General features: G+C 40.9%; 4 protein-coding genes across 4 annotated transcripts in view; 2 read left to right on the plus strand and 2 right to left on the minus strand.

Annotated features, from left to right (window-relative positions):
• Window positions 1–29,879: 29,879 nt before the first annotated feature.
• On the plus strand, window positions 29,880–38,608 carry LOC131930073 (phosphoribosyl pyrophosphate synthase-associated protein 1). The gene is made up of 9 exons (XM_059286429.1): window positions 29,880–30,238; window positions 31,781–31,833; window positions 32,297–32,363; window positions 32,476–32,648; window positions 32,859–32,974; window positions 35,250–35,457; window positions 37,184–37,254; window positions 37,404–37,550; window positions 38,412–38,608. Exons 1-9 carry the CDS (start codon window positions 30,153–30,155, stop codon window positions 38,568–38,570), a joined length of 1,080 nt encoding a protein of 359 aa, XP_059142412.1. The 5' UTR covers window positions 29,880–30,152; the 3' UTR covers window positions 38,571–38,608.
• A 1,465-nt stretch (window positions 38,609–40,073) lies between these two features.
• On the minus strand, window positions 40,074–54,567 carry LOC131930072 (mucin-2). The gene is made up of 11 exons (XM_059286428.1): window positions 54,505–54,567; window positions 54,282–54,360; window positions 53,690–53,749; window positions 49,622–53,562; window positions 48,514–49,591; window positions 47,436–47,600; window positions 46,727–46,896; window positions 45,751–45,984; window positions 43,919–44,009; window positions 41,607–41,734; window positions 40,074–40,573 (listed from the first exon to the last, which is right to left on the minus strand). The coding sequence occupies exons 2-11, from the start codon at window positions 54,303–54,305 to the stop codon at window positions 40,369–40,371; spliced, it is 6,096 nt and encodes a 2,031-aa protein (XP_059142411.1). The 5' UTR covers window positions 54,306–54,360; window positions 54,505–54,567; the 3' UTR covers window positions 40,074–40,368.
• Window positions 54,568–62,503: 7,936 nt separating this feature from the next.
• LOC131930075 (ras-related protein Rab-40B) lies at window positions 62,504–66,031 on the plus strand. Its single transcript, XM_059286430.1, has 6 exons — window positions 62,504–62,899; window positions 63,187–63,247; window positions 63,458–63,518; window positions 63,839–63,916; window positions 64,417–64,639; window positions 64,804–66,031. Exons 1-6 carry the CDS (start codon window positions 62,680–62,682, stop codon window positions 65,040–65,042), a joined length of 882 nt encoding a protein of 293 aa, XP_059142413.1. The 5' UTR covers window positions 62,504–62,679; the 3' UTR covers window positions 65,043–66,031.
• A 2,885-nt stretch (window positions 66,032–68,916) lies between these two features.
• LOC131930071 (uncharacterized) overlaps window positions 68,917–72,089 on the minus strand; it is a 3,606-nt gene continuing 433 nt past the window's right edge. The window contains exons 2-4 of the mRNA XM_059286427.1: window positions 71,824–72,089; window positions 70,434–70,649; window positions 68,917–70,106 (exon numbers count right to left, since the gene is read on the minus strand). The exon at window positions 71,824–72,089 is cut by the window's right edge and continues 178 nt beyond it. Of these exons, the coding sequence (XP_059142410.1) occupies window positions 69,612–70,106; window positions 70,434–70,649; window positions 71,824–72,089 (977 nt within the window). The 3' untranslated portion in view covers window positions 68,917–69,611. The remainder of the gene's footprint in view (window positions 70,107–70,433; window positions 70,650–71,823) is intronic.

Here is a 72,089-nt window from a genome sequence, read left to right on the forward strand (position 1 = left end):
GTAGAATTTATGTATGTAGAATGTCTGTAGAATGTCAGTCTGTAGAATGTAAGTCTGTAGAATGTAAGTCTGTAGAATGTAAGTCTGTACAATTTATGTCTGTAGAATTTATGTCTGTAGAATTTTTGTCTGTAGAATTTATGGCTGTAGAATGTAAGTCTGTAGAATGTAAGTCTGTAGAATGTAAGTCTGTAGAATGTAAGTCTGTAGAATGTAAGTCTGTACAATTTATGTCTGTAGAATTTATGTCTGTAGAATTTTTGTCTGTAGAATTTATGTCTGTAGAATGTAAGTCTGTAGAATGTAAGTCTGTAGAATGTCAGTCTGTAGAATGTAAGTCTGTAGAATGTAAGTCTGTAGAATGTAAGTCTGTAGAATGTCAGTCTGTAGAATGTCAGTCTGTAGAATCCAACCCATGAAAACAAAAACGTCAGAATACCAGAATTGATCTCTCAAGTAAAGATTTTCTAATTTGATGGCAGTTTGCTGATGACGTCGTACAAATGGGGAGGGGGGGGGGGGGCGGGTGTATAATTGAAGCAGACGGGATAGCAAACAACCAAATGACAGTTATTATACGAAACTAACTGTGTTTTGTACGAAACTAAATACAAGGCCTACAGCTTGGCTGTAGGGGATTCGCCCAGAATCCTACTCGCAGGCCCCAAACTGTCCAATCACAACGCCTGAATCTCAATCACGTGCTTAGTTAAACTCATATAGCTCCCAGTTGTGAGCTAACGATCAGATTAAGGAGAGAAATCTGGTGGGTGTATCCAGGTGTAACGATAGGAAATAGTGTGGGGTGTGGTGCTGTGTGTGGTTGTGTGTTGATGTGTGTGGTATTGTGTGGTGGTGGTGGTTGTAATGTGGTGGTGTGGTGTGTGGTGGTGTGGTGTGTGTATGTGGTGTGGTGTTATGTGTGGTTGTGTGTGTTGCTGTGTGTGGTATTGTGTGGTCGTGGTGGTTGTAATGTGGTGGTGTGGTGTGTGGTGGTGTGGTGTGGGTATGTGGTGTGGTGTTATGTGTGGTTGTGTGTGTTGCTGTGTGTGGTATTGTATGGTGGTGTTGTTGTAATGTTGTGGTGGTGGTGGTGTGGGTGTGTTGTGTGATGCTGTGTGTGGTTGTGTGTGTTGCTGTGTGTGGTATTGTATGGTGGTGTTGGTTGTAATGTCGTGATGGTGTGTGTTGGTGTGTGGGTGAGCGGGGAAAAAAGTCACAGAAATAAAGCGGGAGTGATCTCCGCTAGACTTGTGTTTTGTTTGTTTTGTTCTGTTCCCAAGTTGGTACATTTAAAAAAGATTTACCGTGGCGGAGCACGGGTATGCAGCTAGTTCTTATATAACACTACGGTGATGGCAACTCGGGATATAGACATGATTTTAATCAATTTTACATACTTTTTCAAATCAATTTCTACTTACTTAAACTTTTTAAAAATAGAATAGAATCTTGTAGAAAAAAGGATTGCGCACCAAGTAAAATGGCAATCAATAAGTGTATAATAGTGCGGAGTACTAGTACTTTATAAATTCATATGCGTTTCTTTTGAGAAATCGGAAAAAGCGTAAAGTACTACTTCCAGTCAACGGAAACTACTCGAAATTCGAAGGAAAGCAGAGAATTAGATGTTGTACTTTCGTGAAACTTCGTTTATCAATGTGAAACAGTACTCAAGTTATAGGCATTGAAAAAACCAAAAGTAGAATAGGTCCCACTTTACTTTCGGTTACCGGAAATCGCTGAAAAGTTGACAAGGAACTACAATTTTGATATTATACGTGTATATTAAATTGCATCAACCTAGCTGTAACGGTACTCAAGTTATCGTGTTCACAGTTCACAGACACACATACACACACACTGACATAATTGCAAAGCCCAACTTTTCCGACTCGATTACGCGTATAACGCCAAAATTTTGATCAATCTGGATTTAGAATGTTTGCCCGATTAAAATAAGTCCCCTATAAGCCTACTTCGTATATGATGAAGTAGCCTACTAAGAAGTAAAACGGTGAAAAATGTCAAAATTTTATGTGATTTTTTAGCACTTCCTCTATACTCTACTAAAGTAAAAACAATTATCACAGAAATGAAGTCACAAAATACAGTCACAAATGTGAATTAAGAAATATTTGTATAAACTTGTTGAGAATTGTAACATTTTGGGTGTTTGTAAATATGGGTGGTATTTTCAGTAAAAAGATCTATAATCCGTAAAAGCATCATGGTTTATAAAAATAATCCGCTTTCTATCTTCTTAATAAATAAAATTAATGAAGATAATTTAAACATCAGCCTCAAATAAATTATGTATTTACAATAATTAACTACCATTGTGTTTAGTGGTTTTCTTTTTCTTTTTGCCGTAGGTCTTTCCTAGTTCGGCCTTGTCAGTCCACATTATGAATTGTTGACGATTGCGTCAAAGACAGCCTTTGTACCGTATCGGCTTTTTGGCTTGATGCTATACTTTGTGATGTACTGAGGGCGATACATGTTGGCAATAAAGGGGCTTGAAGTATTCATTAAATTCATTAATTCAAAAAAATTCATTAAAAAAATTCATAAAAAAAACGTTTTAATAACAAGCTTGTATATACTAATGTACTAAAAAGTAGAAAAGAAATTAGTTTCTTTAAATACATAGTAATACACTACTATTTAAATAACTATAAAGAAAAGCGTGGGTCAATTTATTATCTACCTTTACTAATATTTACGTAGATACTCCAGACAAAATAATAATTTTACGTGTGTCACAAATAATAGCATACGAATACAACCTACGCACATATCTAAAATGTTTAAATTACATTTAATTAATGTTTCCTGTGACTTGTTTCCTACAATTGTTGTGTGTTGTGTCGTGTGTGTTGTGTTTGCGTGTAAGAATGACGTCATAGTCTGTGTGTTGATTGTCCCAATAAACGTCATCAAGTGTTGACCAACAAACGACAGCAACCTCTAACCCTTCACCTTAGCGGAAGATGAAAGCATGCCAAAGGTCACCATCGGAGTTCAAACAAAAGTTTTTCGTGGCTGTTTTTGTTTCAAATGTCAACTCTCGGCCTGGTTGAGAACATGCGCGCGGGTCTGGTAGTGGTGACGTCACTTCCTGTCTATAGCCACATACAATTGGTGGTTGACATGACAACCAGTGTCACTAACGTCTGCTGACATCCCGCGAATGATTGGATACTAGTGTGGTTGTCCCACATCAGTTGTCACGAGTTCCCCCCCCACGAAGAAAGTCTACCCCCCCCCCCGAACGAAATGAAATTTATATAGAAAATATATACTTTTAACAGTGGCCGCCCCCCCCCCCCCCGAAATTTAAAGTGCCCCCACCCCCGGAGAAAAAAGTGTCTGGAAGAATCACCGGATGTGTCTTACTAGCACGTCCTTGCAATCAACATCAAACTTTGTTATCGTCGGCTGATCATTGTGTGTATCGTCGGCTGATCATTGTCTGTATCGTCGGCTGATCATAGTCTGTATCGTCGCCCCGGTACCTCAAACTCGCCTTCGTAACATTTACATAACAGTTGGGCCCATAACACTCCTCGCATTCGTAACATTTACATAACAGTTGGGCCCATAACACTCCTCGCATTCGTAACATTTACATAACAGTTGGGCCCATAACACTCCTCGCATTCGTAACATTTACATAACAGTTGGGCCCATAACACTCCTCGCATTCGTAACATTTACATAACAGTTGGGCCCATAACACTCCCCGTATTCGTAACATTTACATAACAGTTGGGCCCATAACACTCCCCGCATTCGTAACATTTACATAACAGTTGGGCCCATAACACTCCTCGCATTCGTAACATTTACATAACAGTTGGGCCCATAACACTCCTCGCATTCGTAACATTTACATAACAGTTGGGCCCATAACACTCCTCGCATTCGTAACATTTACATAACAGTTGGGCCCATAACACTCCTCGCATTCGTAACATTTACATAACTGTTGAGCTCATAACACTCCTTCTACTAGCCAAAAAGGGGTCCCTAAAACTTGTTTTAAATATTCGAATAGGGTCCCATAACACACCCACACGCACACACAAACACACGCACGCACGCACACACAAACACACACACAAACACTCACGCGCACACACAAACACTCACACACACACAAACCATCAAATGGGGTTTTAGATTAGCTCGTCTAGCGGACGACAGAAAAAAAAACAGCGGCCCGTGAAGGGCGGTAACCTTGACCTTGACAAGATTGACCGTGGCGCTCAATGGTGCCAGATTTAGAACCGCTGGGCTAACTGGGGGCGGGTCTAGTCGGTGGGGGGCGGGTCTAGTCGGTGGGGGGGCGGGTCTAGTCGGTGGGGGGGGGGGCGACAGTCAGAGGAGAGGTTTTAGGTTTGGGAACGCTTTAAATGATTGCTAGACCTTAGTCTCACCAGAGAACCAAATAGTAGCTGGTGGGGGGGGGGGGGGGGGGGGCGTCCTACACAGTTTTTGGACACAAGAAGCCAAACAAAATATCACAAACAAAATATCACAAACAAAATATCACAAACAAAATATCACAAACAAAATATCACAAACAAAATATCACAAACGACATAACAAAAATTGTATGTCCTGTATGTTTGTATGAGTTGATGGTAACGTGTATGTCCTGTATGAGTTGATGGTAACGTGTATGTCCTGTATGAGTTGATGGTAACGTGTATGATTGAAAAATAAGTTAGGATAACTTATATGATTGTAAAAATTAAAGATAAATCGTTTAGTTGTTTTTTAAATTCAGGATACATGTATTGATTGTAAACATTAAGGATAAATTGAGTGATTGTAAGCATTAAGGATAACCTTTCTGATTACATGAACGAATGTGTAATGAAAGAGTTTGACCAACAAATGTGTAATGAAAGAGTTTGACCAACAAATGCGTAATGAAAGAGTTTGACCAACAAATGCGTAATGAAAGAGTTTGACCAACAAATGTATAATGAAAGAGTTTGACCAACAAATGTATAATGAAAGAGTTTGACCAACAAATGTATAATGAAAGAGTTTGACCAATGCCTACCTGTACCATTCTAATCCATTGTGGTAATTCTTGTCGAAGAAGTGGGGCTCGGGTCCCGTACATTCCACTTGTGGGTGCAGCCTTAAAAACTCCAGCAGGGCGCGGGTCCCCGACTTCTTGGCCCCAATAATGATGGCCTTTGGGAGCCTTTTAACTGCGGTCTCTGACGTGTTGCGAGATTTCACGTGACTTGTGCCGTCCAGCGTGGGGAAGACCTCCAGCCAGCTGGGGTCGGGGTGGGGGCTGGGGTCGGGGTGGACGTAGGGGTCGGGGTGGACGCTGGGGTCGGGGTGGGGGCTGGGTGCCCGGACAGAAATGTTGTCCAGGTCCACGGGCAGGTTCTCGTGAAGTGGTGACGTCACGGGGTCAGCGTCCTCATCAAGGTATATGCCGACCCCGTCTGGTTTCGATCCAGGTCCGTCGGGCGTGCTGACGTCATCCGTGCTGACGTCATCCGTGTCAGTGAACGTGAGCCTCCGACTCAACCTCTGAACCCCGGGCTGGGGGGCAAAGGTCAAGGGTGTGTCCGCGGGCTGGTCAGTTGGGAGTGAGCGTGTGACGTAGCACGAGCCACAGAGGACCATGAGGGTGAGCAGCCCAAGCACGGCGGCCATGTTGCGGACCACGCCTCGCCGGCCCACTGCAAGCCTCCTGCCTATCGGCATATCACATGGTCGCGGGTTAGGTGATAATCCCACAGCTAATCTTTTTACAACGATAATCCGACTTGATAATCCAGACAGCTGAAAGAAAGTAATCCACGGTGAGGCGAGTAGTCCACCAAGTAATCCACCAAGTAATCCACTGTGTAATCCAACAATGGAGACGATTGAATCTTTTATTCACATTATCCACGAAGGAAAAGAAAAATATTTTCCAACAACTGCCGTCAATGTGACGTAAGAATTTAGCACAATTAATTCAACACTTAGAATTTAGCACAATTAATTCAACACTTAGAATTTAGCACAATTAATTCAACACTTAGAAATACTTTCATTAAATCTTGTATTAACGTTATGAAAAAAATCATGGCCGTGACAAAAATTAATTTTGTAATTTTATTTTAATTTAAACCGTTAATTCCAAAATTTCAGCCAAAAAAAACTTAACCCCAATTTAGTATGTTTCGATAGTCTGATAAAATAAAGTCAATAAGATTAAAGGCTAATCTGCGAAAATCTGATCGAATCAAGTCGACAAGATTGCCGCGGCCTCTATGACCGGTGTGGTTGCCGGTGTGTGAAGCAATGTCGCACATCCACGGCACAAAGAAACAATTCACCGCGACTGACACGGAAAAAATAAACCGGACATTTAAAAGCCGGAGCTTTGTTGCCGTGTGCCGTCTGACAAGTCGTAAAATAATAAACGGTAATAAACCTGCGCGAGATAGGTCGTCTGCTGGCTGCTACCGTCCTCTGCTGCCGTATGTAAACATTCCCCGACAAATCTCGCGCCCGCCGCACGTCACGAGCCAGAGACGGCGGCGAGGCCGTACGAAGTCAGACGCGGCGCGCGGCATATGTCACGTGGTTAGACCCAGCCATTGGCAAGAGGGGTCATGGTAGGAGGAGTCTGGGTACGAGGGGTCAAGTCAGTCAGCTGTGAATGAGATATGAGAAGTGAATGAAGTTAGCTGTATGCAAGTCAAGGGAACCAACCGTGAATATTCGCAGCAACTTGTACAAAATCCAGTTGAGCATTGCCTCCCTTACGTAACGTTTTGATGGTATTGATAATTTTATAGCTAATATCTGAAAGCAATACACAATAAATATGTTCTTAATTTACCAACAATATTTCTGTTATGTCCGACCAACAAAAGTTGTAGGAACAAAAATGCACACGAATGAGCAGGCAATAGACTTAACAAAATACATGTAGGCAGGGGCGTCGCGAGAGGGGTGCGGGGATGCGGAACGCACCGGGTGACACCATGGGGGGGGGGGTGACAGCAAGGCGAAAATACCTAAACATATATAGAAAAAAAACCGATCATTCCAGTTAAAAAGATGATTAGAGTTAAAAAGTCTTTTAATTTAGAGCAAAATTGACAAATCGCGTCAAAAGTGTGTGTGTGTGGAAGGGGTGGGGGGTGACACCATGACGTAAACCTACACACGATGTAGAACACAATACTACCAGCCGGGTGACACCAATTTGCATGAGGGAAAAATGTTTTCTTCAGAATTGTAAAAACTGACATGTTAATCCACGTCTGGGGAGGGGGGGGGGGGTAAGGGTGGTGGGGGGCTGACACCAAATGTAATCATTTACTACAAATACAATGATTTTTTTCCCGCCTGAACAAATAACTGTTAGAATTAGTCCCCTAAATGTTTTTTCTAGGTGGATTAATACAATGTTTGCCAAATTGACGCATTTCGACACAACATTAGGGGGTTGACACCAAATATGTTACTCTTTTTCAGCCCAAAATGCGTAGCTTTAAAAAAAAAGGAAATACGTCCAGAAACAAAGATATTTAAATACCTCTACACCAGGGTATGTGGGACGGAGTGGTCTAGCGGTAGAGAGCTGGACTGCTAACTCCTGTTTGGGAAAGTAAAGGCGGCTGGGCGTAGTGCTGACCACACTATCTCTTCATATGCCGAGGTCACAGAAACAAGTGAACTCTACTTCACTTGCCCCATAGACCGTCAGGTTTGAAAGGGAAACTTTTTTTTCACACAAGAAACAAAGATATTTAAATACCACTACACATATCATATACACAGGGCGGCGTGGCGGTAGATAGCTCGAGTTTTTTATTTGTTCAATTCTTTTTTTTTTTTAATTATTGATTTTTAAACTTTTAATTGTAAGTTTTATAATTTAGTTTTTTTTAAAAACAATTAGCACTTTTTTTGTCTGCAATCCTTTCGTTCTTACCGGTCATTCATTAATGACGTCACACTTTTTAAATCAACCCCCACCCCAACTTCCCAGGTCTCCACTGATGCACACACACCTGACTCATACACCCCACCCCCTACTGACACACACACACACACACACCACACTGATACACACACCCTACCCTTGCACCCCACCGACACTGATTCACACACACACCCCACACTGATACACCCCCCCCCCCCCCCCCCAACACTGATGCCAATAGGTATAAGCTGCTGCAACCACGTCTGTCTTTAGTCACGGGCTGGTCATTCAAGGTCATTCAAGTTCATTCAAGGTCATTTAAGGTCGTTCAATATCATTCAAGGTCATTCCAACAGTGTTTCACGTGCCCCCCCCCCCCCCGGAGAAAAAAGTCTGTAAGAAACACTGTTTACCACTTCTCCATCTTTAAGTCTACGACAATGTCCAGCTGTTTTAAAGAAATTTCAACCAGTTTCATCGTAGATGGGCGTGTCACGTGGCTCCCGTACATCAGCCAAGCTACGCGTCAATTTTGCTTGTGGAAAGTTCTAGACTCAATTGATTAATTAGTCTGATTAGTCTGACCCTTATCCCCAAATGTTTTGCAGATCTGCTCAAACAAATTCGAATCAAACAACGGCTCGTTAGATGACGTCACTGACTGGTTCGACCATTAGGGCGCACACGTTTAATTCCAGCAGGCGGTACAAGCATGCGGCATGCCACCAGCAGACGACTCATTAGTTTGATTAAATCCTAATGCAAAATATTTCAGCGAGGGCCAAGTTTGGACACATTATTGGACACATTATTGGACACATTATTGTACACATTATTGGACACATTATTGGACACATTATTGTACACATTATTGGACACATTATTGGACACATTATTGGACACATTATTGGACACATTATTGGACACATTATTGGCAATTTAAAATCTTAAAATCTGTGGAGGCTTTGGTAAGGCCAGCTATATTTATCCTAGCTGCGTTTGTGTGAGAGTGTGTGTGTGTGAGTGTGTGTGTGAGAGTGTGTGTGTGAGAGTGTGTGTGAGAGTGTGTGTGTGAGAGTGTGTGTGTGAGTGTGTGTGTGTGAGAGTGTGTGTGTGAGAGAGTGTGTGTGTGACAGTGTGTGTGTGAGAGTGAGTGTGTGAGAGTGTGTGTGAGAGTGAGTGTGTGAGAGTGTGTGTGAGAGTGAGTGTGTGAGAGTGTGTGTGTGACAGTGTGTGTGTGAGAGTGTGTGTGTGAGAGAGTGTGTGTGTGACAGTGTGTGTGTGAGAGTGAGTGTGTGAGAGTGTGTGTGAGAGTGAGTGTGTGAGAGTGTGTGTGTGAGAGTGTGTGTGTGAGAGTGTGTGTGTGAGAGAGTGTGTGTGTGACAGTGTGTGTGTGAGAGTGAGTGTGTGAGAGTGTGTGTGAGAGTGAGTGTGTGAGAGTGTGTGTGTGAGAGTGAGTGTGTGAGAGTGTGTGTGAGAGTGGGTGTGTGAGAGTGTGTGTGTGAGAGTGTGTGTGTGAGAGAGTGTGTGTGTGACAGTGTGTGTGTGAGAGTGAGTGTGTGAGAGTGTGTGTGAGAGTGAGTGTGTGAGAGTGTGTGTGTGAGTGTGTGTGTGTGAGAGTGTGTGTGTGAGAGAGTGTGTGTGAGAGTGTGTGTGTGAGAGTGAGTGTGTGAGAGTGTGTGTGAGAGTGAGTGTGTGTGACAGTGTGTGTGTGAGAGTGTGTGTGAGAGTGAGTGTGTGTGAGAGAGTGTGTGTGACAGTGTGTGTGTGAGAGTGAGTGTGTGAGAGTGTGTGTGAGAGTGAGTGTGTGAGAGTGTGTGTGAGAGTGAGTGTGTGAGAGTGTGTGTGAGAGTGTGTGAGAGTGTGTGTGTGACAGTGTGTGTGAGAGTGTGTGTGAGAGAGAGTGTGTGTGTGTGACAGTGTGTGTGTGAGAGAGTGTGTGTGTGTGTGTGAGTATGTGTGTGAGTGAGAGTGTGTGTGTTTGAGAGTATGTGTGTGAGAGTATGTGTGGTGAGTATGTGTGTGTGAGTGAGAGAGAGTATATGTGTGTGAGTGTGTGTGTGAGAGTGTGTGAGTGTGTGTGAGAATGTGTATGAGAGAGAGTGTGTGTGTGACAGTGTGTGTGAGAGTGTGAGAGAGAGAGAATGTGTGTGTGACAGTGTGTGTGAGAGTGTGTGTGAGAGTGTGTGAGAGTGTGTGTGTGAGAGTGTGTGTGAGAGTGTGTGTGAGAGTGTGGAGGATAACAGGGATGTGTGTGCGCTGTGCAGGGGTGTGGGGTGTGGGTTGCTATCCCTAGAAGGTTCTAGCAACTGTCCCACACAGACCTCACCTTGTGATATATCAACTGTCCCACACAGACCTCACCCTGTGATACATCAACTGTCCCACACAGACCTCACCCTGTGATACATCAACTGTCCCACACAGACCTCACCTTGTGATACATCAACTGTCCCACACAGACCTCACCTTGTGATACATCAACTGTCCCACACCTCACCTTGTGATACATCAACTGTCCCACACAGACCTCACCCTGTGATATATCAACTGTCCCACACAGACCTCACCTTGTGATACATCAACTGTCCCACACAGACCTCACCTTGTGATACATCAACTGTCCCACACCTCACCTTGTGATACATCAACTGTCCCACACAGACCTCACCTTGTGATACATCAACTGTCCCACACCTCACCTTGTGATATATCAACTGTCCCACACAGACCTCACCTTGTGATACATCAACTGTCCCACACAGACCTCACCATGTGATACATCAACTGTCCCACACAGACCTCACCTTGTGATACATCAACTGTCCCACACAGACCTCACCTTGTGATACATCAACTGTCCCACACAGACCTCACCTTGTGATACATCAACTGTCCCACACAGACCTCACCTTGTGATACATCAACTGTCCCACACAGACCTCACCTTGTGATACATCAACTGTCCCACACAGACCTCACCTTGTGGTACAGCAGGAAATAAACGACGGTCACGTGGTTGTTCGAAGATCGAGGTACGAATATTTATTTCGTTTCGTGTTGGTTTTTTAAATTATGTCCACCATTGACTGTCAACCATTGCCACCCCCCCCCCCCCCCACTGCTATCCCCTTATTTTCAATCAATGTTGGTCACGTGACAAACATTAGAGAAACAATGACAACCCATTCCTTAGCCCCTCCATCCTTAAACCACCCCACCCCCTTAGCCCCTGCCTCCATCACTTACCCAATGCAAACGTCTGGGGAATTAAGAAGGAGCAGCAGTTAGACTGGGGTAACAGGAGTAATTCTAGCAGGGGACGTCACTTCAGGCAGGGGACGTCACTTCAGGCAGGGGACGTCACTTGACGTCACGTCAGGCAGGGGACGTCATTTCAGGCAGGGGACGTCACTTGACGTCACGTCAGGCAGGGGACGTCACTTCACGTCACGCCAGACAGGGGAAGTCATTTCAGGCAGGGGACGTCACTTCAGGCAGGGGACGTCACTTCAGGCAGGGGACGTCACTTGACGTCACGTCAGGCAGGGGACGTCATTTCAGACAGGAGACGTCACTTCAGGCAGGGGACGTCACTTGACGTCACGCCAGACAGGGGACGTCACTTCAGACAGGGGACGTCACTTCAGGCAGGGGACGTCACTTGACGTCACGTCAGGCAGGGGACGTCATTTCAGGCAGGGGACGTCACTTCAGGCAGGGAACGTAACTTGACGTCACGTCAGGCAGGGGACGTCACTTCACGTCACGCCAGACAGGGGACGTCATTTCAGGCAGGGGACGTCACTTGACGTCACGTCAGGCAGGGGACGTCACTTCACGTCACTTCAGGCAGGGGACGTCACTTCAGGCAGGGGACGTCACTTCACGTCACGCCAGGCAGGGGACGTCACGCCAAGCAGGGGACGTCACTTCAGGCAGGGGACGTCACTTCACGTCACGCCAGGCAGGGGACGTCACGCCAGGCAGGGGACGTCACTTCAGGCAGGGGACGTCACTTCAGGCAGGGGACGTCACTTCACGTCACGTCAGGCAGGGGACGTCACTTCAGGCAGGGGACGTCACTTGACGTCACGTCAGGCAGGGGACGTCACTTCACGTCACTTCAGGCAGGGGACGTCACTTCAGGCAGGGGACGTCACTTCACGTCACGCCAGGCAGGGGACGTCACGTCAGGCAGGGGACGTCACTTCACGTCAGACGTTACTTAAAAACTCCGGCAATAGCGCAGACAATTAATTAGCTCATGTCTGCTCAAAGGTCACCATTGAATGTCTCCAACCAACCAACCAACCAACCATTCAAGCGTCTTTACTAGGACAGTGTGTGACTATCTAATGGTGGCTGGCCAATATACTACGGTCAAACCTATTAGCCTCATTAACAAGAATGATCAAACCTTAACTTATGGAAGACTTAATGTTTCTTATATTAGTTTGTGGATGGGTGGGTTCTTTTCGGGTAATTAGGGGGGTAGGGGACTGACCGTGTGGTAGGGGACTGGCCGTGTGGTAGGGGACTGGCCGTGTGGTAGGGGACTGACCGTGTGGTAGGGGACTGGCCGTGTGGTAGGGGACTGACCGTGTGGTAGGGGACTGGCCGTGTGGTAGGGGACTGGCCGTGTGGTAGGGGACTGGCCGTGTGGTAGGGGACTGACCGTGTGGTAGGGGACTGGCCGTGGGGTAGGGGACTGGCCGTGTGGTAGGGGACTGATCGTGTGGTAGGGGACTGACCGTGTGGTAGGGGACTGACCGTGTGGTAGGGGACTGGCCGTGTGGTAGGGGACTGATCGTGTGGTAGGGGACTGACCGTGTGGTAGGGGACTGGCCGTGTGGTAGGGGACTGGCCGTGTGGTAGGGGACTGGCCGTGGGGTAGGGGACTGGCCGTGGGGTAGGGGACTGGCCGTGTGGTAGGGGACTGGCCGTGGGGTAGGGGACTGGCCGTGTGGTAGGGGAGTTGACAGTGTGGTAGGGGACTGGCCGTGTGGTAGGGGACTGGCCGTGGGGTAGGGGACTGGCCGTGTGGTAGGGGAGTTGACAGTGTGGTAGGGGACTGATCGTGTGGAAGGGGACTGGCCGTGTGGTAGGGGACTGGCCGTGGGGTAGGGGACTGGCCGTGGGGTAGGGGACTGGCCGTGTGGTAGGGGAGTTGACAGTGTGGTAGGGGACTGATCGTGTGGAAGGGGACTGGCCGTGTGGTAGGGGACTGGCCGTGTGGAAGGGGACTGGCCGTGTGGTAGGGGACTGGCCGTGGGGTAGGGGACTGGCCGTGGGGTAGGGGACTGGCCGTGTGGTAGGGGACTGGCCGTGTGGTAGGGGACTGGCCGTGGGGTAGGGGACTGGCCGTGGGGAAGGGGCTCATACCACTAGTCATCCCTCTCCGATAGGAATATGTTGAAAAATAACATCTGGAAATGAAATTTTCTTGTGGTTTTTTTGTCTTTAAATTTACCAAAACTGTTTAGCATTTTTTTACCTTAAATAAATTGTGACGTTTTGGGGGAAGTTTTTTTTTACATCCTCGTTAGACCTTGGCACTGAGATTTGACTGGGATACTTTTACAACAGTGGCGTAGCGAGGTCGGGTGTCACCCGGTGCGGCACTTAATGGTGTCACCCCCCCCAGAGGCATAGAGACCCTTCCCAGGGACAAACTTTCAAATTTTCGATTTGCACCCCCCCCCCTCAAACTTTCGATTTGCACCCCCCCCCCTTGAGTTTTCGATTTGCACCCCCCCCCCTCAAACTTTCGATTTGCACCCCCCCCCCTCGAGTTTTTCTCTATATATTTTGTTATTTTTTGCCTTGGTGTCACCCCCCTAAATGGTGTCACCCGGTGCGGTCCGCACCCCCCGCCCCCCCCTCGCTACGCCCCTGTTTTACAATAATTAACTTCAGCTTTAGAATGGGAGGGGAGGGTGGCTAGTCGATTCGTTAACGGCCTTTTAACACTACCAGCACTATCAGATCATTAAAAAGCCGAAGGGGAAACACCAGGAAACAAAGGCTTTTAATTTCACGCTAGGTGCGTCCCAAAAACAACGGACGCGATTTGAAATCATGGCCCGATCGAGTTGTGGCCCCCGACAAACTGCCCCGTCTTTAGCAAATTAAAAATAAGGATTTCAGGGAGAACGTCGACAGGCTATCAACGAAACAAAGAGATTCTGGCTGTAAGGTGGCGGAGAGGCACTTTTTAGTTTCACATCAGTGCCAGACCCGGGGGGGGGGGGGGGAGGGGAAGGAGGGGTGTGATTAATTAAAGGCCAGTTAAGCTGATTGAAACGTCAACACAGTTCCTTTATCTCTAGGCCATCATGGCCTGTTTATGTTGTTTATGGCCAACTGGGCCTGTTTATGTTGTTTATGGCCAACTGGGCCTGTTTATGTTGTTTATGGCCAACTGGGCCTGTATATGTTGTTTATGGCCAACAGGGCTGTTTATGTTGTTTATAGCCAACTGGGCCTGTTTATGTTGTTTATGGCCAACAGGGCTGTTTATGTTGTTTATGGCCAACTGGGCCTGTTTATGTTGTTTATGTAAAAGAAACACAGGTAAAAACATATCAAACCTCCGACTTGCCACTAGTGAAAGATCACTTTTCACAATTTTCGGCTGGTATAAATGAGACAAAGACGTTTTTAAAATCGATTATTTCAGGGCAGAAATTAGTTTGAGAATATTTGTGCGTGATTTGTTGTCTGACGCAGAAATTAGTTTGAGAATATTTGTGCGTGATTTGTTGTCTGAAGCAGAAATTAGTTTGAGAATATTTGTGCGTGATTTGTTGTCTGAAGCAGAAATTAGTTTGAGAATATTTGTGCGTGATTTGAGGTCTGACGCAGAAATTAGTTTGAGAATATTTGTGCGTGATTTGTTGTCTGACGCAGAAATTAGTTTGAGAATATTTGTGCGTGATTTGTTGTCTGAAGCAGAAATTAGTTTGAGAATATTTGTGCGTGATTTGTTGTCTGACGCAGAAATTAGTTTGAGAATATTTGTGCGTGATTTGTTGTCTGAAGCAGAAATTAGTTTGAGAATATTTGTGCGTGATTTGTTGTCTGAAGCAGAAATTAGTTTGAGAATATTTGTGCGTGATTTGAGGTCTGACGCAGAAATTAGTTTGAGAATATTTGTGCGTGATTTGTTGTCTGACGCAGAAATTAGTTTGAGAATATTTGTGCGTGATTTGTTGTCTGAAGCAGAAATTAGTTTGAGAATATTTGTGCGTGATTTGTTGTCTGACGCAGAAATTAGTTTGAGAATATTTGTGCGTGATTTGTTGTCTGACGCAGAAATTAGTTTGAGAATATTTGTGCGTGATTTGTTGTCTGAAGCAGAAATTAGTTTGAGAATATTTGTGCGTGATTTGTTGTCTGACGCAGAAATTAGTTTGAGAATATTTGTGCGTGATTTGTTGTCTGAAGCAGAAATTAGTTTGAGAATATTTGTGCGTGATTTGTTGTCTGACGCAGAAATTAGTTTGAGAATATTTGTGCGTGATTTGTTGTCTGAAGCAGAAATTAGTTTGAGAATATTTGTGCGTGATTTGTTGTCTGAAGCAGAAATTAGTTTGAGAATATTTGTGCGTGATTTGAGGTCTGACGCAGAAATTAGTTTGAGAATATTTGTGCGTGATTTGTTGTCTGACGCAGAAATTAGTTTGAGAATATTTGTGCGTGATTTGTTGTCTGACGCAGAAATTAGTTTGAGAATATTTGTGCGTGATTTGTTGTCTGAAGCAGAAATTAGTTTGAGAATATTTGTGCGTGATTTGTTGTCTGAAGCAGAAATTAGTTTGAGAATATTTGTGCGTGATTTGAGGTCTGACGCAGAAATTAGTTTGAGAATATTTGTGCGTGATTTGTTGTCTGACGCAGAAATTAGTTTGAGAATATTTGTGCGTGATTTGTTGTCTGAAGCAGAAATTAGTTTGAGAATATTTGTGCGTGATTTGTTGTCTGACGCAGAAATTAGTTTGAGAATATTTGTGCGTGATTTGTTGTCTGACGCAGAAATTAGTTTGAGAATATTTGTGCGTGATTTGTTGTCTGACGCAGAAATTAGTTTGAGAATATTTGTGCGTGATTTGTTGTCTGAAGCAGAAATTAGTTTGAGAATATTTGTGCGTGATTTGTTGTCTGACGCAGAAATTAGTTTGAGAATATTTGTGCGTGATTTGTTGTCTGACGCAGAAATTAGTTTGAGAATATTTGTGCGTGATTTGTTGTCTGACGCAGAAATTAGTTTGAGAATATTTGTGCGTGATTTGTTGTCTGACGCAGAAATTAGTTTGAGAATATTTGTGCGTGATTTGTTGTCTGAAGCAGAAATTAGTTTGAGAATATTTGTGCATGATTTGTTGTCTGACGCAGAAATTAGTTTGAGAATATTTGTGCGTGATTTGTTGTCTGACGCAGAAATTAGTTTGAGAATATTTGTGCGTGATTTGTTGTCTGAAGCAGAAATTAGTTTGAGAATATTTGTGCGTGATTTGTTGTCTGACGCAGAAATTAGTTTGAGAATATTTGTGCGTGATTTGTTGTCTGACGCAGAAATTAGTTTGAGAATATTTGTGCGTGATTTGTTGTCTGAAGCAGAAATTAGTTTGAGAATATTTGTGCGTGATTTGTTGTCTGACGCAAAAATTAGTTTGAGAATATTTGTGCGTGATTTGTTGTCTGAAGCAGAAATTAGTTTGAGAATATTTGTGCGTGATTTGTTGTCTGACGCAGAAATTAGTTTGAGAATATTTGTGCGTGATTTGTTGTCTGAAGCAGAAATTAGTTTGAGAATATTTGTGCGTGATTTGTTGTCTGAAGCAGAAATTAGTTTGAGAATATTTGTGCGTGATTTGTTGTCTGACGCAGAAATTAGTTTGAGAATATTTGTGCGTGATTTGTTGTCTGAAGCAGAAATTAGTTTGAGAATATTTGTGCGTGATTTGTTGTCTGACGCAGAAATTAGTTTGAGAATATTTGTGCGTGATTTGTTGTCTGACGCAGAAATTAGTTTGAGAATATTTGTGCGTGATTTGTTGTCTGACGCAGAAATTAGTTTGAGAATATTTGTGCGTGATTTGTTGTCTGACGCAGAAATTAGTTTGAGAATATTTGTGCGTGATTTGTTGTCTGACGCAGAAATTAGTTTGAGAATATTTGTGCGTGATTTGTTGTCTGACGCAGAAATTAGTTTGAGAATATTTGTGCGTGATTTGTTGTCTGAAGCAGAAATTAGTTTGAGAATATTTGTGCGTGATTTGTTGTCTGACGCAGAAATTAGTTTGAGAATATTTGTGCGTGATTTGTTGTCTGACGCAGAAATTAGTTTGAGAATATTTGTGCGTGATTTGTTGTCTGACGCAGAAATTAGTTTGAGAATATTTGTGGGTGATTTGTTGTCTGATGCAGAAATTAGTTTGAGAATATTTGTGCGTGATTTGTTGTCTGAAGCAGAAATTAGTTTGAGAATATTTGTGCGTGATTTGTTGTCTGACGCAGAAATTAGTTTGAGAATATTTGTGCGTGATTTGTTGTCTGACGCAGAAATTAGTTTGAGAATATTTGTGCGTGATTTGTTGTCTGAAGCAGAAATTAGTTTGAGAATATTTGTGCGTGATTTGTTGTCTGACGCAGAAATTAGTTTGAGAATATTTGTGCGTGATTTGTTGTCTGACGCAGAAATTAGTTTGAGAATATTTGTGCGTGATTTGTTGTCTGAAGCAGAAATTAGTTTGAGAATATTTGTGCGTGATTTGTTGTCTGACGCAGAAATTAGTTTGAGAATATTTGTGCGTGATTTGTTGTCTGAAGCAGAAATTAGTTTGAGAATATTTGTGCGTGATTTGTTGTCTGACGCAGAAATTAGTTTGAGAATATTTGTGCGTGATTTGTTGTCTGAAGCAGAAATTAGTTTGAGAATATTTGTGCGTGATTTGTTGTCTGAAGCAGAAATTAGTTTGAGAATATTTGTGCGTGATTTGAGGTCTGACGCAGAAATTAGTTTGAGAATATTTGAGCGTGATTTGTTGTCTGACGCAGAAATTAGTTTGAGAATATTTGTGCGTGATTTGTTGTCTGAAGCAGAAATTAGTTTGAGAATATTTGTGCGTGATTTGTTGTCTGACGCAGAAATTAGTTTGAGAATATTTGTGCGTGATTTGTTGTCTGACGCAGAAATTAGTTTGAGAATATTTGTGCGTGATTTGTTGTCTGACGCAGAAATTAGTTTGAGAATATTTGTGCGTGATTTGTTGTCTGACGCAGAAATTAGTTTGAGAATATTTGTGCGTGATTTGTTGTCTGACGCAGAAATTAGTTTGAGAATATTTGTGCGTGATTTGTTGTCTGACGCAGAAATTAGTTTGAGAATATTTGTGCGTGATTTGTTGTCTGACGCAGAAATTAGTTTGAGAATATTTGTGCGTGATTTGTTGTCTGACGCAGAAATTAGTTTGAGAATATTTGTGCGTGATTTGTTGTCTGAAGCAGAAATTAGTTTGAGAATATTTGTGCGTGATTTGTTGTCTGACGCAGAAATTAGTTTGAGAATATTTGTGCGTGATTTGTTGTCTGAAGCAGAAATTAGTTTGAGAATATTTGTGCGTGATTTGTTGTCTGACGCAGAAATTAGTTTGAGAATATTTGTGCGTGATTTGTTGTCTGACGCAGAAATTAGTTTGAGAATATTTGTGCGTGATTTGTTGTCTGAAGCAGAAATTAGTTTGAGAATATTTGTGCGTGATTTGTTGTCTGACGCAGAAATTAGTTTGAGAATATTTGTGCGTGATTTGTTGTCTGAAGCAGAAATTAGTTTGAGAATATTTGTGCGTGATTTGTTGTCTGAAGCAGAAATTAGTTTGAGAATATTTGTGCGTGATTTGTTGTCTGACGCAGAAATTAGTTTGAGAATATTTGTGCGTGATTTGTTGTCTGACGCAGAAATTAGTTTGAGAATATTTGTGCGTGATTTGTTGTCTGACGAGAAGTCTGGATATACTTTGCAATGAAATATGTTTAGTTACTATGTTAGACAATGGTTTAAATAGTTTCAAATTGAGTGAGACACTAATATATATATATATATATATATATATATATATATATATATATATATATATATATATATATATATATATATATATATATATTAGCTTTGGTCACTCATGAGATCTTTTACATTTCTAGCGACAAACACTTTGATTAAAGAAAGGAAATTAGTTGTTTTTTTTTTTCGGTCAGTGTACTGTTTCTTCCAGACTTTTTTCTCCGAGGGGGGAGGGGGCGGACACTGGTAAAAATATCTGTCTTCTATTTAAATTCCATTAAATTCCACCCCCCACACCCCGAAGAGATGCCTGGAAGAAACTCTGCTTCTAGGAGAGACAACTCCAAAATTAAACAACTGCTGCCTTGTAGTTTGTTCTTGGTTGGACAAAGGCTCTGGAAGCAAATCCAAAAAGAAAAGCAGGCTGAAATTGGAGTCAATGGCCTAAATGGCGCATAACCAGCTGACACACGTATACTAAATTGTGTTGGAGGCGTGGTCGAGTCGGCAAAGCTCAGTGGCGTAGCGAGGTCGGGTGTCACCCGGTGCGGCACTTAAAGATGTCACCCCCCAGAGGTGTAGTGACCCTTGTAACGTTAACCTTTCTATCAGCCAAATAGAAGGAGAACGTCCCCGGATTCTTTTTTCGGGGTCATATGCAAATGCCTTACGGCCTAAGTGGATGAACACTTAACACAACGACACACTAGGGCTCGAATCAATGTCTAGGGGAGCTAGTGATACTATTGTAATTAATACTCATCCAATCTACATACGACCTTTTAATCAGCGAACTCAGTTGAGGCAGAACACGAAGATGAACTAGATAAAATATTTAATGTATAAAATATCAAAAACCCAACTTACAAAATGCAGGAAATAACACTATCACAGATTTCTACACTGTCTAAAAAACAGCCACTGGCCACACAACACTGCTGTAGTTTCTAGAATTACTTCGCGACAAGTAATATTAAACTAGAAGACTAAATCAACTGAAGAAAGCAAGGCACACACAGGTCTTAAGTACTCTCACGTTCAAATGGTCAGAGTCTATAGCCGGACAATATGGACGGCTGCCTGAACAAGGTAAAACGGCCTCGTAGACTGCCAGGTCAAGAAAAACTGCCTCGTGTTGCGAGTGTGCAGTGCAATTAAAGACTTCTGTGACAGGGGAGGTTATCCTCAACTCATGTCGCCATTGGTTGGGATAATCATCTGATCAGAATCATTCAATCAGATTTTAATGGAAAATTTCTATGTCTCAAACACCTTAATAAGTCAGTGGAAAAACCCCAGGTGTTACACCATCATTCCATATAAGGAATTATACAATGTCAAAATAAAAATGACTCGACCTAAGTAGGTCACATCCCCTCCCTTTTTGGAAGTGACAGATAGGTTCCACAAAAACATACATAAGGAACCAATCTGGCAATGAAATAACAGAAATGTTTTACAAATGTAGGCAATCAAAATCATAATACCATATGAAAATATCCCTGAACATAAAAGGGAAGTAACTCCAACTTTTACAATTGGTGAAAGGGGAGTAACCCTTCAAAAAGTAATTATACATCAAAATCCCTCAAAAAAGGGAATTACAATTTTTCCATGAGAATATTAAAAGTGGTAAACCCGCCAGGGTAAGACCTTTATTTCAATGACTAGCTACAATATCAATTGAGTCATATGAGACATATTATTATAAAAGATTACATATACTCAAAACCCACCTTTAATTAAGGTTCACCTGAAAATAAACAAAATATTCAACAGGATTGGAATTTTGAAAAAATCTAACTCACACCACTCATTTTCATATGAGTGACACTCAAACAAAACCTGTTTATGGTCCTAATGAACCACAAAGCATGTCACATGATCAATGTGAACAACAAGATTTTACATCCTTGACAAACAATCAGCCACAACATTATCACTACCCTTAATGTGTGAAATTTCCAGATTAAAATTTTGGAAATATAAGCACCATCTCAATATTCTTTGATTGGTCTGTCCTAACTTAGAGGTAAATTTCAGGGGATCATGGTCAGAAAACACTCTGACTGGATTGGTTGAAGAAGAGACATAGACTTCAAAATGTTGTAATGACAAAACCAAAGCTAAAGCTTCTTTTTCAATAGTAGAATAATTCTTTTGGTTTTCATTTAACTTCCTGGAAAAAAAGGCAATGGGATGGTCAATTCCCATGTTGTCTTCTTGAAATAGGACTGAGCCAATGGCTAAGTTGCTAGCATCAATGGCAAGTTTAAAGGGCTTGCTAAAATTTGGTGCAGCCATAACAGGAGCATTAGATAGAAATGACTTAATGGTTAAAAAAGCTTCTTGACATTTATCTGACCATTCAAACTCAACACCCTTTTTCAATAATGCAGTAAGAGGTTCAGCAATAGCTGAAAAGTTTTGACAGAACCGTCTATAGTAACCAGCCATCCCAAGGAACTTTTTGATCTCTTTACAATTTTTGGGAGGTGGCAACTTTACAATAGCATCTACTTTAGCTTCAATGGGCCGAACTTGGTTCGTTCCCACTTGATAACCCAAATAGGTAATTGAAGCTTTACAGAAATCACTTTTATGTAAGTTTACAGTAAAATTAACTTCAGACAATTTTCTAAAAAGGTTAGTCAATTGAACAATATGTTCTTCAAAAGTATTAGAAAATACAACTATATCATCTATGTAGGCCTCACATTGGTCTATGTCAGCAATGACAGAGTTAATGACCCTCTGGAAAGTTTGACCAGCATTTCGCATACCAAAGGGCATACGTTTGTATCTATAAAAACCATTAGGGGTTACAAAAGCAGATATTTCTTTTGCACGGTCAGATAAGGGGATTTGCCAGTATCCTGAAAGTAAATCAATTTTGGAAATTATCTTAGCTTGACCAACTTTATCAATAACGTCCTCTATCCGAGGTAGGGGATAGGAATCAGCTTTGGTGAGCGCATTCACCTTCCTAAAGTCGGTCACAAACCTGAAAGATCCACCGTCTTTCGGGACTAGGAGACATGGGGAACTCCAGTTGCTGAAACTGGGCTCAATGATATCATTCTTGAGCATATAATCAATTTCATCTTTTATCAAAGCAGCTTTTTCCGGGTTAACTCTATAGGGGTGTTGTTTAATGGGTTTTGCGTCACCAACGTCTACATCATGAGGTGGAGCCTTCGCTTCTTTGGGGACATCCCCAAAAATAGAGGGAAATGTTTCAAATAACTGAGACAATCTATGGCTTTCCTCTGTGGACAAATGCATAAGGTGGACATTCAAATTATCTAAAAAGGAAGAATTTACCAATTTTGGGGGTTTCAATTTATCATGTATCACATCATCAGAAACATTTGAACATACAGGTAAAGTAATTTTAGCTGTGGATTGAAAATTGTTACAATTATCATAATATTTTTTTAGTGAGTTGACATGATACACTGTCTGTTTCTTTCTTCTGTCGGGCGTATTGACAACATAGTTCAAATCACTTAATTTTGAATGCACTGTAAAGGGTCCACAATATCTCAAGGATAACGCATTGTTCAGATTAGGCACTAGCACAAGAACTTTGTCGCCTGGATTGAATGTTCGTATACAAGAACTCTTATCATACTGTTCTTTCATTCTAACTTGGGCCTTTCTTAAGTTCTTGTGAGCCATTTCGCACACGGCTTTCAGTCGAACGTGAAAATCGTCGAAGTTTTCCACTGGATGATCACTGGTACCTGTCCAACGTTCGTGTATCAGCTTCAGGGGGCCACGGACAGAATGTCCAAACACAAGTTGAAAAGGCGAGTAGCCTAAAGAGTCCTGGACACAGTCCCTCGCGGCGAAAATAATCCAAGGAACAGACTCATCCCATTGGGTGTTACTATTAGCGAATGTCCTTAGCATGGTTTTGAGGGTTTGGTGGAACCTCTCAAGTACGCCTTGAGACTGAGGGTGGTAGGCTGAGCTGGTGATGTGGGTAACGCCTAGCTTGGCTAGCGCTTCCTGAAAATGGTGACTGGTGAAGTTGCTGCCTTGATCTGTTTGCACGATTCTAGGTAATCCAAAGGTAGTGAAGAACCGGGTCATGGCTCTGACTACAGTCTTTGCCTTAATGTTCCGTAAGGGAATCGCCTCGGGAAAACGGGTACTTGAACACATAAAGGTAAGTAGGTACTCGTTGCCCGCCTTGGTTTTAGGCAAGGGACCTACACAGTCCATGACGATTTTAGAAAAAGGTTCTTCTAACACAGGAATCGGACTCAAAGGGGCCTTAGGAATTGTCTGGTTTGGCTTTCCGGCCAACTGACAGTTCGTGCAACTTCTACAGTAACGCGACACATCTTTTCTCATTTTGGGCCAAAAGAACAGTTCTTTGATCTTCGCCGTCGTTTTAGTGACACCTGGGTGCGCTGACATTGGATGGTCATGTGCCAGCTTAAGTATTTCATGCCGATAAGGTGGAGGGATCCACAGCTGGTTTTTACCCAACCATGGTTCGGCTGGTGAGGCATTCACCGGTATAGCGCGACGAAAGAAGAGGCCGTTCTCGGAGAAATATTCTCCATCGTCAGATGATAGAGATTTTTCGACCGTTGCTTGGAGTTCCGCGTCGGCTTGTTGAGCTTTAATGATGTCTTCCTGAGATATTCTCAGGGGTAAGCCCAGGCTTGTGTTTTCTGGAAGCATAGACTCCAGTTTGGGAGTCGAATTTCTTGACGATGATGGCGGATGTGGTTCAGACGTTGTGTCAGCCAATTGTTTGGTCTGGCTTCTTGTCACCGCACATGCAGGATACAGTTCATAATCATTATCTGGAACTGTTGACAAAGGGTCTGAAACCGTACAGGGGTATACTTTGCTTCCCGCAAGGTCATTCCCTAGAAGTAGGTGTACTCCTGGGACAGGAATACTATCTATCACACCTAAAATGACCTCACCTTCGACGAGATGATGTTTCAGGGCAAACTTGTGTAGAGGGACGACAGTAGATTTTGTCCCCACTCCCTGGATAATGGAAATCCTTCCGGTGTTCGTCTCAGGTGTAATGTCCATTGAACTTTTCAAAAGGAGTGATTGTGACGCTCCTGTGTCTCTTAGGACGGTGATATTCCGCTGAGACAACGGATCACCTGGTTTGCTAATGATGGCTTCAGCAATAAAAGATGAAAAGTCAACTTTTCTCGATCCCTCGAGATCGGTAGACTCGGAAGAAACTGGATGGTGGCGAGAACAGTCAAAATGTGACTGCACATAATGTGTAGAGACTTGACTACCTTCTTGCGGACACTTAGGGTTAGAGTCCTTTAGAATTCTAGAGTTCATAGTTGAACTGGCTGCTTGAGGGGATAGAGCATAGTGCGCAGAAGTACGCACCACCTCTCTGTTATATTGACGACGTTTGTAACAGTCCTTGACAAGATGCCCAGACCTTTTGCAGAACTGGCATACTGCTCGACGATTGAGAGTTGATCTTGGTTTCTCTCTGGACTGTGATGCCTTCAAATGTTGGCCAACAGGATGATTGCTGCCAAAAAGGGGAAGCACGGGGTTGAGGCGGTTTCCTGACACTGGTGGTTTCTTATGCACCAACATATATGTGTCAGCCGACTCAGCAGCCTTCTGGGTGTCAGTTATCTTGTTATCCAGAATGTGTAGTCGTATCTCTTCAGGCAGGGACGATAGGAATTCTTCCCTTAGGATAAGTGACCTGAGTTTCTCAAACTCAGAAACTTCCTCAGAGTGTAGCCACCTTGAGAATATTTTCTCCTTTTCAAAGAGAAATTCCACATATGATTGTGTGGGTAACTTGCGGAGTGTTCGGAATTTTGTCCGATAGGCCTCGGGCGTCAGAGCGTAGGCCTTTAAAATGGCAGTCTTGACCAAACTATAGTTATTTTGAACGTCGTGAGAGAGTGCCTGGTATGTTTTTGCAGCTTTCCCAGTAAGGACAGAGCTCAATAAAGCAGTAATGGAAGTTTCGGGCCATTCACATGTCTTCGCTAAACTCTCAAACGAGTTAAAGAAAACGACCAAATCTGTTTCATCAAATTTCGGAACTAATTTCCCAAATTTGGCAATCACTTGCCCTACCGACAACTTTTTTGGATCTACCTGAGAAGTGACATCACTAACTTGACCAAACTCTAATTCCAACCTCCTCTTATCTAAAGCAATTTTAGCCTCTAACTCCTGTCTCTCTAGAGCACTTTTAGTTTCAAACTCCTTTTCTTTTAATAGAAGCTCCCTCTCTTCTATAGATTTCTCCTCGCGGAGCAACACACTAGCTAACAAACTTTCGTCAAATACTCCTTCATTAATGAAATGAACAACAATTTTATCTCTCAACACCTCTGACTTCTGCGTAACAGAATAATCCAATTTCAATTCCTTAACAACACTAACCAAAACTTTTCTACTCAGCTTTTCTACATCTTCAACAGTAGGATTAGCCAAAAACGACTCCATAACACTAACTTTCAAATCACAACAAGCTTAGGTTCACTAACTTAACACGGTGAGTTGGGCCGTGTACTTGACCTCTAAATGTAGGACGTGACACGTCTGCTTATTTGACCTAGATACTCTAGCCTGAGCGCGCGTTGTAAAAACACTGCGCTACTGGATAAAAAAACAACTAGACCAGACTAAACTTAGTATTCAACTGATATGACCAACAACTGGAACGACAGATTAAATCTCGGCGAGCTCCCACTTTGTAACGTTAACCTTTCTATCAGCCAAATAGAAGGAGAACGTCCCCGGATTCTTTTTTCGGGGTCATATGCAAATGCCTTACGGCCTAAGTGGATGAACACTTAACACAACGACACACTAGGGCTCGAATCAATGTCTAGGGGAGCTAGTGATACTATTGTAATTAATACTCATCCAATCTACATACGACCTTTTAATCAGCGAACTCAGTTGAGGCAGAACACGAAGATGAACTAGATAAAATATTTAATGTATAAAATATCAAAAACCCAACTTACAAAATGCAGGAAATAACACTATCACAGATTTCTACACTGTCTAAAAAACAGCCACTGGCCACACAACACTGCTGTAGTTTCTAGAATTACTTCGCGACAAGTAATATTAAACTAGAAGACTAAATCAACTGAAGAAAGCAAGGCACACACAGGTCTTAAGTACTCTCACGTTCAAATGGTCAGAGTCTATAGCCGGACAATATGGACGGCTGCCTGAACAAGGTAAAACGGCCTCGTAGACTGCCAGGTCAAGAAAAACTGCCTCGTGTTGCGAGTGTGCAGTGCAATTAAAGACTTCTGTGACAGGGGAGGTTATCCTCAACTCATGTCGCCATTGGTTGGGATAATCATCTGATCAGAATCATTCAATCAGATTTTAATGGAAAATTTCTATGTCTCAAACACCTTAATAAGTCAGTGGAAAAACCCCAGGTGTTACACCATCATTCCATATAAGGAATTATACAATGTCAAAATAAAAATGACTCGACCTAAGTAGGTCACACCCTTTCCGGGGACAAACTTTCAAACTTTCGATTTGCACCCCCCCCCCCAAATGTTCGATTTGCACCCCCCCCCCCCTCAAGTTTTTCTCTATTTATTTTGCTCTTTTTTGCCTTGGTGTCACCCCCCTAAATGGTGTCACCCGGTGCGGTCCGCACCACTCGCCCCCCCCCCCCCCTCGCTACGCATCTGGCAAAGCCCATGGTTGTTAAATTCGAAAAAGTCTCGAGTTCAAACCCTCTGGCACATAAGGCTCGATCCCTCCCAACACTAAAATTTAAGTACGAAGAAGATAAATATGCTGTATAATAATGTAATGTTGCGTTTTTTGCTTAATGTTGGGTAGATAACGTAGATAAAGTGGAACACAGCTTGAATTAGATCAACAGTCTCTACCCAACCCAGGGTACTTATTTGTTGCGGAGTTGCGGTTTGTTTCAAGGACAATATTTTGATTCCACTGACCTTTTTTTTAAGCAAGGGGCGCTACTTGAATAATTCTTCTGCGTAGGACGAACATAATTTGTTCCCTTAGAAATTAAACACACTAAAGTGGTTAGAAATTCAAAATATAGGCTTGTATTAAGAAGTATGAGGCCTTTTGGTTCAACATTCAGAGAAAAATGTTGGCGAAGAACTTAGATCGATATTACGTTTTTAATTTTTACAATTTTAGTTTTGACGTATTTCCTTTTATTATTTGTTTCACTTTGACTTTACTGATTATTCTCTACGAGCCGACCCGCTGCGTATCATACGCCGCTATTTAGTTGTTTTTTTTCTACATTTCAGTAATTTATAATTTGTGAATTCAACAGTACCAATGCTGCCATTGAAAATATTTGCTTAAAAACACTACCCCCCCCCCCCCCCCACGTGAAAGCAGCCTCCTCTTAGTTACCTCCTCTAAGTTTAAAATCGTTTCAAACTCAATTATCTGCCCCTAATAGCCGTCACCAAACCCGTCTCTATGATTGTAAAATGTAAACAGAGTGAACACCGCTCACCAGATCATGTGGGGGTGGGGTGGTAGTGATAGTGAGGAAGAGAGGAAGAGAGGGGACTGCAAAGGCGCGCTTGCAGCTTGTTTTCTAACTGATCCCAGAAGAGAATTATATAGACCTCTATATAGAGTCCTTGCAAACACGTGACCTAAATCACGTGATACCTACGCCCGCCGCCACAGTGGTGTACATCAGACGTAAACACAATCAGCTGTTCGCCAGCGCTGGACGTGTTCACCAGCGCTGGACGTGTTCACCGTATGTAAAGAATCGCGACCGCGGAAAAGGAAAAATACGTTAAAAAACTTGAACTCTTAGGAATTGAAGATCCTTATACAGTTATTGACAGTTTCGTGGATAATATAAATATGTGGCCGAAATTTCTAAATAAAAATACTGTTAATAATACCGTTTGCGTTTAGAGTTTAAGTAGACGAATCTGATCAAATGCAGTAATATATTAGAGGTTATCTACTGTAGCAAACGTGAGACCACTTAACTCCTACAAAACCCACACTACAACGGCTAATATAATCCATGGGTAATAACCAATCTGGGTAGCATGTTATACAATTTAAGACCCTTATAATCCAGCAGGGAAGTGATCAGACACATTAATACTGACGTTCAACCCTCACGATGGCTGCCCCCACCTGTATCTAGCCCACAATAAAACCAAAGAGGAGTCTGCCCTGCCCTCCCCTGAAAATGTCTCACCTCCGTGATACCCAGCCCCACAGAGATAGTATTTCTTATATAATTTTGACCCTCAGGGCCCAGCAGGGAGAACAAAAGGGAAAGTCCCACTGCTCTCCCCTCAACGCTTCTCACCTCGGTGTCATGTTATGTCATTTATAGCACACACGGCTTATCAGGGGAAAGCATTAAGGCATTAAGAATCTTAACTCTGGACAGCTACACACTAGTATACTAGCTACACACTAGGTGCCTACTGTAAACTACTAGACTGTAGGCCCTATGTAGACCTGCACTTGTATCAATTGTAGACTGGGTCCATTGTTATTATTCTAAACCATCTCACTTATAACGTTTCTAGCTTGATTTGTTTCTTTTATAAACAGTGGATTTAAAAAAAAAATTAGCCTAATCATTAACCAAATAATAATAATGTGGTTATTTGTTGTTGGCTGGTATGATCTAGATTGTACTACTAGGCTACAAAAACTTAGTAGACCAATTACTAGATATGAATTTGAATTTAATTAAACTCAGTCCAGTATCAGATACATATTGCTGTAAAAAGACAACAAAGTAGTTAGGCCTTAGTAATTTATTAAAGCCTTCTACTACAATAATATCAACTACATGCTTGTATAAAGTTTTTACAATTTAATTTAAGTAGCGGATTCTAGATCTAAGTCTAGTCATATAATCTATTTCAATTTCAGAAAATTTCGTTTGCTAAAAAAATGATTAGATAATACTAATAGAGCGAGATTTTAGATCTTAGAGACAATTAAATGCTTTATTAGGCCTATTATGACTACTTTTGATTTATTATGGGTGTATTTTGAATCGAATGTAGATCTAAAGTAATTAAATTTAAGTAAAGAAGTAGATTCTAGATTCTATGTCTACCCAGCGGAGCCAGGTATTAGGCCTACTATTAGATCTTATTATTCTTATTAGCCTATTACTTTTGACTTTGTCTTTTACTATATATTAGTATTTGTGAAGGTCGAGCATATTTGTTTTATTAATTATTAATATTTATCTTTTATAATTAAAATGAAGTTTATTATTTTACTGTCCTTACCTGAAACAAAGTATCGAGAACTGCATTTGATCAGATTCGGCTACTTTAACTCTAAACGCAAACAGTATTACTAACAGTATTTTTATTTAGAAATTTTGTCCACATATTTATTTATACGAAACTGTCAATAACAGTATAAGGATCTTCAATTCCTAAGAGTTCAAGTTTTTTAACGTATTTTTCCTTTTCCGCGGGTGCGGTTCTTTACATACAGTGAACGCGTCCAGCGCTGGTGAACACGTCCAGCGCTGGCGAACAGCTGATTGTGTTTACGTCTGATGTACACCACTGTGGCGGCGGGCGTAGGTATCACGAACGGACGTGACGTCATATGAAAGGACTCTATAGATGTTGATAGCAAGCTCACAGTTATACAACAAAAGATCTGGAAGATAATTTCAAGTTTTATCATTAAATATTGTAAAAAAAAAATTAAAAGAATAAAAGATCGGTCTGGCAATTTTCAACATTAAAAAAATAAAAATTTTGTGTTCTTACAGTTAGCCTGCAATTTTTTTTTTTTTACTAATTCTAGATCTTTGTTTTTATACCAACCAAGGGCAGATAATTACAAAGCAGAATCTCAATTCGATAGGCCTAGCTGCAGAATACTAGAAAGTCTAGATCTAGAAATCCAGATTCTAGAGATCAGCTTAGATAGAGCTAACATCTTGTCTTCAGTATACCAGTTGCTCCAGCCTACTTAAATAAATAAATATGCCATTTCAGAGAAAAAACATTGTGTAGGCTAATTTACTAAAAAAAACGCTTCAGCTTTAGATTTTAGTCACTTTCAGTTTAACACAAGTGACGAATACTTTTATTCACCGTCATGTCGATTCAGTTGCGAGCTCAAAAAAACCAGATGCTGGTTCTAGCAGGGACTTCCCACCCTGAGCTAGCACAAATGGTGGCGAGGTGAGAAATCAGATAATAAATAGTCTAAATCTATTTCTTTGTTGTTTAATTGAATTTCAGTCTGTTGTCTGGCAGAAGACTGGACCAGAGCGAGAAGGTATTCGAGAGGCCCATTAAATTAATAAATTTTAAAATCATGCACGGCGTAGTTAGATCTACAATTAATATAAATATATTAATATGTTTATAAAATCCTGTCTGTCTGGTTTTTTCGGATTATTAAAGATTGGATGTATCTAGACCTTTTTGATGTTTTTAATATTTTCAGTAGGCCTAACTAAAAAAATTTAAAAAAAGCAAAAACAATTTGGTTTTCACTTGTAATGGCGACATAAACAATAGCATCCTGCTATTTGATAGGCTGCCATAAATTTTATTGTGCACATTGTAAGCGAAACAAAAATGGAAAACTAGGTCATGGGGTTTAAATTTGCATTGTTATTTAAAAACTTTATCTGCAAAATTTTGTAAACAAATAATTATCGATCACTGAGTTACTGTACAACCAAACAATATTTGTCTTATGAAAGTGAAACATCCGGTTATAACATAGGCTTGATGAAAATAAATAGAAATGTAGCCTTAAACTCAACAAATTATTTTCAAGTTCTCTGGATTTGCAACTTTTTTAGCATTTATTCTAAAAATATAAAATTTCTAAATTAATTTTAGGGTCAAGTTTCTATTTTTTTATTATTTTTACGGTCTAAATCTAAAAAAGCATGTTTCTATTCCAAGTCAACAACATGATGGAAGGATTCTCGTCAACTCACTCGCCTACATAATACAATTACAATGGCTTAAAAAATATTAAGGCGTGGGTTGTTTTTTTTTTGGACAAACTTTGCTGATCTAGCTGAATTTCATTGATTGATTGATAGTGATGCAATTATGTTGTCGGGCACTGAGTGACTGACTCAGTATCTCCTGTAATATTTTTAAAATTATGATTTTACAATAGTGTCAGATTTCTAATTTTAATAGCTTAACCGTAACCTTTTGAACCCTAAGCTCCTGAACCTAAAATCCCCATGCCCCTAAGTTAAATGTACACACAACCGACTAGCAATAAAAAAAAATTCTATTAATGTAACAACAGGATTAATTTTATTATTTCAATTAGGGATTTAAACATTAATTATCGCCAATATTTCAACTTAGTAATCCAGTCTTCTGTGTATGTAGACCCTTCTCTTAGACATACGTAGATGTAGACATAGGTAGAATGCCTTGTTTGAAAATCATCTTTTCATCATACATTGTAAATGATAAACATAACATAAAATTTGGTTCATGTGCGCAGCCATGACAGGAACTTACCATGACTCATACGTCACCAGTTACGTTACTTTTTAATATAGCAATTTTATGTATGGACTGTTGATCTGGGGTAAGGTGTCTAATACCACTTTCTCTCGGGGCATGGAGATTTAAGATTCAGACAGATACAGCAGGTTCAAAGGGTTAACTATAGTTGTATGTTTTAAAAATGGAGTATTAGCTTCAGCCTACTTGAATACGTGTTTTCAAATGTTTTTGCAGCAAACTTGGAGTTCACCTTGGGGAAATTACAGTATTTCACAAGCAAAACAGAGGTATCTTTCATCAAGTTCAATAACTATATTGCATCAGATTGGCTTAGCTAGTATTGCATTGAAAATCTTACAATAGAAACTGTTTAAAAGGGGGTAGCCATTGGTTGTGGTGCCTGACATCAGAGCTCTTTAGTTCAATTCTAATTATGGCACAAAACATGTTAATTAGCTGTTAGCTTGCTAATGAGTTGTTAGCCTGCCTTTTTGTGACTAGCCATGTTGTTTATAAGAAGTCGCTTGCGTCCAACTGTAGCAGTAAAAAATTACAAAGACACTCACATCATTCATTCATGGAAGTTCTTGTAGGATTTTGACACCATTAAAATTGATTAAAACATTAATAGTGGATTTCATTAAAAAATGTTTGTGTTTTTTTCCCCTTCACTCTTCCATTGGTTAGTGCTAATGATGTTTTTCCCTTTAAGTTGTTATTACAGTGTTTTTTTGTTTTCTTCCTTTCAAGAGACGAATGTGGAGATCAAAGAATCAGTGCGAGGGAAAGATGTTTACATCATTCAGACAGGCACCAAGTGAGGATGTTTTCTTTGATATGCAACCAATCAAAGTTTAATGTTTCTTGTCTGTATCAAGTACATCACCAATGAAATTTTACTGTTTGTAAATTTGATGGAAATGTTTCAGGGATACCAACAATGATATGATGGAGCTTATGATCATAGCATATGCTTGCCGGACCAGCGCGGCCAGTAACATTATTGGAGTAATTCCTTACTTACCTTATTCCAAGCAAAGCAAGATGAGAAAAAGGGGATGTATTGTGGGAAAGCTGATTGCCTCCATGTTGGGGAAAGCTGGTAAGTTGATCTCTCAATTGATTAACTCTACATGTTTAAACTCTTCACTCAGCAGTTTCTGACCTTCCACAGGGTTCATGTTTAAACTCTTCACTCAGCAGTTTCTGACCTTCCACAGGATTCATGTTTAAACTCTTCACTCAGCAGTTTCTGACCTTCCACAGGGTTCATGTTTAAACTCTTCACTCAGCAGTTTCTGACCTTCCACAGGGTTCACTCATTTGATTACCTTGGACCTCCACCAGAAAGAGATTCAAGGATTTTTTAGCTTCCCTGTTGATAATCTCAGAGCCTCAGCCTTCTTGATTGATTACATACAAACTTCAGTGGGTAACATTTTCTTCTTGATTGATTACATACAAACTTCAGTGGGTAACATTTTCTTCTTGATTGATTACATACAAACTTCAGTGGGTAACATTTTCTTCTTGATTGATTACATACAAACTTCAGTGGGTAACATTTTCTTCTTGATTGATTACATACAAACTTCAGTGGGTAACATTTTCTTCTTGATTGATTACATACAAACTTCAGTGGGTAACATTTTGTTTAGCAAATGTGTTACATACAAACTTCAGTGGGTAACATTTTGTTCAGCAAATGTATTACATACAAACTTCAGTGGGTAACATTTTGTTCAGCAATTGTATTACATACAAACTTCAGTGGGTAACATTTTGTTCAGCAAATGTATTACATACAAACTTCAGTGGGTAACATTTTGTTCAGCAATTGTATTACATACAAACTTCAGTGGGTAACATTTTGTTCTGTATTACATACAAACTTCAGTGGGTAACATTTTGTTCTGTATTACATACAAACTTCAGTGGGTAACATTTTGTTCAGCAATTGTATTACATACAAACTTCAGTGGGTAACATTTTGTTCAGCAAATGTATTACATACAAACTTCAGTGGGTAACATTTTGTTCTGTATTACATACAAACTTCAGTGGGTAACATTTTGTTCAGCAAATGTATTACATACAAACTTCAGTGGGTAACATTTTCTTCTGTATTACATACAAACTTCAGTGGGTAACATTTTCTTCTGTATTACATACAAACTTCAGTGGGTAACATTTTGTTCTTGATTGATTACATACAAACTTCAGTGGGTAACATTTTCTTCTGGATTGATTACATACAAACTTCAGTGGGTAACATTTTGTTCTGTATTACATACAAACTTCAGTGGGTAACATTTTCTTCTGTATTACATACAAACTTCAGTGGGTAACATTTTGTTCTGTATTACATACAAACTTCAGTGGGTAACATTTTCTTCTGTATTACATACAAACTTCAGTGGGTAACATTTTGTTCAGCAAATGTATTACATACAAACTTCAGTGGGTAACATTTTCTTCTGTATTACATACAAACTTCAGTGGGTAACATTTTCTTCTGTATTACATACAAACTTCAGTGGGTAACATTTTGTTCTTGATTGATTACATACAAACTTCAGTGGGTAACATTTTCTTCTGGATTGATTACATACAAACTTCAGTGGGTAACATTTTGTTCTGTATTACATACAAACTTCAGTGGGTAACATTTTCTTCTGTATTACATACAAACTTCAGTGGGTAACATTTTGTTCTGTATTACATACAAACTTCAGTGGGTAACATTTTCTTCTGTATTACATACAAACTTCAGTGGGTAACATTTTGTTCTGTATTACATACAAACTTCAGTGGGTAACATTTTCTTCTGTATTACATACAAACTTCAGTGGGTAACATTTTGTTCTTGATTGATTACATACAAACTTCAGTGGGTAACATTTTGTTCAGCAAATGTTACATACAAACTTCAGTGGGTAACATTTTGTTCAGCAATTGTATTACATACAAACTTCAGTGGGTAACATTTTGTTCTGTATTACATACAAACTTCAGTGGGTAACATTTTGTTCAGCAATTGTATTACATACAAACTTGAGTAGATTTAGTTGAGCAATGAAAACAATGTCTTAGTGCTTGTGTAAACTGCTGAGAAAAAAATTATACTTTACATTGTCTCTTATAAGAGAAACAAACAAAAATATATGAGTGTATAAGAGCGCATAGGTTAAATCTGATCCAAGCTAATAGAATCATTGTTGACTTGCTTGTAGGTTAAATCTGATCCAAGCTAATGGAATCATTGTTGACTTGCTTGTAGGTTAAATCTGATCCAAGCTAATGGAATCATTGTTGACTTGCTTGTAGGTTAAATCTGATCCAAGCTAATGGAATCATTGTTGACTTGCTTGTAGGTTAAATCTGATCCAAGCTAATGGAATCATTGTTGACTTGCTTGTAGGTTAAATCTGATCCAAGCTAATGGAATCATTGTTGACTTGCTTGTAGGTTAAATCTGATCCAAGCTAATGGAATCATTGTTGACTTGCTTGTAGGTTAAATCTGATCCAAGCTAATGGAATCATTGTTGACTTGCTTGTAGGTTAAACCTGATCCAAGCTAATGGAATCATTGTTGACTTGCTTGTAGGTTAAATCTGATCCAAGCTAATAGAATCATTGTTGACTTGCTTGTAGGTTAAATCTGATCCAAGCTAATGGAATCATTGTTGACTTGCTTGCAGCTCCCTGACTATAGGAACGCTGTGATTGTTGCCAGAAATCCAAACTCTGTTAAAAGGGCAACATCTTATGCAGAGCGCTTGCGACTTGGCATTGCTGTCATCCACGGTGAGGAAAGGATGTCAGAGTATGAGGGGGATGATGGGAGGACATCACCTCCACTACTTGACCCCCCTGTCAAGGATGCATTTGGTCTAGAACTGCTACCACGTAAGTTTTATCTGGTCAAGGGTTGCTATCACATATTTGGTCTAGGGTTGCTACCACATATTATCTGGTCTAGGGTTGCTACCACATATTATCTGGTCTAGGGTTGCTACCACATATTATCTGGTCTAGGGTTGCTACCACATATTATCTGGTCTAGGGTTGCTACCACATATTATCTGGTCTAGGGTTGCTACCACATATTATCTGGTCTAGGGTTGCTACCACATATTATCTGGTCTAGGGTTGCTACCACATATTATCTGGTCTAGGGTTGCTACCACATATTATCTGGTCTAGGGTTGCTACCACATATTATCTGGTCTAGGGTTGCTACCACATATTATCTGGTCTAGGGTTGCTACCACATATTATCTGGTCTAGGGTTGCTACCACATATTATCTGGTCTAGGGTTGCTACCACCTGAGTATTGTCTTGTGTACTACCTCTGTATAAAATATTTCTATTTGTACAGCTGTTTCTTAAAACAGTTTATTAATGCTGCATGTAGGAGGTAGCTGTTTCTTAAAACAGTTTATTAATGCTGCATGTAGGAGGTAGCTGTTTCTTAAAACAGTTTATTAATGCTGCATGTAGGAGGTAGCTGTTTCTTAAAACAGTTTATTAATGCTGCATGTAGGAGGTAGCTGTTTCTTAAAACAGTTTATTAATGCTGCATGTAGGAGGTAGCTGTTTCTTAAAACAGTTTATTAATGCTGCATGTAGGAGGTAGCTGTTTCTTAAAACAGTTTATTAATACTGCATGTAGGAGGTAGCTGTTTCTTAAAACAGTTTATTAATACTGCATGTAGGAGGTAGCTGTTTCTTAAAACAGTTTATTAATGCTGCATGTAGGAGGTAGCTGTTTCTTAAAACAGTTTATTAATGCTGCATGTAGGAGGTAGCTGTTTCTTAAAACAGTTTATTAATGCTGCATGTAGGAGGTAGCTGTTTTTTAAAACAGTTTATTAATGCTGCATGTAGGAGGTAGCTGTTTTTTAAAACAGTTTATTAATGCTGCATGTAGGAGGTACTTAAAACAGTTTATTAATGCTGCATGTAGGAGGTAGCTGTTTTAAAACAGTTTATTAATGCTGCATGTAGGAGGTAGCTGTTTTAAAACAGTTTATTAATGCTGCATGTAGGAGGTAGCTGTTTTAAAACAGTTTATTAATGCTGCATGTAGGAGGTAGCTGTTTCTTAAAACAGTTTATTAATGCTGCATGTAGGAGGTAGCTGTTTTAAAACAGTTTATTAATGCTGCATGTAGGAGGTAGCTGTTTTAAAACAGTTTATTAATGCTGCATGTAGGAGGTAGCTATTTCTTAAAACAGTTTATTAATGCTGCATGTAGGAGGTAGCTGTTTCTTAAAACAGTTTATTAATGCTGCATGTAGGAGGTAGCTGTTTTAAAACAGTTTATTAATGCTGCATGTAGGAGGTAGCTGTTTCTTAAAACAGTTTATTAATGCTGCATGTAGGAGGTAGCTGTTTCTTAAAACAGTTTATTAATGCTGCATGTAGGAGGTAGCTGTTTTAAAACAGTTTATTAATGCTGCATGTAGGAGGTAGCTGTTTTAAAACAGTTTATTAATGCTGCATGTAGGAGGTAGCTATTTCTTAAAACAGTTTATTAATGCTGCATGTAGGAGGTAGCTGTTTCTTAAAACAGTTTATTAATGCTGCATGTAGAAGGTAGCTATCTCTGACTGATATTTTTTTATGCAGAGGTTGCTGCTAAAGAAAAGCCGCCCTTTAATGTTGTGGGTGATGTTGGAGGAAGGATCGCCATCATTGTTGTAAGGTTTTTTTTTTCATCTTTTTTCGTTGTAACCAGCCATGTTATGTGGACTCAATGTCATAGGAAAAAATACCAATTCAGTTGATAGATTCAGGATATTCTGATGGATATGTTTCCAAGACTAAGTGTATAATTTTCCAATCCCAGGATGATATGATTGATGACGTGATTGCGTTTGTAAAGGTGGCTGAGGTGCTAAAAGAGCGTGGGGCCTACAAGGTCCTGGTTGTTGCCACCCATGGGATCTTGTCATCAGATGCTCCCAGACTTATTGAGGATTCCAGCATTGACGAGGTTTGGAGAGTATTTTAATCAGTGCCACCAAATGTATGTATCCTACATATCTGTTACGTTGCAGATGGTTGTGATATAGTTTAACCCTGCTCAGGCCCATGCGCCGGCAGTCGCTCAAGAATTTGTGTGTGTGGTACAGTCCGGCGCACTCACGGTAGCCGTACTATGTATTGTATGCTTATTTACACATAGTAGCGGAAGTCTCGTTGGTAACGAGATTTTGAAGATACCGGCGGAAGCGTGAAATAAAGTTTTGTTTACATTGTTTTCTCATTGCTCTATCACTAGAGGTTCATTTTCTAGGATTTTTCTAAAGTTAAGAATTTTTTCCCTCAAAATTACAGTCAATGTAATTAGTGAAATTAAATCTAATTAAAATGCCTCTATCGTTGAATTGGGCCTTATTCATTATAATGTAATTATTCAAAAAGAAAGCAGCTCCAGTGGGTTGAATTATTTTTTTTGCCATTTAAAATAATTTTTTTATAGAAATAATATTAGAAGTAGTGTTTTGTTTACGTTTTTCTGGGATTTCTGTTAGTTTAACTAGCTATTAGTAAACTACTAAGCTATTTAACCTCATGCATATTAAAATTCGGCCAGTTTTGTGTATAATGCTTTTTATTTATAACGTAAGTGGTTATTTTTTTTAAAAAGTTCAGTGGTTGAAAATGCGTTTTCTTTTCGCCTGGCAGTAGACAAGGTAAAATAGTTCTGATGCCCTGGACGGTAAAGGGTTAAATGGATGGTTGTGACCTAGTTAAAATGTTGCAGGTTGTTGTGACCTAGTTTAAATGTTATAGGTGGTTGTGACCTAGTTTAAATGTTATAGGTGGTTGTGACCTAGTTTAAATATTGCAGGTTGTTGTGACCAACACCATCCCACATGAGGTCCAGAAGATGCAGTGTCACAAGATCAAGACAGTGGACATTAGCGTCCTCCTGTGTGAGGCAATCAGACGCATCCACAACAACGAGTCCATGTCCTACTTGTTTAGGAACGTTGGGGTTGATGACTAGGGTTGTTGGGGGTTGAGTTAATGACTGGGGGGGGGGGGTTGATGACTAGAGATTGTTGGGGAGGGAGAACTTAACTTTGTGTGTGTTAAACTGGAATGCAAATAAAATTTGGATGTTGATGGTCAGTCAAAAGTTAAACCAAATTTTTTTTAAAATTTAGCTTGTTGTGACAATAAAAGACCTGTTAAACATGGGCAGTATTGTACTGATCTGACGACCTTATCAACAGATTTGTTTTGGAATGGAATAAAACTTTTTTTTTAAACATTTGGAACTGTGTTGCATTGTGATTGAGTTGTGTACCTGAGTGACTTGTCACCTGGGTGACTTGTCACCTGGGTGACTTGTCACCTGAGTGACTTGTCACCTGAAGGAAGTGTTGGCCTTTTGAGCAACAAAACTAAAGAAAAATGGTTATGGTTTATAAAGCCGTCTTCTGAAAACAATTGTGTTGGGGTTTACACAGTCCACTGAAAATAATTTTCCACCAAAACTACCATGATTTTGAGTGATTTACATAAGTGCCCTCGAAAGTGGGGAAAAAATTGATTACTTATAAGAGCAATGCTATTCCAATTACTCCTGAATGATGTCAGTAGGTATTGATGCTGATTTTTTAAACAAATTGTGCTTATAGGGAACTAAAGGCAGCTGGACAAAAGGCTGACCGCACCTTCCCTTCATAAGCCGAGATCAAGAAACATGAACTCTTGACTCTAATTTTGAAATATTTATACATGTACTTTATTTTTTAAGCTAAAAAATTAGGAATGTTATTTATGGCACTTTTTTCGGTTGGTGTATTTGTAATTTACTTTAATTATCCGAGTGAATGTGTATTAATAGCTGAGGGTAGATTGAAATTTCCTGTTATATTAGGCCAAAGTGTTACTGTATGTAAAGTGTTACAAAATTAAACACACATTAGTTTATGTTAAACTGAATGTTGGGAGTCTGTTCATTTGAGCTAAGGGGCGTAACTTTATTGGTATATTTGGGAAGTGATGAGATCAATTTACTGCCGATTGTGGTGAGAAATGACGGGGAAGTGTGTTGGAAGGTTGACAACAACCTGTAAATTACTCTGGGTCATTTCCCATCCTCACCCCATTAATTATCCTACATGCACACCCCTGCCCCAACAGTTGCAGTAGGACCTCACCCCCAATCAACTACTCACCTGCCATAGTAGGACCTCACCCCCAATTAATTACTCACGTAGGACCTCACCCCCAATTAATTACTCGCCCGCCATAGTAGGACCTCACCCCCAATCAATTACTCACCCGCCATAGTAGGACCTCACCCCCAATCAACTAGTTAGGGGTTGTGTTTATGTGGTTATTTTAGGTGTAGAAGTGTGGGGAAGGGAGAAGTTTTGAGGTTGTGTGGAGGGTTGGTCTCTTGTTTATATTTATGGTTGTGGTTAGAGTAGTTGATGACTAATAATCACACAATTTACTGTCCTTAACAGATGTTCTTCACAAAAGCTAGCCTGGCTGGGATGGCTACTAGGCCATAAACATGTAAACTAAATAACATTTTTATTTCACTGATTAGAATGGTAAACAGAGACTGTAGACATGTAAACTAAATAACAGTTTTATTTGACTGATTAGAATGGTAAACAGAGACTGTAGACATGTAAACTAAATAACATTTTTATTTGACTGATCAGACTGGCAAACAGGCTGTAGACATGTAAACTACAAGTTCTCACATTTTTATTTGACTGATCAGACTGGCAAACAGGCTGTAGACATGTAAACTACAAGTTCTCACATTTTTATTTGACTGATCAGACTGGCACACAGAGACTGTAGACATGTAAACAGCCGTGTCTGCTGCCCGTGACCAAACTGTTGCCAGACACACCCACACAGCTGGTGATGCCAGACTTTGTCTGGGCCAGGACCTTCCCACTACTGGCGGCCCACACACACACGGAACCTCTGTCACTTACTGCGCCAATCAGACCTTTTTCTTTCTTGCTGACCTCAAGCCTGAGGGGTTAAACAAAGGTCATTTGAGGTCAAAGTGTAAAGTTGGAACTAGAATTCTCTGACCATCCCGCCCACTTCCCTCTCTGCAATTGGCTGGCTTAGAAAGTTTACAAGCCACTATTTTGTCTACAGCTGTGGCTGAACAAGTGCTGCCATGCCAGTTGCTTGACTGGGCCTTGAGAATACAAACAAAAACCTGGGTCTCCCACCCCAACAAAATTCTTTTCCTACTATCTAACCCTACAGACACACCCCCTACAGAGACACACCCCCTACAGAGACACCCCCTACAGAGACACACCCTACAGAGACACACCCCCTACAGAGACACACCCTACAGAGACACACCCTACAGAGACACACCCCCTACAGAGACACACACCCTACAGAGACACACCCCCTACAGAGACACACCCCCTACAGACACACACCCCCTACAGACACACACCCCCTACAGAGACACACCCTACAGAGACACACACCCTACAGAGACACACCCTACAGAGACACACCCCCTACAGAGACACACCCCCTACAGAGACACACCCCCTACAGAGACACACCCCCTACAGACACACACCCCCTACAGAGACACCCCCTACAGAGACACCCCCTACAGAGACACACCCCCTACAGAGACACACACCCTACAGAGACACCCCCTACAGAGACACACACCCTACAGAGACACCCCCTACAGAGACACACCCCCTACAGAGACACACCCCCTACAGAGACACACCCCCTACAGAGACACACCCTACAGAGACACCCCCTACAGAGACACCCCCTACAGATACACACCCTACAGAGACACACCCCCTACAGAGACACACCCCCTACAGAGACACCCCCTACAGAGACACACCCCCTACAGAGACACACCCTACAGAGACACACCCCCTACAGAGACACACCCCCCCTACAGAGACACACACCTTACAGAGACACACCCCCTACAGACACACACCCTACAAAGACACATCCCCTATAGAGACACCCCCCCCCCCCACACAAAGACATGTTGACCTACCTTCTCCAGGAGCTGGGGGTGGGGTACTCCATGAGTGGCACAGCTTGTGAGGTGACTGGGTTGACAGCAACAATTCCTCCAGCCTCCTCCCCATCTTTACTCCAGACTACAGTCAGCACAAGCAGCCCCTGCAGATAGCCAGATACTTGTTTACACACATACAAGATAGCCAGATACTTGTTTACACACATACAAGATAACCAGATACTTGTTTAGACACATACAAGATAGCCAGATACTTGTTTACACACATACAAGATAGCCAGATACTTGTTTACACACATACAAGATAGCCAGATACTTGTTTACACACCTACAAGATAGCCAGATACTTGTTTACACACATACAAGATAGCCAGATACTTGTTTACACACCTACAAGATAGCCAGATACTTGTTTACACATACAAGATAACCAGATACTTGTTTACACACATACAAGATAACCAGATACTTGTTTACACACCTACAAGATAACCAGATACTTGTTTACACACATACAAGATAGCCAGATACTTGTTTATTATAATCAGTAGATCTAGATACATTGATTGTATTCTTGTTAGAAAATATAGCTTCATACAGCATTACATTTTTCAATCAACAGTCTATTTTTTACTGGAAGCAATTTGTGAAAGTATTTTTTCTCAACTTGTATAATAAAAAGTGTGTTTCTATACATGAATATGTCATTAATTTTATTTAAATTTAAATCTTTAAAAAAGTGGATAACAAATTTTGGAAAAAAAAGAACATTTTTCTCAACATTAATTTTAATTTAAACATTGTGCAGATACTCAACCTACAAAAATAAAATTTAAAAAATGATATACAAGCATGTTTTGTAAATAGTGAGTTTTAGTAGAATACTAGACTACTCATTATTCTTAAATAACTGTGTGTCATCCATAAATGACGTCATGTTTATTTGATGATTTTTATCTTTTCCCTACCCTCCCTACAGTTGCTTATTAAAAAAAAACAGACCCCACATTCATAAAGACGTCACACCTCAGACGTTTTTGTCTTTTAAAAAACACCTATTTCAGCTAAGCATGGGTCTGACAACACTACCCCTTCTTATCCTGAGGTCACAAAAACAGGTCAACTCTACAGTGTCCCGCCAACTCAGACATGTTTTTGTCTTTTAAAACACTGATTTTGGGTCTGACCACACTATCCCTTCATATGCTGACATCACAGGTGAAGTCTACACCTGCCCAACTCTACTTCACCTGTCCAGTGTCCCACCAAGTCTCAGGCAACATGCTTTTATCTTTTAAAAACACAGATTTCGGCAGGGCATGGGTCTGACCACATTATCCCTTCATATGCTGAGGACACAGAAACAGGTGAATATTTCACTAGCCCCGCGTCCCGCCAAGTCACGATAGGCAACTTTATCGTTAACATCTAAAAAAAATAAACGAAAAAAAAATGTATCATTGGCGCGATGGATCTTGAACCCGTACCATCCACATGGTAACTATTACACTATCATCTCAGCTATCTCGGTGCAGAATTAGTGGGATACTTTACTTAGATCTAGAGTCAGCTTAAGAAACTTGAGTTATGCGAATAGGCCCTATTATTTCAAATTAAATTTTATCCCAAATTAGCCAATTCCATAGCAAAACAGAGATTTATATACAATACTTAAGGCCTGAAATAGTTTAGTATAGCAACTCATTATTGGCATAGATTCTAGAGCTAGAGCTAAAATTACAGCTGGCTCAAGTCTAGTTTTTCCATAGCTCTAGAAACTAGATAGATAAATCCCTTGTATTCTCAAATTAGATGATCCTTGAAGCTAAAAGCAAAGATTTAAATCAAATATTTAAGGACTAAAATAGTTTAATAAAGAAACTCATAATTTATTGTGTTTTTATAATTGTTTTTATTTTTAACTAATTAATTTTGGTTTGATGTAGATTCTAGATTTATAATTCGTTTAACTTTTGAATAGGCAACATGATAGCTGCCATGTTTGTTGTAAAAAGTAAATAAATCATGTGACTTCACTATAAATAAAGTCATTGTTCTGAACTTTTCTAATTTAAGTGGTTTCCACCAATGAATATATCAATAAGTTAATTAACGTCTTTAATACTTTAAATAAATTTGTGATTAACAGTTTGGTAAAAAAGAACATTATTCTCTACCTAAACACGTATTTTACAGCTCTACACATAGTGCAGATTCTCTCCTGTAACCAAACACAAACAAAAAAAAAAAATAATATCCAAACTTGTAAACCAACTTGAGTAGTATATAGATGAGAGTATGCCATGGGCTAGAACTCTAGTACTTACATAGCTGGCCTTGGCAGCAACAAGCCCAGACAAACAAGGCACTGAGTGGGGCAGCTGTATGCTCTTCAACACAGCTCCAATGGTCGTGTTCCTAATGGAGAGGAATCATGGACATTTACCACACTGATCAACTCACCATATACAAATGTTCTAGAACTCACCACACAAATGTTCTAGAACTCACCATATACAAATGTTCTGTAACTCACCACACAAATGTTCTAGAACTCACCATATACAAATGTTCTAGAACTCACCACACAAATGTTCTGTAACTCACCATATACAAATGTTCTGTAACTCACCATATACAAATGTTCTAGAACTCACCACACAAATGTTCTGTAACTCACCACACAAATGTTCTGTAACTCACCACACAAATGTTCTAGAACTCACCACACAAATGTTCTAGAACTCACCATATACAAATGTTCTAGAACTCACCACATACAAATGTTCTAGAACTCACCATATACAAATGTTCTGTAACTCACCACATACAAATGTTCTAGAACTCACCACACAAATGTTCTAGAACTCACCATATACAAATGTTCTGTAACTCACCATATACAAATGTTCTAGAACTCACCACACAAATGTTCTGTAACTCACCACACAAATGTTCTGTAACTCACCACACAAATGTTCTAGAACTCACCACACTAATGTTCTAGAACTCACCATATACAAATGTTCTAGAACTCAACACACAAATGTTCTAGAACTCACCACATACAAATGTTCTAGAACTCACCACATACAAATGTTCTGTAACTCACCACACAAATGTTCTGTAACTCACCATATACAAATGTTCTAGAACTCACCACACAAATGTTCTGTAACTCACCACATACAAATGTTCTAGAACTCACCACACAAATGTTCTGTAACTCACCATATACAAATGTTCTAGAACTCACCACACAAATGTTCTGTAACTCACCACATACAAATGTTCTAGAACTCACCACACAAATGTTCTAGAACTCACCACATACAAATGTTCTGTAACTCACCACACAAATGTTCTAGAACTCACCACACAAATGTTCTAGAACTCACCACATACAAATGTTCTAGAACTCACCATATACAAATGTTCTAGAACTCACCACATACAAATGTTCTGTAACTCACCACACAAATGTTCTAGAACTCACCACATACAAATGTTCTAGAACTCACCACATACAAATGTTCTAGAACTCACCATATACAAATGTTCTAGAACTCACCACACAAATGTTCTAGAACTCACCATATACAAATGTTCTAGAACTCACCACATACAAATGTTCTGTAACTCACCACATACAAATGTTCTAGAACTCACCACATACAAATGTTCTAGAACTCACCACATACAAATGTTCTAGAACTCACCATATACAAATGTTCTAGAACTCACCACACAAATGTTCTAGAACTCACCACATACAAATGTTCTGTAACTCACCACACAAATGTTCTAGAACTCACCACACAAATGTTCTAGAACTCACCATATACAAATGTTCTAGAACTCACCATATACAAATGTTCTAGAACTAACCATATACAAATGTTCTAGAACTCACCACATACAAATGTTCTGTAACTCACCACATACAAATGTTCTAGAACTCACCACACAAATGTTCTGTAACTCACCACATACAAATGTTCTAGAACTCACTACACAAATGTTCTGTAACTCACCACATACAAATGTTCTAGAACTCACCACATACAAATGTTCTGTAACTCACCACATACAAATGTTCTAGAACTCACCACATACAAATGTTCTAGAACTCACCACATACAAATGTTCTGTAACTCACCATATACAAATGTTCTGGTTGGCTGAGAGAGCCAGCCCTGCAGATTTGATCCCCTCTACTACAACGAGTGAAACAAGTCGCCCACGTTGTTTCCCAAAGAGAGAGACAGCCAGAACCTGGGAGTGGTCAGCTGCCAAGTCCACCCTCCCCACAAGATGGGAAGCCTCGCTGGTCACTCCAAGCAACAGGAGAGTGGTCGACATGACACAGAGTTCAACATGCTCAGGTGATCTGCTGGGGGTAACAACATTTGACAGGTGATCTGCTGGGGGTAACAACATTTGACAGGTGATCTGCTGGGGGTAACAACATTTGACAGGTGATCTGCTGGGGGTAACAACATTTGACAGGTGATCTGCTGGGGGTAACAACATTTGACAGGTGATCTGCTGGGGGTAACAACATTTGACAGGTGATCTGCTGGGGGTGACAACATTTGATCTGCTGGGGGTAACAACATTTGACAGGTGATCTGCTGGGGGTAACAACATTTGACAGGTGATCTGCTGGGGGTAACAACATTTGACAGGTGATCTGCTGGGGGTAACAACATTTGACAGGTGATCTGCTGGGGGTAACAACATTTGACAGGTGATCTGCTGGGGGTAACAACATTTGACAGGTGATCTGCTGGGGGTAACAACATTTGACAGGTGATCTGCTGGGGGTAACAACATTTGACAGGTGATCTGCTGGGGGTGACAACATTTGATCTGCTGGGGGTAACAACATTTGACAGGTGATCTGCTGGGGGTAACATTTGACATGTTCATAATACTTAACTTAAAGTCACCTTTTATGTGTTGTGGAAATTCACATAAAGTTGTAGAAGATGATGTAGCATAAAAAAAGAGTAATAGCAAATAAATGTATCATATTTTAAATGTGTATTAACAAATGAAATGATCACATTTATAAAGTGTGTTAACAAATAAAAGAATCAATTAAAATATGTCTCCACAAATGAAGGTATTACCTTAATTGTGTGCTGAAGTCAAGTAATGGAATGTGGAAGCGTTGGGTGTCCTCAGTGCTGAAGTCATAGGTAAAGAGACAGGTGAGCAGCTGGTTCCTCTCCCAACCACTGGCCACAAGTGCCAGTCTCTCTGCTGCAGGTAACAAGTGGGCTTGCACTAACTGGATCTCCTGAAGTTGGTCAACACATCATTGCAACTAAAGACACAACTCTTCAAACTTTAAGATAATGACTGACCAAAAGGAAGAGATAATGACTGACCAAAAGGAAGAGATAATGACTGACCAAAAGGAAGAGATAATGACTGACCAAAAGGAAGAGATAATGACTGACCAAAAGGAAGACATAATGACTGACCAAAAGGAAGAGATAATGACTGACCAAAAGGAAGACATAATGACTGACCAAAAGGAAGAGATAATGACTGACCAAAAGGAAGAGATAATGACTGACCAAAAGGAAGAGATAATGACTGACCAAAAGGAAGAGATAATGACTGACCAAAAGGAAGAGATAATGACTGACCAAAAGGAAGACATAATGACTGACCAAAAGGAAGAGATAATGACTGACCAAAAGGAAGACATAATGACTGACCAAAAGGAAGAGATAATGACTGACCAAAAGGAAGACATAATGACTGACCAAAAGGAAGAGATAATGACTGAGCAAGCAGGTCAGAAGCTGACCATCTGGTAAGAAGACTCACATGAGAAAGCCTCCAGTCCAGTTCCACTGACCAGCCCACGTCAGTGTCCTGTGTCCACACTGTCAGTGCCGCTGCCTGGACACTGACTAGAAAATCTTTCCTCTCTCCACCCTGGCAGGTCACATGGCCACAGAGCAGACTGATGATTGGTTCTTGTGAACCTGACTGAGAGAGTTCACAACAAATATGGCCACTAAAACAATAACTACAGAGCAACTTTGTTCTTCCAAAACTATCTAATCTAAAAAAACACAATATCCAATTTTATTTTTCACTAGGAATCCTGACCTGGCGCAGGATGATGCAATACTTTAAAAAGATTACATCCATGCATTACCAACTGTATTTTCTGACATGTAATCTTGTTGGCGCAGGATGATGCAATACTTTAAAAAGATTACATCCATGCATTACCAACTGTATTTTCTGACATGTAATCTTGTTGGCGCAGGATGATGCAATACTTTAAAAAGATTACATCCATGCATTACCAACTGTATTTTCTGACATGTAATCTTGTTGGCGCAGGATGATGCAATACTTTAAAAAGATTATATCCATGCATTACCAACTGTATTTTCAGACAAGTGATCTTGTTTTCTAAAATGAGTTATTTAAAAGGGCTATATTTCTTGGATCTGAGTTGTTATGCCGCAGTTTGTCCACACTACTATTGTTCTGTTTAAAATAAATGCAGCCACCTTAGGGCTCGCAGGGGATGCTTGGACGCCAAATGACACCCTACTGGGGCCCTGCCCCTTCGAAGTTTAATTTTTACTCGCAGAAACAACTTCCCAAAGGCTGAGAAATGCATAGAAGGCAAACACACAGCCAGACATACTTTCATTTTTATATGCATAAACCAAGTTAATAGTTTTTGCAAAATAATCTAAGATGGTTAATTCCTCTGAGCCCTCAGGTGGGGGTGCCTTTTTTAGCCCTTAGGGGCAGAAATTTTTTGGAACAAACCTTTCCAAGGGCATTCTCAACAACACCTTAAAATATAACAGTAAAGGGCATACTTTCTCTTTTATAACTAGTTTTCAATTTAAATGAGACTACATGACTATATTTGTACCTGAAAGCATCCAGAGAATTTGAGAAGCCCCTCGCCTGCAGACAGAGAATTAAATGACCTTGACCTTGGCATTCTTCTGGTGGGCGTGTAAACAACAGGAAGTTGCTGGGGCAAGCTGTCTTCCAACACCTGCACTGGTGTGCTGGGGGTTTTGGGGGCTTTTCTCCATGGCCCAACCCCAGGGCCCAGTGATGGCCCAACCCTAGAGCCCAGTGATGGCCCAACCCCATGGCCCAGTGATGGCCCAACCCCATGGCCCAGTGATGGCCCAACCCCAGGGTCCAGTGATGGCCCAACCCCAGGGTCCAGTGATGGCCCAACCCCAGGGTCCAGTGATGGCCCAACCCCATGGCCCAGTGATGGCCCAACCCCATGGCCCAGTGACGGCTCCTTTAACACTGAGCTGCCATGTGCTGCAGACAAGTAACTTTCATCAGTGTAAAAGGTTTCTGACATACTGGAGACTCTTAAGTCTCTGTCTGTCTCTCCTAGATGTGACATATTGTGGGCTCTCAACTCCTGGTCTGTCTCTCCTAGATGTGACATATTGTGGGCTCTCAACTCCTGGTCTGTCTCTCCTAGATGTGATATATTGGAGACTCTCAAGTCTCTGTCTGTCTCTCCTAGATGTGACATATTGGAGACTTTCACGTCTAGGTCTGTCTCTCCTAGATGTGACATATTGTGGGCTCTCAACTCCTGGTCTATCTCTCCTAGATGTGATATATTGGAGACTCTCAAGTCCCTGTCTGTCTCTCCTAGATGTGACATATTGTGGGCACTGAATTCTTGATATGTCTCTCCAAAGATTGAGCTAGGTCCAACAGTGAACCTAGGTGTCAGGTTTTTTGGAGAGAGAATTCCTGAAGTTGTTTTGTCTGAAACAGTCAATGATGCTGAATCAGGCGTTGTCGTCAATGATGCTGAATCAGGCGTTGTCGTCAATGATGCTGAATCAGGCGTTGTCGTCAATGATGCTGAATCAGGCGTTGTCCCAAGTGTAGACAAACTTCCGGGGCTTATCTTAACTGAGTGCGGCTGCTTTGAGCTGCGTCTGATCCAAGGGCTAAGTCTTGCCCTACTGTTTGTGAAAGGGCTAAGTCTTGACCTGCTGTTTGTGAAAGGGCTAAGTCTTGCCCTGCTGTTTGTGAAAGGGCTAAGTCTCGCCCTACTGGCTGTCTTTGGTGTGGATGTTAATGAAAATATTTTCTTCCCAGGTGTCCCAATGGTGGGTGTGGCCAGGTTGTCATGCCCTGCCAGAGGTGGAGTCTCATCGCTTGGATGGGCCCTGGGTATGGGCGTCAATTCCATGTGTGTCCTACTTATAGGTGTGGATGGATTATCTGGCAACTTGTCCATGTGTGTCCAACTTATAGGTGTGGATGGATTATCTGGCAACTTTTCCATGTGGGTCCTACTTATAGGTGTGGATGGATTATCTGGCAACTTTTCCATGTGTCTCCTACTTATAGGTGTGGATGGATTATCTGGCAACTTTTCCATGTGTGTCCTACTTATAGGTGTGGATGGATTATCTGGCAACTTTTCCATGTGGGTCCTACTTATAGGTGTGGATGGATTATCTGGCAACTTTTCCATGTGTGTCCTACTTATAGGTGTGGGTGGATTATCTGGCAACTTTTCCATGTGTGTCCTACTTATAGATGTGGATGGATTATCTGGCAACTTTTCCATGTGTGTCCTACTTATAGGTGTGGATGGATTATCTGGCAACTTTTCCATGTGTGTCCTACTTATAGGTGTGGGTGGATTATCTGGCAACTTTTCCATGTGTGTCCTACTTATAGGTGTGGATGGATTATCTGGCAACTTGTGCATGTGTGTCTTGTGTTTGGGTATGGATGGATCATCTTTCAACTTGACAGTGACTGTTCTGTTTGTACATGACTTGCTTCTCTTCCTGCCAACCATGCTGGGGCAGGATTTGTTAGGAGACTTGAGATTTACTGAATTTAAGTTTGGCTCTTGATCGAACAAAATTTGACTGTTCTCTGGACAAGTTCTGGAACATTGTTCTTTACCTGACATGGTGACCAAGTACCTAGAAGTGATGTTTGATTGGCCGGATGAGAAACCAAATAACTTCCTGTTCAGCTTTCTGTTAACTGAACTTTGCTGGCCTCTGACAGGGGTGACACAATCTTTGATCTGTTGCAGTGGTTGTGTTGTGTGAGATGATGTAATGATGTCACAATCTTTGATTTGTTGCAGTGGTTGTGTTGTGTGAGGGGATGATATAACGATGTCACAATCTTTGATTTGTTGCAGTGGTTGTGTTGTGTGAGGGGATGATATAACGATGTCACAATCTTTGATTTGTTGCAGTGGTTGTGTTGTGTGAGGGGATGATATAACGATGTCACAATCTTTGATTTGTTGCAGTGGTTGTGTTGTGTGAGGGGATGATGTAACAATGTCACAATCTTTGATTTGTTGCAGTGGTTGTAATGTGTGAGGGGATGATGTAACAATGTCACAATCTTTGATTTGTTGCAGTGGTTGTAATGTGTGAGGGGATGATGTAACGATATCTGTGCGAGGAAGTGACTCACGTCCTAGAGTTCTGGCAAATATCTGACCTGTGTCTGCCTCACACAAGCCATCATCATTTTCCTCAGCCTTGCCAGTTAGGTTGCTGCATCCGTCAACAGATTTGACACTATGGTTTGTGTCAGTGGCGCAATGGTTTGTATCAGTGTTGCAATGTTTTGTGTCAGTGACACTATGGTTTGTGTCAGTGGCGCAATGGTTTGTGTCAGTGGTACAATGGTTTGTATCAGTGTCACAATGTTTTGTGTCAGTGACACTATGGTTTGTGTCAGTGACACTATGGTTTGTGCCACTACCAGCCGTGGCATCTGGCCGTAGATTGCTTGCTGCTTCCCCTGTTGTGGCCATCTGTCTGGTGTGTGCAGCCTCCTTTAGTTTGTTGATCTTGAATGGATCAAACAGTCGAGGCAGTTCAAAGTGAGCAGGTTCTGATTTGGTGGCGCCATCTATCAGAAACTGAAAAATGGACAGGACAGCCGCTGCTGTCTTCTGGCTGGTCAGTGATTTCCTAGCCGCTGCTGTCTTCTGGCTGGTCAGTGATTTCCTAGCCGCTGCTGTCTTCTGGCTGGTCAGTGATTTCCTGGCCACTGCTGTCTTCTGGCTGGTCAGTGATTTCCTAGCCGCTGCTGTCTTCTGGCTGGTCAGTGATTTCCTAGCCGCTGCTGTCTTCTGGCTGGTCAGTGATTTCCTGGCCACTGCTGTCTTCTGGCTGGTCAGTGATTTCCTAGCCGCTGCTGTCTTCTGGCTGGTCAGTGATTTCCTAGCCGCTGCTGTCTTCTGGCTGGTCAGTGATTTCCTGGCCACTGCTGTCTTCTGGCTGGTCAGTGATTTCCTGGCCTGCTGGGTGAGTGCCCCTGGTGCTGCGCTGGACTGAGAAGTTGAGCTAGACGTCCCAGAGCTCAAACTGGCCAGTCTTGGAGAGCAGCGCTTTACCAACGCACCCGAACTTCTCTTGCGTCTTGCTGTTGGCTGAGTGCCCTGGGAAGATTCTGAGAGGAAGTCCTCAGCTAACACAAACTGGGAGTATGGGATGGCATCAAGTTCTGTGTAATCCAAGAATGCACTAGGACATCTTTCAGTTTCTGGAATAGTGGATGCACATTTCTCATCTGACTGCTGAAACTTGACTGAATCAACAGACTGCTGACTAGGAAACTTGACTGAATCAACAGACTGCTGAAACTTGACTGAATCAACAGACTGCTGACTAGGATACTTGACTGAATCAACAGACTGCTGAAACTTGACTGAATCAACAGACTGCTGACTAGGAGACTTGACTGAATCAACAGACTGCTGAAACTTGACTGAATCAACAGACTGCTGACTAGGAAACTTGACTGAAGCAACAGACTGCTGAAACTTGACTGAATCAACAGACTGCTGACCCTCAGCCTCCACTGAATGGGCTGATTTGGCTAAACTGAGTTGCTCAATTTTCTGTTTTTTGGCCGAGGGCTCCAAGACTGTTTCATGCATACATCTTTCTGATTGGCTGATTCCTAAAATCCTGAAAAACTCTGAATCTGTTAGAGAAGCGTGTGTGGGGATAACGGCTGGAGCTGGTATGGTGGCACCAGCAGCGCCAGTCCCTGAGATCTGGAAGGATTCTGTGATAGAGAAACAAGGTGGTGCCACAGACAGGTTCAGCCCCAACTTGGTGGCTGATGTAGTGTTGACTCTATCATTGGGTCTCTTTTCATCAACTGGTCTCACTTCATCAGTAGGTCTCTTATCATCAACAGGTCTCACTTCATCAGTAGGTCTCTTATCATCAACAGGTCTCACTTCATCAGTAGGTCTCTTATCATCAACTGGTCTCACTTCATCAGTGGGTCTCTTATCATCAACAGGTCTCACTTCATCAGTAGGTCTCTTATCATCAACAGGTCTCACTTCATCAGTAGGTCTCTTATCATCAACTGGTCTCACTTCATCAGTGGGTTTCACTTCAGCAACAGTTCTCACTTTATCAGTGGGTTTCACTTCAGCAACAGTTCTCACTTCATCAGTGGGTCTCACTTCATCAGTGGGTCTCACTTCATCAGTGGGTCTCACTTCATCAGTGGGTCTCACTTCATCAGTGGGTCTCACCTCAGAAACAGGTCTCACTTCATCAGTGGGTCTCACCTCAGAAACAGGTCTCACTTCATCAGTGGGTCTCACCTCAGAAACAGGTCTCACTTCATCAGTGGGTCTCACCTCAGAAACAGGTCTCACTTCATCAGTGGGTCTCACCTCAGAAACAGGTCTCACTTCATCAGTGGGTCTCACCTCAGAAACAGGTCTCACTTCATCAGTGGGTCTCACCTCAGAAACAGGTCTCACTTCATCAGTGGGTCTCACCTCAAGAACAGGTCTCACTTCACTATAATTAAGATGCTGACCAGCACTGTCAAATGACGTTTCTTCCTGCATCTCGTGCTCCTGTATTTTGGCTCTGACGTATGCCCTCACTTGGGCTGCCCTTTTACACTTACACTTCTGTAGCAGAAATATTTTTGTGTGTAAACTGAACAAACTGAAGACCACACATCAACATAAATTGTCTTATTTTCATTAACAACCAGTCTTTCTTAGATTCATTACATTAAAAAAAATTTACCTCAAGTTTTTTCTGTTTCTTTGCCAGTTCTTTTTTCATCTCTAACAATTTTCTCAGCATCTTGAAAGTTTATGAGAAGACAATATATTCTATTCATAGATTATTGGTTTATAAATTTAAATAAAAACCCCAAAAAACTTTTTCAGCCTCTTTTTTTCTTAGGGTTGGGTTTAGACTAGAATTGTTATTTCCTAAATTATTCAAGCTGTTTTAATAATTGTCATTTTTAGCTAAACTGAAAATTTTACTGTAATTATTCAAGGTTTGAGCTTTTAAAAATCTATTAACAAAGTCCAGGGCTAGCAATGTCAAGTTTAGAGCCGGGCTAGTAATGTCAAGTTTAGAGCAGGGCTAGTAATGTCAAGTTTAGAGCAGGGCTAGTAATGTCAAGTTTAGAGCAGGGCTAGTAATGTCAAGTTTAGAGCAGGGCTAGTAATGTCAAGTTTAGAGCAGGGCTAGTAATGTCAAGTTTAGAGCAGGGCTAGTAATGTCAAGTTTAGAGCAGGGCTAGTTATGTCAAGTTTAAAGCCGGGCTAGTAATGTCAAGTTTAGAGCTTTGTGTTTAACAAGCAATATGTGATAGTCTAATTACTTGCTCTTTACTAGGAGTCTCCATGTCTATTGTTGTTGTAGTTGAGAATTTCAGAAAGAAAAAATGTTTCTTCTAGAGGCTACAAAAACAGAAGAGTTATTAATACACTTGTTAACAATTTTCTTCATTTATATGTAACTGAGATTGAGAGGTATTAAAAGTTATGAATCAAAGTGTGTGAAAACAGATCTTAATTAGTTGTAGCTGCATATATTACACTTACAGACAGGCACTTCCATCACCAGCCACGACCTTGAAAAGTTGAATGTCATTCGCAAGATCTAAAAAATATGCATGTATACTGTACATGCAGGACTATAAACTTTAATTAATAATTAAACATTTGAGACCTTTGCCTTTATGATAAAATAATTTTTTATTTAACAGGCAATAAAACTTAGGGCCTAGGGCTAGGCCTATATAACTTTTTAATCCTATATTTAGATTCTAGACTAAATAGCCTAAAATAATGTTTAATTAATTTAATTAGTAGACCCAGTGGCATGCAGACCTAACCTAATACTAATGTTTAATGTAGATCTAGATGTGTGGGGCCAACTCAAAAGGAAGATGCCCCTATAATTGACCCAATTACTGTAATTAGCCAATTAATAATCCTAGGCCTAAATATAGTAAATAACTAAATAGGCCGATTCTAGCTGGAATAAGATACACATGCGATACGCATGCGCAATGGAAACTACGACTTGCCTTAGCGGCGATGTTTTCGATGGTACTGCGCATGCGTGTGTTTACAACCGCAGAACCCTAACACCAACCCTAATCCTATCCTTAACCCTATCCCTAATCCTATCCCTAATCCTACCCCTAACCCTCATTCTAGCCCTAACCCTAGCCATAGGTCACTGCGCATGCGCAGAGCTATCTTTTGTCGACTAAGTGGAGACGTTGGGGAGAAAAATCGGTAATCTATCGTTTTAGGTACGTAAAATCGCCCGCGACTAGTAATGTGAAAAACAGGTGACTCCTTACATTTTAATAATTATTTCACATTTTGAGGAGGATTTATGTTTTGAAAAATACAAAAATGTTTCCTTGATTCATTTATGTACCTGTTTTTAAACAATTGAATTAAAACTTTTCAGTAATAAATGAACACCAGCGATGTTTCCAACTAATGCAACCATGCTCATTTACTATAGCAGACATCTTGTTAGTTTTATTTTTATAGACTTATAGCGCGAGATTCAGGCGGAAGTCACTCTATTTTACAAACGAGCCGACCCGCTGCGTATCATACGCCGCTATTTAGTTGTTTTTTTTTCTACTTTTCAGTAATTTATAATTTGTGAATTCGACAGTACCAATGCTGCCATTGAAAATATTTGCTTAAAACACTACCCCCCCCCCCCCCACGTGAAAGCAGCCTCCTCTTAGTTACCTCCTCTAAGTTTAAAATCGTTTCAAACTAAATTATCTGCCCCTAATAGCCATCACCAAACCCGTCTCTGTGATTGTAAAATGTAAACAGAGTGAACACCGCTCACCAGATCATGTAGGGGTGGGGTGGGGGTGGTAGTGATAGTGATAGAGAGGAAGAGAGGGGACTGCAAAGGCGCGCTTGCAGCTTATTTTCTAACTGATCCCAGAAGAGAATTATATACTAATATATACCTATAATATATATAGATGGCTGCTGTTTGTATAGCAAATCTTGTTTGCAGACACTGCTGTTTAAAGTCAATTTCTGGCCTTTTTCATTATTCATTTATCTATAATATTTGACACAAACATATCACAATATACTTCTATTACAGCCTTGATAATGACTCAATGAGGTAACGTTTTCGTACATTAATAGCCGCGGGCGATTTTACGTACCCAAAACGATAGATTACTGAAAAATCTTCTTCCCAGTAGGTGAGTAGATAGACACTTCGAACTAAATAATAAATAATTTTAAATAAATAAATATTAAATTAGGCCTAATAAATAGTTATTAAATAGGGGCCTACAAGTTGAAAAGCAGTTTTTTTTAAAAATTGTATGACAATACCGTATGACCGTCATATCTAGATCTAGATCTGGATCTACTAGATCTAGATTCTAGATCTAAATCTAGATATAGATCTAGATCTAGGTTCTAGGTCTAACTCTTAAAAACTAAAATTACTAACATTGTTTTTTGTTTGGTTTTTTTTTTGTATTGCCGCTCGCTATGTTGTAGTCGAGTACTTTTCCCTGTGGTCTGTATTGTTGAGGATTCGCTTTTTGTTTTATTATTTTTTCGTTTTAATCTGTGCTTACTCTGAGTGAAGGTAGCCTATCACAGAAGAAATAAAGGGGGTCTCTTATTATGGTACAACTAATCGTTGAGAATGTGTTTAATGCAAACACTTTCTGTGCTTAGAAGAAGTAAATTAATTTAAAATATAATTTTATGCTGTTTCATTTTGTTACTCAGTACTTCAACTTAAAGAGGTATTACTATATTGTTAAATAACGATATTCACTAATATAATAAGCAATTTAGGGGTCGTCCATAAATGACGTCACACTCGGAGGGGGGAGGGGGGTCGGTAGTTTTGTGACGATGTGTGATGAGGGGGAGGGAGGTTTCAGATGGTGCGACGTCACACTTTTTTCATTATAAAAAAGAAATGTTAGAAAACGAATTTTAGACGTTATTTCGCGTTTTAGAAAACTGTTTTAATAAATTGTAATAGGAATTAATTAAAATACTCTATTTTGTCAGATTTCAGACAAGAGTTTGGAAAAATATCGACCTAAGGGGGTCATCCATAAATGACGTCACGCCTTTTTTGACGATTTTTACCTTCCCCCCCCCCCCCACTCCCCTTTGTCACACATAGTCACAAAAAGTGTGTGTGTGTGTTTGAGTGCGTGTAAATGTTTATAAGCTTTAATCACTGCAGACTTAATAGTAACGATGTTTATCTATAGTCTTTTAATAATACAGTAGGATATAGTATTGTTTTCTCTATTGTTAGCACGTTTATGTCATGGTGTCACCCCCACCCTCTTGTAATAATTGTCGATTTGTACTTAAAAGACTATTTAACTTTAATTAATCATTAATAGAACTGGCAAAAAGCATTTTTCTTCCGTAAATTTTGCAATTTTTTTGTCATGGTGTCACCCCCCTAAATGGCGTCATCTGGTGGGGTCCGCTTCCCCGCCCCTCCCGCGCTACGCCTCTGACAGAGTAATTTAATCAATTCCAATTACGATTTATTTAAACAGTTTTCTAAAACGCGAGATAACTACTAAAATTTGTTTTCTAACAATGCTTTTTTATAATGCAAAAGTGTGAAGTCACACCATAATGAACATGAACATGAACATGAACATGAACATGAACATGAACATGAACATGAACATGAACATGAACATGAACATGAACATGAACATGAACATGAACATGAACATGAACATGAACATGAACATGAACATGAACATGAACATGAACATGAACATGAACATGAACATGAACATGAACATGAACATGAACATGAACATGAACATGAACATGAACATGAACATGAACATGAACATGAACATGAACATGAACATGAACATGAACATGAACATGAACATGAACATGAACATGAACATGAACATGAACATGAACATGAACATGAACATGAACATGAACATGAACATGAACATGAACATGAACATGAACATGAACATGAACATGAACATGAACATGAACATTGAACATGAACATGAACAAGAACCCCCCCCCTCCCGAAAAGATGCCTGGAAGAAATATAATGGACCCAGTCACAATCGTGCATATGTAATAACTAGCCGTCCCGGCCAGGCCCTGCTCTGACTTCTGTGAAAAACCTTTCTGCTAAAGACCATCACCTGTGTGTTTAGTAATCATCATAAACCCGGCATTGCCCACCCAAACCACAACCAACCAAAACCAAAACAACATGTGTGTTTAGTAATCATCATAAACCCGGCATTGCACACCCAAACCACAACCAACCAAAACCAAAACAACAAAACGCAAACATAACGCTAACACAATTACAAATACAAACGAAAACAAAAACCTAACAACAAACCCAACCACAACCACAAACACCAATACCAACCAATAACAACACACAAAAAAACGAAAAAGCAAACGAAAACAAACCAAATCCAAACGCAAAACCAACCAAAAACACAAATACAAACCCAAAGAAAAAAACACAAACAAAAACGAAAAAAGAAAGAACAAAAACGAACCAAATCAAACTGCAACCACTAACGCAAACCCAAGCTAAACACAAAGAAAACACTAACGCGAACATAAACGCAAAGTGCTCACAGTCTAGCCCGGGGCGAAATCGCCTGTTTTAGCTTAATAAACGACTATAGTACCCCAACTTATTCATAGTCTTTTGCACTCACTTAAACGAACGCGCCTGTTTCAATTTAATGAACAATTATAATACTCCAAGCTTATCCGTAAAATACCTACAACATTTGCACTTGATCAATCCCCGCTAATTATGTAATTATTTTTTTCCCAACACCAAAACAAAGTAATAAAAAGTAAATTCTTTTCCACTAATGCAATGGTTTTATAAAGGGAAGTAATTGTGTTTTCCTAATTTATCAAAGGGAAGTAAGTGCTATAGGACTAAATAAAGACATAATTAGAATTTTTGTAAAAGATGATATTTTTTAAAACTTGTGTTTAATGAAAATGCCGAAAATTATTACTTTCAGTTTGATAAATGAAAATTATTTCCCAAAACTTTCAATATTAATTTTTTAACTCATAAATTTAGACCGTAAGGACTTTAATTATCTAACACTTAAATCCATTGAAGTATGTCAACAACAAACTTATTACATACAGAATTGAGCTTTATATATTAGATAAAGGGCCTGCTAGATCTTTATGTGTAATAATTATTGTCTATGTGCATGATACACAGTGGCGTAGCTACCGTAAAGCTAGCGTAAGCAAGGCATAGGGGCCCTTTTTTGAAAGTTTGAAGGGGGGGGGGTGCAAATCGAAAGTTTGTCCCCGGTCGCCGGGAAAGGTCGCTACGCCTCTGAGGGGCCCACTAACACTTTTTGCATAGGGGCCCAAAAATCCTAGCTACGCCACTGATGATACAGATGAATTTATAGGCCTATGACGTGCGATGTGTGTAAGACAGTGGCGTAGCTACCGTAAAGCTAGCGTAAGCAAGGCATAGGGGCCCAAGGCAAATATGGGCCCTTTTCCCTCTTTGAATTTAAAAACAAAAACTTTTACATTGGAATTTTGATATTTGTATTATAAAAAGAATTTTAAAAAGAAAGCGTGAATCCAGTTTCTTTTCTACTGTAGAAATAATTTAAAAATTAAAAAAAGCCCCCCCCCCCAAACCTTTCTAATTGGGGAGGGGGGGGGTGCACAAGGCCCATCGGTATTAATAACACTATAGGCCTATTAGACTATAAATAAACTTGAACAATGACTCTTTTGTGAGATTGGCATCCGGCACCCGCAAATACCATCCATCCATGATTACAATGAGCCTTTTTTTAAATAACAGCCGTGGACAGTGTTTTCACAACAAGCTACGTCAAAAATGTGTTAATGTTTCTCTAGTTTTAACCTTAATCACAATGTGTTTGTTGATCTAATTTACCTCTATTCAATATGCTGCTACTTAAAGATTTTTGTTTGTCTGTCTCCTTGTCCTTTATGCATAAATACAAAAAATTATCCAATCGCCAAGAAACATTGTGAAGTCGTTTAGAATAATTCAGACAAACCTCTACTGACCGTGAAATTTCCTACCACAACCCCACACATGAGGAGCAGTGCCTCTCCCTTCGAAGAGAAGCCAAAAAGAAACTCTGACTCCTGCAACGTTTTCTGCCATTAATTTTTTTTTTAATACTTTGTTCGGAGAGCGCCCCCTTGACAGTAAGGCGGTTCGGTTTGCCACCCAGAGTTCCCGGGTGGCTTTCTTAGCACTTGGGGTCAGTTAATTGGGTGTCCTGCACAAGTGGTCAGGGTTACTGCTTAATTCAATGGTCAAACTGCACAGGTGCATCAGCAGGCGCCCGGGGCTCCCCCCGTGAGCACTACGGCGCATACACTTGTTTTAATGAGCGCCATGCCCTAGGGATACGGAGGGCTACTATAATCAATGGCTAAAGAAAACAAGGAGTGTCCTCCAGCCGCCTCGGCAGTATTATACAGTTGAGCGCCACAAGTCTCTCCATTATGATGATGTAATGAAACAAGTTGTAGATATTCCCTTTGGGTCAGTAACTCCGTCATCCTAAGTATCGAACATACAGAAGCAGCTAAAATATACTTCAAGGAACATATTAATCACATTGCAAACTTATAAGAAAGAAAAAAAAAACCAAAGCTAAAGAGTGGCGTCAGTGGCGTTGCGAGGTCGGGTGTCACCCGGTGCGGCACTTAATGGTGTCACCCCCCAGAGGCATAGAGACCCTTTCCAGGGACAAACTTTCAAATTTTCGATTTGCACCCCCCCTCAAACTTTCGATTTGCACCACCCCCCCTCGAGTTTTCGATTTGCACCCCCCCTCAAACTTTCGATTTGCACCCCCCCCCCCCTCGAGTTTTCGATTTGCACCCCCCCCCCTCAAACTTTCGATTTGCACCCCCCTCGAGTTTTTCTCTATATATTTTGCTATTTTTTGCCTTGGTGTCACCCCCCTAAATGGTGTCACCCGGTGCGGTCCGCACCCCCGCCCCCCCCCCCCTCGCTACGCCCCTGAGTGGCGTCACAAGGTTCGATATTATCCGGTACGTTTAGTGAGTGATTTACAACCCCCCTCAAACTTTCGAATTGCACCACTCTCGAACTTTTGATTTGCACCCCCACCCTCAAACTTTCAATTAGCACCACTCTCGAATTTTTGATTTGCACCCCCCCCCCTCAAACTTTCAATTTGTTTTTGCAACCCATTTTGGCGCCCCCTAAGGTCGGCACCCGGGGACATATGTCCCCCCCGCCCCACCCCCCTCGCTACGCCTCTGCGTCATGGTGTTACGCCTAAATTGTGAGGCCCCCCGTCCCGTGAAGCTACTATGTTAGTTTACTTAAAGGTTACATGCTTACAGTTAATTTGTTAATTTATTTTTTCATAAAAGTGATATAAAATCAATGGTATAATAATACCGTATAAATACACAACTATGGACGTATAAAATACACAATTTACAGATTAACGTAGGGGCCCAATAATAATTTTTTCATAGGGGCCCGAAAATCCTAGCTACGCCACTGGTGTAAGAACTATATTATAGGGCCTTAGTACATTCTGTGGGAGAATCTAGGGCCTGCGTACATTATGTTGAAGACTTATGGCCTACTAGATAGAACTCAGATGACTTTATGATCTCAGAAGTTTGAGTTAACTGGTTGGGGGGGGGGGGAATCCCACTGCTATATTATTATTTTTTAACGTAATTCATTTTAACATAACTCCTATATTAATTAATATAAGTTTGTAAGTATAGATATGTTGTCGAAGTGTCTCCAGCAGTAGGCTAGTATATTTACTAGACTAGATGTTTCTATTTTTAGCGCAATTTCCATTCTGGAGAATTGCGTTTATTAACGCGTCATTTCTGGATGGATGGATGGATGGATGAATGTATGGATGAATGTGTGTCCGGGCTTTAAGTCGTATCTCCTCCTCAACGAAGCAATATCGATGACTAGTTCCAAAAGCAATTATGTTAAGCAAGTTACAAGAATGAGCATAGGCCATAAAAATTCCGGGTTTCTTTCATGTATTTCCCGGAAAAGCCAAAAAACCTCGAAAAAAAGCAGTTTTTGGCCCATATCTCGTCAACCAGACCACTTAGCGACTTGAAACATGTACCAATCGATTCCTGCCATAATTTAGAGCAATATTGCCGAAGAAAGTTTTCAAAAATATCCTCTCGTTTGGTCACAAATTTTAAAATTACAAAAACACCTACAAACCGATTGTTCTTCTAGCTTGAACGCATCCCAGCATTATACGTCAGAGCTATTTTTAGATAACATAAGGAAATTGCGCATAAATGTCACTAGACTTTTTTTAATTAACTTGTTTTTTAATTTACAAAAAAAAAATGTTTGGATCTGGAGATCTATAAATAGACACAGGAAGCACACCCATCCAGATTAAACGGAAGTGGGAATCGTCAAATTGTAGAACAATACTAAAATTTTGTAGGCCTAAACTAGATTCTAGATTTTAGATCCAGAATCTAGAATTGAGGATTGAATTCTCCATCGGAGTTGCGTAATTTTTTGTTAAACTAATTATCTGTAGATCTATTCCTGAATGAAACTCGCTTGAATTTAAAGAAATGGAACTATTTAAGTGTTTAATATTACTCGAACATGGTTAAATTGTGTTATTATTAGTAATTTGCACAATGTGTGCTGCTGTTAATTCTTCACCATCTTCTTCACCGTCAACACTGGCTCTTCGAGGACAACAAACATTAAGTCCAAATTCTAACAGATCGAGAGACAAATCTTATGACTATTTACTTAAATTTCTCCTGGTGGGCGATAGTGATGTTGGCAAAGAAGAGCTTCTTTCTGGCATGGATGATGGTGCCTCAGAATCTCCTTATGGTTATGCAAGTAGTGGTAAGTTGAAGTAACTTGAACTTCAATCTCATTGGCATTACATTTTAAAGGCAGTTTATTAAAGGTGTGCTAGGTTGATAGTGTTGTCTTTTTCTCTAAACCAAATCCAAAATCACCACCTCAACTTCACCAAATTTAACTGGAAATGAAAAATGTAATGGAAAACTGATTTTTATCTAGATTCGTCATTTTAACCGGATTTAAGCTTGATCTACGTGTAGGCCTAGTTACTACACACTACTAGATCTACACAGTTTTTGTATTTAAAAATGAGTATTTTTCTGCAGGAATTGATTACAAAACTACAACTATTTTATTGGATGGGAAGCGTGTGAAACTGCAACTATGGTAGGGATTCACACTTAAAATGTCATGTTATGCTGCTTGTTTTGGAATGTTAGGACGTGATTTATCAGTTGTTCTTATTTAGTAGTTAGATAGTAGTTATTAACTACTTATAGTTCAGAATTTTACTTGTAAGTTAATGTTAGGATTTTTTTTTCATACAGGCTTTGCCTTTTAAGTTTTTAAAACAATTTTTTTTTCTTTGACTTGAAGGGTAACCTCTGGTCAAGGAAGATTCTGCACAATATTACGGTCTTATTCAAGAGGAGCTCAGGTCAGTATTGAAGGATCATAATAATTAGTTGAGGTGTCAATGGGTTTCAAGAAGTTCACTAAACCAATCTGTTTAGCCAAACCATTATGGAACATGACAAGACAGTCTGCTGACCATCATGGGATTCATTACTGGCCATCATGGGGTTTATATCATGACAAGACAGTCTACTGGCCATCATGGGGTTTATATCATGACAAGACAGTCTACTGACCATGGGGTTCATATCATGACAAGACAGTCTGCTGACCATCATGGGGTTCATTACTGGCCATCATGGGGTTTATATCATGACTAAAATTGAATCAATGTGTCCACAGGGCATCCTACTGGTGTATGACATCACTAACAAGTGGTCATTTGATGGGATAGACAGGTGGATCAAAGAGATTGATGAGGTATTTTTAGTGTCCTGGTTTGTTTGACATGTGCTAAAGATAAATTTGTTATAGAAATTGTCTTGTACCTTTAACTGATGTGTTTCTCAATGATTGTATTGTACCTTTAACTGATGTGTTTCTCAATGATTGTATTGTACCTTTATCTGATGTGTTTCTCAATGATTGTATTGTACCTTTAACTGATGTGTTTCTCAATGATTGTATTGTACCTTTAACTGATGTGTTTCTCAATGATTGTATTGTACCTTTAACTGATGTGTTTCTCAATGATTGTATTGTACCTTTATCTGATGTGTTTCTCAATGATTGTATTGTACCTTTATCTGATGTGTTTCTCAATGATTGTATTGTACCTTTAACTGATGTGTTTCTCACTGATTGTATTCTACCTTTAACTGATGTGTTTCTCAATGATTGTATTGTACCTTTAACTGATGTGTTTCTCAATGATTGTATTGTACCTTTAACTGATGTGTAATGTGTACCCCATGTTTCAGCATGCCCCTGGAGTGCCCAAGATTCTAGTGGGTAACCGCCTCCATCTGGCGTTTCGCCGTCAGATTAGTGAGGCGTGTGCGGAGCAGTACGCTGAGAAGAACAACATGGCATTTTTTGAGGTCAGCCCACTGTGTGACTTCAATGTGACCGAGTCTTTTGCAGAACTCTCTCGCCTGGCGCTCAAGAGAAATGGCATGAGTAGGGCGTTTGGCTTTAACAAAGGTAAGGGTTAAGGCAGAGGTCGAGTTAAAGTTTTGACAGAGGTTGTCTTAGATGTAATCATCAGGTCATTTCCAAACTGGCTTTTGTAGTGAAAGAATGTTCATTTTTACCAAAGCCCCCCCCCCCCCCCCCTGCCTCAAATTTGTAATGACTGCCCCCCTCAGTCCTCAGCCTCCAAGAGCTGGCCTGTAGGACCGTGGTCTCCTGCACCACCATCTACGGCATCGAGCAGCTGCCCCTCCCCAACAGCATCAAGTCCCACCTCAAGTCCTACGCCCTGACCAACAAGACCAGGGCCAGGATGTTGAGCTTCGTCCACAGAGACAGGCACAAGAAGGTCAAGTACCTCAACCCTTGTGAGTCTCCTCCCACCAACTGTCGCAAGAGCTGTATCCTCAGCTAGACAGACTGGCACACTACACAAGCTCTTGTACATATGTCCTTGTACACAAGTTCCTGTACACATGTTTGGTCAAACATAGTGAGACAAGTTTGCTGTACATCCTTTCTATCATTAGTCATGTAAATATTGTCATTTTTCTAATTGAAAAGTTTATATTTGCTAATTAATTAATTAATTAATTAATGTTTGTGTCAGTTGTATGAGGATCTAACTGTTGAATGAGTAAATCTGTATGATATGTCAGCTTGTGTGGTCAAGATGTCAAGGCCATGTGGTCAAGATGTTGGTGTGTGGTGGTGATGTTGGTGTGTGGTGATGTTGGTGTGTGGTGGTGATGTTGGTGTGTGGTGAAGATGTTGGTGTGTGGTGAAGTTGTTGGTGTGTGGTGATGTTGGTGTGTGGTGAAGATGTTGGTGTGTGGTGAAGATGTTGGTGTGTGGTGAAGATGTTGGTGTGTGTGGTGAAGTTGTTGGTGTGAGAGATTGGTAACTTTTTTCCCAAATGAATGTCAAAATACTATTTAATACTTGTATTTTTGTATAATATCAGATTTGATCATTTCTATTTTTGTCACTAGCCGTTGTAACTTGGTTGTTATGGCTACTGTTGTAACTTGGTTGTCATGGATACAATAACCGCATGCTTTAAACTTGAGATTGTCTTGTGTCATTATTGAAAGCTGTTTCATCATATATTGGACAGGGCTGTTGAGTGAAATAGTTTGCTGTGACCTTCTAGTAGATTCCATATTTTTGAGTCCATAGAAGCTAACAAATACAGGAGATGACTTGTACTTACTTTCAGAGTTGCCTTATAATTGTTTCCATCACAGTCTCTCTCTAGCCTTTAAACTGCCTTACTCGACATCTAGTGAGCCTCCATTCTGCCAGATGTCAACTCTGTCATGTCATCTCTGTCATGTGATTCACGTCAACAGCTCTAACCACCTCCAGCATTAACCATCTGCCAGCAACTGCAGTATTGCCCCCCCCCCCCCAACCTACCCAGTTCTCTCTCCTGCTGTGGTGTGCCCCCCATCCACCTACCTAGTTCTCTCTCCTGCTGTGGTGTGGCCCCCCCCCCCCCCACCTACCCAGTTCTCTCTCCTGCTGTGGTGTGGGCCCCCCCCCACCTACCCAGTTCTCTCTCGTGCTGTGGTGTGGGCCCCCCCCCCACCTACCCAGTTCTCTCTCGTGCTGTGGTGTGGGCCCCCCCCACCTACCCAGTTCTCTCTCCTGCTGTGGTGTGGGCCCCCCCAACCTACCTAGTTCTCTCTCCTGCTGTGGTGTGGGCCCCCCCCACCTACCCAGTTCTCTCTCCTGCTGTGGTGTGGGCCCCCCCCACCTACCCAGTTCTCTCTCCTGCTGTGGTGTGGGCCCCCCCCCACCTACCCAGTTCTCTCTCCTGCTGTGGTGTGGCCCCCCCCCCCCACCTACCCAGTTCTCTCTCCTGCTGTGGTGTGGGCCCCCCCCCCCCCCCCCACCTACCTAGTTCTCTCTCCTGCTGTGGTGTGGGCCCCCCTGTGGCTGCAAGAATCTTATTAAAAAAAACTGACACAACTGACAAAAACTAAGACAACTGACATGACTACCTGCATTCGACAACACAAATCAAAATGTAATTTGTAACAGTGGTGTGTAAGATGATTAAACTGTACCAGTGGCGTTAATAGTTAGGTTAAAAGATGACAGTGACATTTAGAGTTAGGTTAAAAGTTGATAGTGGCATTTAGAATTAGGTTAAAAGATGACATTAGCATTTAGAATTAGGTTAAAAGATGACATTAGCATTTAGAATTAGGTTAAAAGATGACATTAGCATTTAGAGTTAGGTTAAAAGTTGCCTGGCATTTAGAATGAGGTCATAAGATGACATATAGAAAGGTTGTATGAAGAGTTAAGAAGCAGCAGCACCCAGGCTGCCTGTATGTGACAGCTAGCCTCAGCCACCAAACTTGTCATGTTGTACATTTAAATGTCAAGATTTAAATGTCAAGATTTAAATGTCAAGATTTAAATGTCAAGTATTTTTGTTGTACTTTTCAAGTCTTAATACCAATGTTGTTTTTTTTTTTTTGATCGTGTGAAAATGCAAGCAATATTTGTCAACAACAAGCGAAGTGATAGTGTAACTTGAACGGTCCATAGTGTAACTTGGCACTGTCACATTGAATGTTTGCATGGTCCATAGTGTAACTTGGCACTATCACATTGAATGGTCCATAGTGTACCTTGGCACTGTCACATTGAATGTTTGCATGGTCCATAGTGTAACTTGGCACTATCACATTGAATGGTCCATAGTGTACCTTGGCACTGTCACATTGAATGTTTGCACGGTCCATAGTGTAACTTGACACTGTCACATTGAATGTTTGCATGGTCCATAGTGTAACTTGGCACTGTCACATTGAATGGTCCATAGTGTAACTTGGCATTGTCACATTGAATGTTTGCATGGTCCATAGTGTAACTTGGCACTATCACATTGCATGGTCCATAGTGTAACTTGACACTGTCACATTGAATGTTTGCATGGTCCATAGTGTAACTTGGCACTATCACATTGCATGGTCCATAGTGTAACTTGGCATTGTCACATTGAATGTTTGCATGGTCCATAGTGTAACTTGGCACTATCACATTGAATGGTCCATAGTGTAACTTGGCACTGTCACATTGAATGGTCCATAGTGTAACTTGACACTGTAACATTGAATGGTCCATAGTGTAACTTGACACTGTAACATTGAATGTTCGCATGGTCCATAGTGTAACTTGACACTGTAACATTGAATGGTCCATAGTGTAACTTGACACTGTAACATTGAATGGTCCATAGTGTAACTTGACACTGTAACATTGAATGGTCCATAGTGTAACTTGACACTGTAACATTGAATGTTTGCATGGTCCATATTTTGTTATAGTGGAATGAAAGTGTTCAAAGAATGAAATGTGTGAATATACCAAGGACAGAGTTTAAAGGTTGATGATTGTACAGGTAGAGGCTAGGTAGGACTGCTATGTTGTGTCATCAGTCTGATATTATTTGTGTACTCACTGCCCTCAGTGTATATTATGTCACCACTCACCAATGGTGTCATGTGTTTAACATACCCAGTACCCCCACCCACAGTATTTGCTTGTAATTCCAGCTGGTTGTCATGGCAACCATCTGTTTTGAGGCTGTGATAATTTATGTAACTCTCATTCTGCTAACCCACCTCATAAAGCCAGTCTTTGGTTGTGTTGACCTTACATATGTGTACGCTCAGATTGTGTTGACCGTACAAATATGTGTACGCTCAGATTGTGTTGACCTTACAAATATGTGTACGCTCAGATTGTGTTGACCGTATAAATATGTGTACGCTCAGATTGTGTTGACCGTACAAATATGTGTACGCTCAGATTGTGTTGACCGTACAAATATGTGTACGCTCAGATTGTGTTGACCGTACAAATATGTGTACGCTCAGATTGTGTTGACCGTACAAATATGTGTACGCTCAGATTGTGTTGACCCTACAAATATGTGTACGCTCAGATTGTGTTGACCCTACAAATATGTGTACGCTCAGATTGTGTTGACCGTACGCTCAGATGTTTGGAGTTAGCAGCCACCCTGAGGTGTTTCTCGTTTGGACCAGGTTCACTTTCATCTTGTCCTCTAGCTAGCAGACAGCTGGTAGCCCTAGGACCTGGCTAGCAGACAGCTGGTAGCCCTAGGACCTGGCTAGCAGACAGCTGATAGCCCTAGGACCTGGCTAGTTGACAGCCATATGATTGTGTCAGTTGTGTGTGATGTTTGTGTCAATCGTGTGTGATGATTGTGTCAGTGGTGTATTTGAATAAGACATGACAGTATCAGCTTTAAGTGTGGTGTTTTATTTGCCTGTAGGTTTCCTGTTGTAACACTTATCACTGAGTTCAAAGGTCAGACAATAAACTTTGATGTTTACTCTCCTCCATAGTGTTCTCACACCTGTGTTTACCACAACACAATCATGGCACCATATGTCACCCTCACACAATCATGGCACCATATGTCACCCTCACACAATCATGGCACCATATTTTACCACAACACAATCATGGCACCCTATTTTACCACAACACAATCATGGCACCATATGTCACCCTCACACAATCATGGCACCCTATTTTACCACAACACAATCATGGCACCATATGTCACCCTCACACAATCATGGCACCCTATTTTACCACAACACAATCATGGCACCCTATTTTACCACAACACAATCATGGCACCATATGTCACCCTCACACAATCATGGCACCGTGTTTCGCCATCACAATCATGCTGCCATCACACACTCATATATTCACACAATCAGCACTTATTTAGATAAATGCACTTAATGTCAGCTTCTGGCCAATGTTCCGGATAAGAAAAAACTAATTGGTCAGTAATTCTATCTCGTCCTTTAATTGGTCAGTAATTCTATCTCGTCCTTTAATTGGTCAGTAATTCTATCTCGTTCTTTAATTGGTCAGTAATTCTATCTCGTCCTTTAATTGGTCAGTAATTCTATCTCGTTCTTTAATTGGTCAGTAATTCTATCTCGTCCAAGCAGCTGTATCTGTGTGTGGGTCGTATGCCGCCTTTATGACTTGCACGGTTCAATATCCGCCTTCCGTCTTTCTTGTACGTATGGTCAATGCTGTTGTCCAGCGGGAGGCCACTTGTCAGCAGACCCAGGCGCTCATAGCCCGTCTCGGCCATGTGGGGGAGTGTCGGACCACTGACCCCCAGCTGACCCAAACTTTCCTCCAGCGACTCGATGGAAGACTGGCCTGAGTCGGTGAGCTTGTGTTTGGTGGCACTCTGCCATTGGTTGATTTCTGCGACTGTCGTCAAGATGGTCGCGGCCCTAGGGGAAGCCGTGAGCGGCACGTATTTCTGGGACATGGTAGCGCATGCGCCGTTGGGCACTGGGCAACTTCCGGAAATGAGTTGAACGTCTGTGGTGACGTCATTCGCCTTTCTACACACGTCCCTTGTGTCTGTTGCTTGAGGCCTAGATGCCACTTTAGACTGAGGCCCTAAAGTTTGGCTTGCTTTAGGAGCTGCTAGCTCGCCCCTGACAGGCTGGGCTATGACGCCAGGAGGGGCGGGCAGACGTGTGTTGGGGGCGGGCAGAAGTGTGTTGGGGGCGGGCAGAAGTGTGTTGGGGGCGGGCAGAAGTGTGTTGGGGGCGGGCAGACGTGTGTTGGGGGCGGGCAGAAGTGTGTTGGGGGCGGGCAGACGTGTGTTGGGGGCGGGCAGACGTGTGTTGGGGGCGGGCAGAAGTGTGTTGGGGGCGGGCAGAAGTGTGTTGGGGGCGGGCAGAAGTGTGTTGGGGGCGGGCAGACGTGTGGTGGCCTGTGGCCTGACCCTCTTCGTGTTGTCGAATGTGACCCTCTTCAACACAACGTTGTTGTTGTCATTATCGTCCATGACGTCAGAATGGTGTGCGATGTGTTGAGACCTCGTGACCTTGTCCAGCACGAAAACATCCGGGGTCTCCAGCCAGGTCTGAAGAGCTGTTGGATTACCTGCCCTTGTCCCGATGTTCTCGGCAGGCTGATCCTCTGGCACCTACAAAAGTAGGCAATTTTAGGCAAATATTAAAACTTGGAAGAAACACATTTCTGTCTGGCAATTTTAGGCAAATATTAAAACTTGGAAGAAAGTTTCCTCTCTGACAATTTTAGGCAAATATTAAAATATGGAAGAAACACAGTTCTGTCTGACAATTTTAGGCACATATTAAAACTTGGAAGAAACACAGTTCTGTCTGACAATTTTAGGCAAATATTAAAATATGGAAGAAACACATTCCTGTCTGGCAATTTTAGGCAAATATTAAAACTTGGAAGAAACACATTGCTGTCTGAAAATTTTAGGCAAATATTAAAACTTGGAAGAAACACATTTCTGTCTGACAATTTTAGGCAAATATTAAAACTTGGAAGAAACACATTTCTGTCTGACAATTTTAGGCAAATATTAAAACTTGGAAGAAACACATTTCTGTCTGACAATTTTAGGCAAATATTAAAACTTGGAAGAAAGTTTCCTCTCTGACAATTTTAGGCAAATATTAAAATATGGAAGAAACACAGTTCTGTCTGACAATTTTAGGCACATATTAAAACTTGGAGGAAACACAGTTCTGTCTGACAATTTTAGGCAAATATTAAAACTTGGAAGAAACACATTTCTGTCTGACAATTTTAGGCAAGTATCTCAATAAAAGTCATATAATTTTTTGACATTTAAAAAATGTAGGTCAGAGGTTGGTAACAACAGATGTCACGTGTGTACAATTTTGACGTAATACAGAACTTCCGCCCAGGATAATTATAGACTAGACAATTGTCTATGTGAACATCTACTTAGGGGGTGTCGGCCACGGATTATGTTTGAAAAACTGAATGACGTAATTGGTGGCCTACGGGCAACGAGGCAGTTGGAGCTAATTTAGTTGATTGAGGGGAGGGGGGTCTCACCATAGTTGGGAGGGGGGTCACACCGTAGTTCAGTGTTGGGGGTCTCAACAAAGTTGGGAGGGGGGGGGGTCTCCCCCAAGGTGATAGGTGGGGTTCTCACCAAAGTTGGGAGGGGGGTCTCACACTAGTTGGGAGGGGGGTCTCACACAAGTTGGGAGGGGGGTCTCACACAAGTTGGGAGGGGGGTCTCACACAAGTTGGGAGGGGGGTCTCACACAAGTTGGAAGGGGGTCTCACCAAAGTTGGGAGGGGGGTCTCACCATTCTGTGCTCTGGTAACTTCCTCCTCTCCTTGACGTGTCGCATCAGTCTCAGTCCAGCAACCAGGCTACACGTGACCCCCAGCACCACGCCCCCTGACCCCAAGATCACGAAGTCTGTCACGTGATTCACGCTGCCATTCACGAGCAAGAACACCCCGCCACTCACAAGAAACATCCCTACCAGTGACGTCAGGGTAAAGGCCAGCCATGTATCTAAAGCTTCTCGGTCAGTTTTACCCGCGTTTGTTGCGTTGTGGGATTTAA

Source organism: Physella acuta, unplaced genomic scaffold (genome assembly GCF_028476545.2).
Source record: "Physella acuta isolate Inbredline_101_S28 unplaced genomic scaffold, ASM2847654v3 ptg001712l, whole genome shotgun sequence".
Taxonomy (NCBI): Eukaryota; Metazoa; Mollusca; class Gastropoda; family Physidae; genus Physella; species Physella acuta.

Bases quoted from the DNA above. Each gene is read 5' to 3' on its own strand.
- LOC131930073 (XM_059286429.1), top strand. From the start codon at position 30,153: ATGTCGATTCAGTTGCGAGCTCAAAAAAACCAGATGCTGGTTCTAGCA. The intron at 32,649-32,858 runs GTAAGTTGATCT...GACCTTCCACAG, and splicing joins CTCCATGTTGGGGAAAGCTG to GGTTCACTCATTTGATTACC. The intron at 37,255-37,403 runs GTAAGGTTTTTT...TTCCAATCCCAG, and splicing joins GAAGGATCGCCATCATTGTT to GATGATATGATTGATGACGT.
- LOC131930072 (XM_059286428.1), bottom strand. From the start codon at position 54,305: ATGGAGACTCCTAGTAAAGAGCAA. The intron at 46,897-47,435 runs GTGAGTCTTCTT...GACCAACTTCAG, and splicing joins TGGACTGGAGGCTTTCTCAT to GAGATCCAGTTAGTGCAAGC. The intron at 41,735-43,918 runs GTAAGTACTAGA...GGCTATCTGCAG, and splicing joins TTGCTGCCAAGGCCAGCTAT to GGGCTGCTTGTGCTGACTGT.
- LOC131930075 (XM_059286430.1), top strand. From the start codon at position 62,680: ATGTGTGCTGCTGTTAATTCTTCACCATCTTCTTCACCGTCAACACTG. The intron at 63,917-64,416 runs GTATTTTTAGTG...CCCATGTTTCAG, and splicing joins GGATCAAAGAGATTGATGAG to CATGCCCCTGGAGTGCCCAA. The intron at 64,640-64,803 runs GTAAGGGTTAAG...TGCCCCCCTCAG, and splicing joins GGCGTTTGGCTTTAACAAAG to TCCTCAGCCTCCAAGAGCTG.